The sequence below is a fragment of the Lathamus discolor genome, chromosome 6 (genome assembly GCF_037157495.1).
Source record: "Lathamus discolor isolate bLatDis1 chromosome 6, bLatDis1.hap1, whole genome shotgun sequence".
Taxonomy (NCBI): domain Eukaryota; kingdom Metazoa; phylum Chordata; class Aves; order Psittaciformes; family Psittacidae; genus Lathamus; species Lathamus discolor.
The window spans coordinates 55,785,267-55,857,355 of NC_088889.1; the positions used below are offsets into that span (position 1 = coordinate 55,785,267).

General features: G+C 38.5%; 2 protein-coding genes and 1 long non-coding RNA gene across 8 annotated transcripts in view; 2 read left to right on the forward strand and 1 right to left on the reverse strand.

Moving 5' to 3' along the window:
* Positions 1–916: 916 nt before the first annotated feature.
* Positions 917–33,135, reverse strand: NUCB2 (nucleobindin 2). Of its 2 annotated transcripts, XM_065682879.1 has the most exons (13): positions 32,905–33,134; positions 20,715–20,858; positions 19,943–20,050; positions 18,639–18,765; positions 15,267–15,370; positions 13,194–13,379; positions 12,506–12,596; positions 10,938–10,996; positions 9,338–9,430; positions 8,263–8,352; positions 7,549–7,719; positions 7,151–7,232; positions 917–4,854 (listed from the first exon to the last, which is right to left on the reverse strand). In XM_065682879.1, exons 2-13 carry the CDS (start codon positions 20,856–20,858, stop codon positions 4,742–4,744), a joined length of 1,368 nt encoding a protein of 455 aa, XP_065538951.1. In that variant the 5' UTR covers positions 32,905–33,134; the 3' UTR covers positions 917–4,741. The 2 variants fall into 2 exon arrangements, with proteins under 2 accessions (XP_065538951.1, XP_065538952.1); XM_065682880.1 differs by lacking the exon at positions 917–4,854 and having other exon boundaries at positions 7,143–7,232; positions 32,905–33,135.
* Positions 32,515–41,570, forward strand: LOC136016152 (uncharacterized). 3 transcript variants are annotated; one of them, XR_010613513.1, is made up of 3 exons: positions 32,515–33,247; positions 37,242–37,342; positions 37,417–41,570. It is a non-coding gene; the product is annotated as an uncharacterized LOC136016152 (long non-coding RNA). The 3 variants fall into 3 exon arrangements; XR_010613514.1 differs by lacking the exon at positions 32,515–33,247 and adding an exon at positions 33,276–33,372; XR_010613515.1 differs by lacking the exon at positions 32,515–33,247 and adding an exon at positions 33,276–33,362.
* Positions 41,571–51,925: 10,355 nt separating this feature from the next.
* PIK3C2A (phosphatidylinositol-4-phosphate 3-kinase catalytic subunit type 2 alpha) overlaps positions 51,926–72,089 on the forward strand; it is a 58,003-nt gene continuing 37,839 nt past the window's right edge. Inside the window, exons 1-4 of one of the 3 annotated variants that reach the window (XM_065682883.1) lie at positions 51,938–52,019; positions 63,499–63,531; positions 63,765–64,932; positions 71,190–71,296. In XM_065682883.1, coding sequence (XP_065538955.1) covers positions 63,829–64,932; positions 71,190–71,296 — 1,211 coding nt within the window. In that variant the 5' untranslated portion in view covers positions 51,938–52,019; positions 63,499–63,531; positions 63,765–63,828. Of the gene's footprint in view, positions 52,020–63,498; positions 63,532–63,764; positions 64,933–71,189; positions 71,297–72,089 lie in introns of all 3 variants that reach the window. The other 2 variants (XM_065682882.1, XM_065682884.1) reach the window with 2 other exon arrangements.

The following is a 72,089-nucleotide window of genomic DNA, read 5'->3' on the forward strand; positions in this document are numbered from 1 at the left end:
TGGTTTTGATATTGGGTATCTGTGGATGCATAAATAAATAACAAGACTCAAGATAGTTCTCTACTTCCCATTATGTAAAAGAAAATAAATTACATTTTTAGAAATGTAACTAAACTACAGGGAGTGTTTCTGTGTTTTCAGATGAGATGCTCATTTCACTGTCACGGTATAACTACCTCTTCATTTTAGTAACTAACAGCTATTTGAGGATGTAAATAAGAGAGTACGTCTGGAGCCAACCTTAGCGACATCTCCTGGTTATCTGCTACCGACTTTGGATAACTTACAAACAGACAATCTATAGCTCACAGCCTTGCTTCTTCGCAAAATGCCACCATACCTCAAGGCTGGTTTTTTTTCAATCAAGTTACATTTACAAAATGGAAGAGTCTAATGTGGCTGGACATGGTACCATGTCCTGTGGATCTCCCCAAGAGTCACATTGCCACAGCCATTCTGACATCCTGAAATGGCTGGCACCTGGCTTTGCAGGGAAAATCTGCAAGCAAAGAGAAAGCAAGCTATAGATATACCTGTTATTAAACCTGTGGGTGCTTACCTTCTCTAGGATTTCTGTTTTGAATTTCAACAAGGCAGGGAAGCGTGTGGTATTGTCAAGGACTTGTAGTGCTGTTGCAGTAGCATTTTAACTAGTTGGTTTTGTATTTTTATGAATATAGAAAATTGAACATTCAAGTACCTCATTCGTGAATAGCTATTTCAGTGAGGCAGCTGGGCCAGGGAAGAACACAAGATACTTGGATCTTCTTACAAATTCCTTTTCACATCTTTCCAGAAAGCAAAAAGTGGAGGGCAAACAGCAAGGGCCTCTGAGTGGAAATACAAACTTGTGCATACAGACAAGGTCTAAACCAGCTCCTTTCCCAATAGGTTAAAATAAAACTATAGACGTCTGTCACTGTGCTGAGTTTCAGTTTAATCCAGTTAAAAACTAATCTATACAAAGTACAGAGTGGGCTTTTTTTTTTTTCTTCTTCTTACATATATTGCACGGGAGGATACGAATTTGTACAACACTGACCAAATCTTACCCCTTCATCCTCCTACCAAAATCCCAGCCAAATGTAAAACCAAATCTCTGCATCTTTGTCTTGAAACTGGTCTCTCTGTGAAGTTAGTTACATTCAGTTTTCTCATAATCACCTCCTAAATGAAAAGCAGAGTACAGGTGAAAGCAATGGTGCCCATGATATTCCAGTCCTTTATCTACCTATGATTATAGCTTTCTACTTTCTCACTTAGCTGTAAGCTTATTTTCTCCCATCTTTAAAAAGCTCCTGAGAAATCAGTACCAGGGCAGAAACATGCTATTAGTGGCTAATACTTCTAGTCTCTTTTATGGAAGAGAGAACCAAATTAAAGTAAGACATCGGGACTGAAAACAACAAACACTTTAAAAAACAACAAATCTGCAAAACATTTAATGAGTAAGCATGACTTGAGCACATTGCATAACCTCTAAGGCAGATGTTCCTCACAGTGAGATAACTCTTATTTAAACCACGCTTCAGAATTGATCCACAAAAATAGTTTGGTGACTTTATTGCACTCAGATGGAGACCTTGTTTAGCCTGGGCCTGAAGAATACCCTTCCTCTACAGAGGAAGACAGTATTGGGTGAACACTGTCTGTCAACAGACCAGAACTGACAAACCAGCTTTTGTAAGAGCATCCATTCAGTCCCTGCCATCTTAGTAGCCATGTGATACAGGTACCCATACATAGGTGAATTTTTGTAATCAGGTGGACAAGTACAAAGTTCTAGTTTGGGCTCTAATCTGAAAAATATTTAGGCAACAAACTTAAGATGTGTCCAGTAAGAGTTCCATAACTTAAGTGTTATTGAGGACTGAGGCTCTGCCTTCCACATGATTTAGGGCAAGCAACTGTCAGTTTGACTAAACCTTGATTATTAAGAGATAAAACCATCACCAATTCTAAGCTTTAAAAACCTGCCTGTTCCCACTTCTAAAAAATGAACATAAAGTCTGTAGTATATTGCTAAACTGCAAGCCTACTAATTAATTTAACAGACAGGAACAACATTTAGGTATCAGATAGCAACTGAAGGAAAGATGCAACACTGTTTTACACTGAGCACACCTCAGTGGCTAGCTGAAATGCAAAACAAGCAACTTTTGCTAATGCTAACTCATGATGAAACAAGTGAAAATTCTGGCTCCTCACAAGTGGCTTCCGCAGCATCACCATTGACACTAAACTGTGGCAAGAAGAAGCCGAGTTCAGCACCCAAGTTACAGCAACTCTTTACAAAGCTGTGGATGTTTCAAACTAAATGGGATAAGGGGGATATAATGCCCATCTCCAACAGCAAAATATAAGAGGTTGCACTGGAACCGAAGCTTGAGCATTACATTACAAAGCACATCATTACATATAATGACATTTGTCATTGGGAGGCAGATGTAGCCTAAAGGAATGATTTGTATGACAGAAATGCCTTCACACCAAAGGTTTCAGTCCTTGGTTCTCTGCAAGCATCTGTGGCTGTATTATGTCCTCTCTAAACTTTCATGTGGGATGGGATGGGGAGAACTCAAGAAAATTTTACCCTTGTCTTTTCCATGACATTTAGGTAAGTTTCTCTCTTTATTTTCCTCCTTGCTCTGTTACCCATTATCAGGCTACAACCCCAAAGCCAGAGCTGTTCACTGAGAAACTCTGTTAGTCTGGATGTAGCTGTAGCTATGTCTGGGCCTCTTAGCAAACAGATGAAGTTGTTGAAAGGTATTTCAGACTCCTGACAAAGACATTATCCAACTGGTGTTACATGGAAATGACGAACAGTGGAGACATTGGGTTTGGAAACTATAAATTGTTAGCCTCTTGTGTAGAGAACAAAAAATAAAAAGTAAAATAATTCCAATTATTTGAGTAGTATAGATGAAGGAAATATGACAACTAATAAGATGAAACAGATGAGGAAATCCAGTGTGTTCCAGGAGTGAGTTCTGTTATATTGCCTGGAGAACAACTATATGCCTAGGCCTGATGAAAAGAGCCTTAAACATGGAAGGAATATGCCTAGCTTCTATCAATGAAAGCTCTTCAGAGTGAGAAACCTCCCAAATGTCAATAGAAGATGTAATTGCTGCCTGTCTTGTTTGAGTTTGCTTAAAAGATTCATGTCTTATTCAGAAAGGAGTATCTTTCTATAACAGAGGCTTGCCCCTGTTTCTTTGCTCAAAACCCAAATGATCTCCTTTAATAACACCGTCAGCAGTTAGCCAAAAAGGGGAAGGAAATGCAAAGAATGCTTGCCAAGGTGTGTTTGTATCAGTTCAAAGCCAGCATTCTACAGTCAGAACAAACTGTGTTTGAAAATAAAAAATCCCCAAAAACGCAAACAAAAAACAGACCAAACCAACCAAAGAAAACATAACCAACCAACCAACAAAAAAAACCCCAAACCAAAACCCAAACAACAAACCAACACACAAAACCCTAAGCAAATAAAAAAACCCAAACAGGGTTTACACTTTAGGATACTTTCAGTCTGAAACAGATGACAAGCAAGGACAATCACACAACTTTTCAACATTCTAGTAAAACTCACAGGAAAATCAACTTATTCTTGTAAAATCTTGGCTTACAATATTAGGGACCTAGCCTGGTTTAATATCAAAATAATACAATCAAGTAGCACCCCTGTTTTAGGACACTTCATAAACTTACACCAACTGCTGAAGAACAAATGAGAGTTAATAGTGAGCCTCTTAAAAGATTCATGTGTGAGAAAAGCTTTCTGAAGCACATGGTGCATTTTGAAAAACCTGCCATTATCATAGGAGGTAGGATAATCTGTACAGAAAAAGACATTGAGTCTTGTTCTGTTTTGTACAACATTTCCATCTACCTAAAAAGCTTACTTAATAACATGCAAAATTTTGAGATCAGCTGGCACCTGATGAAAGAAACAGGGAGAAAAGTACTGTCCCAAGAGCCAGCTGAGTATTCAGTGGCTACATAGAATTAATCTCGGCAAGGAGGACGGTTCAGATCAATACACTAGAAGTATAGTATTCCTTTTGAAGGCTTACAGTGAAATTCTTAGGCTTCTGTAAACATGAAAAATATTCACTGTTCCACAGAATTCTTTGCTGTGTTTAGATTTTTCGAAAGTGCAAATCTATTCTGATTAAAGATTAGAAGTTTGATTTTTTTATTTGGTCTCAAAGAAGAAAGAGTTTGGTAGTGCTGGAATTGGTAGGACTTTATCTATGGTATGTTTTGCTTATTAAGATCATTAAACCCATATTTTGCTTCTCAGCATTTCTGGAAAGTTTCTACATAAAACTAGACCTGATTTGACATTCAGGTCGGCTCCCCGTCTCCTCTCTGAGAAGATTGCAATTCACGCCTAAACACAGAATGGCAAACATCACCTCTGTTTTTCCAAGAGGAGAGTTCAACAGCTCTGGCCATAAAAATCTTTAGTATTAACAGTTTCCTTGATTCCCTCCTCTACTATAGCCTCTAATGATTCCCTTCTTATTTTTCTCACTGATGCACTGGAGAAAAAAATAGTTTAATTTATGATTCAAGTCTGACTGATAGTTCATTTCTAATGTTCCAAATGATTTTACAATGATTCTTCTGGGGAAGAAAGTGGAGACTTCACATTTCACTCTGATTTCCTGCCCACCCCCCGCCAAGACCCCCAAATAATAAAGATGCTATAAAGTTGAGGCACAAGTGGTTAAGGGTGAACTTGATCAGTTCTAGCAGCTGGCTCCTGGACATGTCCTGGTGGTAAAGGCTGATCACCTTCCGCAGGATGTTTTGGTGCATCTTCAACTTTGTGTTCCCCAGCTGTAAAACAAGAATAAAACAATCTGTAACTTCTCAATTATTAAATTGGCCCAATCATGGAAAGTCTATAAAGGAAAGTTTCTAGTGCAGGGACAAGAAAATTTCTTGTTTTGTAAGTGGAAACAAAATTTTTGTATGTGCCTAACAATGAAATCAGATCGAGATTACCCAATAGACTGCATTATTATAATATTCAGTGTTTCTTAGATTGCTAGTTGTTTCTGTTTTCTGTGTAATATTTTTCCCTACATAACACATTGGTTCTTTGGAGATTGTTCTTTCTGAAATATATTACATGCTTACAAAATTTTTAATCTCAATATGGGAAGCTTAGAAAAACAAATTAAAAACTTGCTCCTGTATTTTACTCCTCACTGCATCAACAATATTTATAACATTCCCCCTTTGCCTAAGTTTGAATAATACTAATTTTCATAGTTTGCTGAAGATTTTACAACTTGCAGCTGCATTTTTGTGTTTTTCTTTTTTCCTTAAATTACCGTTAGTATCTCCAGTAGCCTATATTGTCTACTTGGATCTCCTTAACTCAATGAATAAGTAGTGGGTAGTTCTTATGACACCTGAATATATGGCTTTGCAGAAAGTTTTTACATAAAATATGTGTTAAGAACAATGTCAGCTACATATTGCTGCTATCAAAAGGTGTATCATTAGTCCAACTCCCAGGGCATCTGCTGTAACACTGTTTTTACTGAAGGTGAAAAATTAAATTACCCACAGGCAGTCTTGAAGCAAATGAAAGGCAAAATTAAATTGGTACTGAAATGTCAGTATTTCTCTTCACAGAACTGAATGGCTTTGGGATAGAATTTCAAAGTACTCCACAAAGCAACATGTAATCACTTAATATAGCATTTAAGGTTTGAAATCCCACTGTTAGCCATGCAGGAACAGTTAAAAGCTTCAAAAGGCTGCCTGGATACAGTCTGAAGTTAGGGTGCATTAGAAAGGGAGTGGTTAGTAGGTCAAGAGAGGTTCTCCTCCCCCTCTACTCAGCCTTGGTGAGGCCGCATCTGGAATATTGCGTCCAGTTCTGGGCCCCTCTGTTCAAGAAGGACAGGGAATTGCTTGAAGGAGTCCAGCGCAGAGCCACAAAGATGATTAAGGGAGTGGAACATCTCCCTTATGAGGAGAGGTTGAGGGAGCTGGGTCTCTTTAGCTTGCAAAAGAGGAGACTGAGGGGTGACCTCATCAATGTTTACAAATATGTAAAGGGTAGGTGTCAGGATGATGGAGCTAGGCTTTTTTCAGTGATATCCAGTGATAGGACAAGGGGCAATGGGTGTAAACTGGAACATAGGAAGTTCCACGTTAACATCAGGAAGAACTTCTTTACTGTAAGAGTGACAGAGCACTGGAACAGGTTGCCCAGGGGGGTTGTGGAGTCTCCTACACTGGAGATATTCAAGGCCCGCCTGGACAAGTTCCTGTGTGATGTACTGTAGGTTACCCTGCTCTTGCAGGGGGGTTGGACTAGATGATCTTTTTAGGTCCCTTCCAACCCTTGGGATTCTGTGATTCTGTGATTCTGTAATGTGAAGTTCTTGAGCTCTATTGATAATGTTAGCACATGAACGTGGAAGCCAATAAAACAATATTAGTTTCAATGCTTTTAGAGGTGGAGAAAAATCTAAGGATATATGGATGAACAGACCTCCTTTAAAACACAAAAAAAAACCCATGGACCATGTGTTATAGTTAAATGCTAATATATAACTCATCATTTTGTTGCCACCAGCGAGCAAATGCAATGATTTATTACGACACTGTTTTCTGAGGGTGTGGAAGCAATTGGTCATTCAAACGACCTAAAACTAAATTGTCATGTCATGTTGTGCACAACTGCTGGTAAATTTGTCATTGAGGACAGACCTGAAAGCATTTAAAGGCTTTGATTTGTTCTGCAGTTTGAGACTGTCTGATGTTCTATGGCTGCATTACTGGACCTGGTCATTTTATACCTGTATTCTTCTCTGGATGCTCAGAAATCCTAGATATGCCAGACAGCAGTATTTTTAGACTGATAGGTACAACACAATCCTTCTGTGCCCATCTGATGACTTGAGTTAGAACTATGATTTGTTTTATTATGGACTTCAAAGCACTAAGATTTCAGAAACATTTTAGAAGAGTTCCATAACTGCCTTAAAGACAGTTTAGTGAACCTATCTACAGAGATCATTAAAACCACATTAACAGTTTCAATGGAAGATAGAATTTTAATGACTTTTACACTGGAGGTCTTATTTTAGAGTTTGCACAGAAAGCTACATACGGGGTTGGAATTTCAGTTCTCCAGCTGGTCCTGCGGGAGGATTTCCCTGCTGTAGTTTCTTTTGCTCCATCTGTTTTACAACCTGATGAAACATAAAATACAACATTTGAAAAACTTAAATTTGTAAACTTTCTCTGATGCAACATAAATGAATACAAATAAACTTTGCAGTCATTATATAAAGTCTTCATTAATAGGTATACTACTGAGTTGAGACGCTCACATTGTTTGCTATAATCCTGAATACAAGATTATGTTTTGCTACCATTAGTTTAGAATTCAGCTGGGACTCATATGAGAAATCAAGGTAAAGTATACTCCAGAGCTGGGGACTGTAATGAGCCATTACACATATGAGGATACAGAATAGGAAAAAAATTTTCTGTTCTCATAAGTACCTGCTGAAGCTCTTGTTTCTGAGCCTGAAGCTGGTCATGCTGCCTCTGTAGCTCTTCCTTCTGCTTCTGAAGATCTTCAGCCTTCTTTCTAAGTTCATCTTCCTGCTGAGAAATATGACTTTCAAATTCCTTCAGCTCGTCCTCAGTGAAGAGCTGCTGCTGATCTAGTGTCTGCAAGAAAATACATACAAATGTATTTAGCCAGAATGTGTATATATTTTTATTATCTTCCCCCTAAAGTTATTATTAGAGGAATTGCACAGTTCACTAAACAACCCTCAGAATTTTCATCTAAATACTGAGGCATGCCACTGTAAACGGTTAGTACATTCACTGTAAGAAACAGCAAAATAGCCGTTTGTCAGCTATTTTCTCATCAAAATTCTACCACAGATTTAGAGGTAGGAGAAAAAATTCCTCTTGCTTCCAGCTGAGCTCTCATCTTCCCTCGTGATTCATAAATGTTCATTTTCTGTTTGAAATGTGAGAAATGCTCTTCTAGAATCCACAGGGTGGCGCAAGACCTTTTCTGTTTGTGTGTGCACCATAAAGAGTACATCTGCATTGCATTACTCTGCTACATTTGTACACTACATTTAGCTAAGACACTTAACCACACACATACCAAAACAGAACTGAAAAAAGCATGCCATTTGGTTTCCTGGTTAGAATGATGTAGTACCGTATGCTGCATTAGGAACACATTCTCATTACCTCCCAGCTATCTGGCTCCAGAAATTCTTTTTTCTCTGTAGCTCGCAGGAACTCCTCTAAAGTCACTAGCCGGTCCTTGTTAATATCAACCTATTTAAAGCAAAAAATTAAACTCAACATAAAGGATGGGTTTTGGTGGAGCTAATGTTTTAACTTCATCATGCTGATATCTTAAAATATGACCATTATACTTTCAATCTGTCTCATTTTTAAGGGAGTGCCTGCCACTTCCGACAACTTCTCTCAAAAGGTTATATAGCTTAACAATAACATAGATAAAAAGTAAATCCTCATATTTTACTTCCAAATCCACTGGCCTTATTGGAAACATTATTTGTGGTCACAGCCCCGGTGCTAATAGTGGAATGCTTGATTTTTTTGATTAAAATGTTTTGTAGCTTTATGGTAATAATTTTGTAACTGTGAGTCAGAGTAACCTCCACATTTGGATGGGTGGTTTTGAAATATGAAAAAAAACCCAACTGAATTGTGCTAAAATCCTTTAAGGGGAAGGGAGGAAATGCTTCCTTTTATGACTAACAGAAGACCAGGCTTGCTATGTTGCTCAAGGTTATGGAATACAGAAAAGACGTGAATGAAAAACACAGTGGTTCAAAATACTCTGAGATGAAAACCGGTCAGAACTATTCACTGTCATAGGCGATACCTTGAGCTCTGAAACTTCTTAGGAAGGGACAAAGGTGAGACAAGAAGACTCTGCCGTCTCACCTCAGACATAAATCTTACACATTTCCTAAGCGAAAAGCGTATTTCCCATCTTCCCTGGAATTCATAGGGAATTTCCACTGAACCTCACTCTCTGCAAAAGATGGAGGCTATAGCATAATTTCTTCTCTGGAACTTCTTAAATAGAAACTAGTCAGCAGGCATTTACATCATCAGAATATGGGGACAGCACTTGAGTATTGTAACTTTATGTGAATCACAGCAGAAACACTATTCAGTGTGACAGGTTATCCCTTTCTGCTATACCTGGACAACCCTTCATGTTAGGAGGTCTGTATTTCTTGAACATAGAAGGAAATAAGCAGCTCTACTGAGTATCAGTCCCCACCTCATTCATTACATGTTCTCTCATTCTCAGCCTTTCTTCTTCCATTTCAACCATGTCATCCTCTTCATTTTTGGGATCATAAACTTTTTCTAGCTGAAATTCAGAATTAGCAAATGTTAATTTGGGGAATGGGTTGCTCATTCAAATGAAAGAGTGTATTTGGAACAGTAGCATGAAATGCTGCTAAAAACATGAGTTCACCATTTTTCCAATATAGTGAGAGTGTAATTTAGCATAGCATTCAAGCATAGTATTCAAGCAACAAGTAAGCCTTTCATTGCTAAGTATGAAGTTTTCAGTTAATTCATATGGTCTGTTGAAAGTTCGGTTGTAATCCAGTGCTGTGGAAGTTACAGTAAAATTGACCAGTCTGATCCAACATTTAACTCAAAGTAGGCAGAATTTTCACATGGTTTCTGAAAGAGGGATGAGTAGCTTTTTTACCAGAGCATGCAGCTGACCCTCAGAAGACAAACTGAGTGCTTAGCTCAATGGTCCACTTCTTTTCTTGCACAATGTCTTTCTAGTGAGTTCACGCTTATTTGCTTCTACTTGGCTTTCTTAGTCATTTAGCTTTGCTTTCTTAGCCACAGGTTATTTAAAGGTCCCAGAATATTTGTTTTTAAACTACAAAGCTGCAAAATGGTGAGACATCTATCAGAAACAACTGTCATAAATCTTCATTGAATTAGAAGGGATTATGGCAAAGTATTGTTAAAAATCTGTATTTGCAAATTTAATTTCTTAAACTATTTACAGTCACTTGAATTTATAATTTAAAAGCTTCTGTATTATGTATAGCACATTTCCTCCCTGGCTCATGAAATCTAGAAAAAAATTGTAAGAGTAGGTATTGACAGCCATAGTACCAAATCTCTCAATGGGAAGTTCAGGGTTTTTTTCCTGCTATACTGAAACAGAACTTCCTGGAAAAATTAAGACCAAGGCCCTTTGTTTAGTCATTGATTCTGCAATTCCCATCACTAGAAATTTCAGTACTTCACTCTCATTTTCCTCTGGCAAGCAAAGTAATATTTGCATTTTCACACACCAAAAAGACAATGCTAAAAGAAACTAAGAGCCTGTCTACTTCATCAGATGTACATGTGCTTCAAACTACCTAGATACAGAATATGTGAAATTTCTGCAGCCAGTTCCACATCGTGCTGACTTTGAGCCAATTCACATGAGCATGACCCTTTTTCTCTCAACAAGTCTTATGACTTGTTGATAAGCACTGAATGAGCACAGCTACCCAGCCTCAGAACCTCTACCAGGCTGCATCTAGCCAGAGCCTGAGTGCAGCTCTCTGCACTGCAATTTATACAGAAATAGCTAGCCTGCAGATTAATTATAAAATCTCAGACAATCCTGTGGCAGAGAAATATATGAGCACTAGGTATCTGATATCTGAGTCCTATGCTTCAACTACTTTATTTTCCCTGCTGATACATTTTTACACTTTTGCAGAAACATTAAGGATGCACAAAACTTGGCATGAATACTGGAATTTGTAGTCCTAAGCCCCCAGATATACTTGGAAAAAATACAGACATCCCTGCTACCATTTATTGAAACAAGTTGTTTCTGAACTTCTTACCTCTTTAGTAAACAGAGCTTCTAATTCTTGCTCATCCAGGAAACCATCGTTATTGACATCTAGAAAACAAAGTGTTGAAAATACAAGTTGAGTATGTACAGAAAGTAATAGGTGTAGTAGATCTCCATGAGTTAAATATCAGCATACACATCTCATGTGGATTAAAATCTCATTTAAGAAGATGCTGAGTATATAGGTTGTTTTTTGTTTAGGTTTCATCAGGCATTGGCTGAACTCTATTGCCATTTTTGGCTGGCTGGACAAGTCTAGAGCAATCTCCCTACTTCCTAGATTAGCAAGCTGAAATAGGTCACAACAGAACTGCACAGACTGCAATTGCCAAAAAATATTGCTGAGGGCAAGTTGTGGCAATTTAATAACTAAGTTGGTAAACACATTCAGAAGTAAAAAAAAATCTGCAGGAAAAACTTGTTAACCAACAGCATGACTCTCCAAATAAACTAAAGAATTATGTGAAAATCTATGTGTTTGAGAAGAAATCACTATAGAATGACTTTTCACAACAAATACAGAGAGGAAAATACTTGATAATTAACGCACCTACATTCTACTCTGAATATTGTTATTCTACCTTTAGAGGTAGAATGGAAAGAGAATGACTACTTCAAATGAGTGTTATTATGCAATATTTTTAATTGCCTCAAAGTTTTACATATACTAAGATCCAAGCCAAAAGGCTATTTCAGCTATCTCTGTTTTGGTGAAATTTGCACCAAAAAGCTACCAAAAAGTTTCAGAACAGTATCTTTCAAGATCTCTTTCCAGAAAAAAGAGATAAGGTTTAATAAGTATAATACATATTTCTATATTATATAAACCAAGATAAAAGTTCAGACTCAAGCTAAAACACTTGAGTTAAATTATCATTTTTGGGATTAGTCAAATTCTATGTACTATTCAGCTCTTCACAGCCCAGTGCCAGGCAGGATACTTTATTATGAAGCATTTAACAAGGTCAGAATATAAGGTTACACATGAATATAATCATATTAAAAGCAAAATGCCCATTGAGATGCATCCTCATCTCTGCTACTATTTTATTGTTTATAGCTGCTGAGAAATATAGAAGCAGGACTGGAGTGCATTTTGGATTTTGTTTTATTAAGGGAATCTTGCCTCTGAAGAGGTATGGCACTTCTATGACTATTCCAAAGATAAGTGGAGTCTGGGACTTATATCCAGACATGATGAGAAAGTGGGGTTGCCACCTTTCCACGCCTCTATTTACTCCTATTGCATAGTCTGCAAGCAGTTATAGATATGCAGAGCCCTCTAACTTCTCATACTTCCATGAGGAATCATTACTGCATTGTCTGTATGATTTTATGAGTAGTTAAACAAAACTCTGTTTTCAACTTTTAAACCCCATTTAAGATGTTGCATTAAACTTAGAAACAATAACATAATTATTTTCTCTTCTGTACTCTTCTGATTCATTCAAATTGCTCAAGGTGTAAGCTTTCACCCTAGCATAAAACAAGTTTGCCCTGAGCAAAAGTAACAGAAAGTCACTTCACTCTTTCATTAAATTAAGCTAAACTTCTTACCGTGTAATTTGAAAAATGTTTTTGGGTCAAATTCATTAGGATCCAGCCCATCTGCTTCTTCCCACACCTCTTTCAGCTGATCTTTGCTTCCCTAGATATTGGTTACAAAGAAAAACTATTCAAAAGGTGATTAAGTGTAATTTTTCTGCATTACCTCTGCATTACAGTTTCTCTGAAAGTCTTTATTTTCTGGTTAGTTGCAAATGGAATCACTAGAATTTTCCTTAATTCCCTTCTGGTCAGGTCTAATACTTTCAGTAGACAGAAAAACCAGGGAAACAGGGAGTGTCGAGGAAATGCATATTCTGTAGAAAGGAACACCTATAATAATCAGTTATAGCCACACAGCCTCATGTAGAGTAAGAGCTGAAGGAAATGTGTTTGTCCTCCCTAGAGGAAATGGTACTGTGATACAGTTCCTAGCAGGCCAGTAATAAATGAAGGGAGCCCTACAGTTTTAGATACCAATCTGGCTTCTTCCTCATAAGATTTTGCTTCTTTGTAAATAATAATTCTGCCAGCAAATAGAATAACTGTCAGAAAAATGGGGAGATTTGTAATGCTCTCAGCATTGTTCCCACACTTTGCTCCCATGTCAGTGAGAAGAGGCAAATGCTCTTTATTACCTTTTTCCCTCTGGAAAGAAAAGTTTCCACCCAATCATGTAAGAATAACACTGTGGCCTTACAGGATGGTGAACTTTAGGGTGATCTCCATGTTTTTTCTTCATCTCCTCAAACTTGGATTCTTCTCGCTGCCTCTTTTCTTCATCGAGTGTTTTTAGATACTCCCTCCTCTCATGTTCTTTCATCATTTCATATTTCTTAAACTCCTCATGGCGGGTCTTATCATAGTTTTCCAGGTCGCTTGTAGCCTAAAAATATAGATATGTGTAGACATTTGATTATGCTACATGACTGTGTTAACACATAACATTAAAATCATTGACCCGTGGACAAGGCTGGCCATATTGCCATTCTCCTTTTAAAGATGAGGTAGACTAGTTGGGGGTTTCCTTTCATCTGACAGTGATGCAGAAACAGCTCTTCTCATTTTATTATTTTCACAGAAATTTATCTGCAAGGGTTCAACTACTAGGTAATTTCTGCAACTACACAGTACTGCAAGACGGCGTCAAAGTGTCCTTGCTCATCAGTTAAGATTAACTCAAGTAACTCCTATACTAATGAAGTGCAGCTTCAAACAGTTCCATAACTCCTTGATTATTTCAGAGTAGGAACATTTGTAGCTTATCCTCCAGTTTAATGAAAAATGTGCCTTCATTAACAGTGGGAGTTAGTTTGCAGTAGCTTAATCATAGAATCATAGAATAGTTAGGGTTGGAAAGGACCCCAAGATCATCTAGTTCCAACCCCCTGCCATGGGCAGGGACACCTCCCACTAAACCATGTCACCCAAGGCTCTACCCAGCCTGGCCTTGAACACCATCAGGGATGGTGCATTCACAAATTCCTTGGGCAATCCATTCCAGTGCCTCACAGATTAAATTAAAAAAAAAAAAAAAAAGAAACAAGATTATATAGAGAGAAAGAGTGTGAGGTGAGAATTTCTGACAAGTACTTGCATACAGTTTAGAGATGCATCATTCTCAGACAGCTCAAGGTATTAAAAGGATGTATCTAGTAGTGCTTTTCAAAGTAACATGTTTATACCCGATATAGTCTCTCCATTATTTACATTTTAGTTTTCAGATTCACTCTATCTTTTCAAAACCAATTCCAAAGCAAAGACACCTCCCCTCCAAAATTCCCATTACACTCTGTCAAATCTCAGCTGAGAAATGAAAAGACAATACAAAAATTATAATAAAAGAACTGCCCTGCTGAGGATATGCTCCTCCTAGCCATCCACAAGTTTCCCAGAAGTGATGCTCAGAAATGGCAAGAAACATTAGATCTATATAAAAAACAAGTTTACAGAAAATTGAGATAAAATTTTCCAAGGGTAAAAAAAAAACCCACAAAAATTACAGAAAACTTGAAATACACCCTAAATTACAATTTATTTTGGAAACATAAAAACTGTCAAATTCTCATGTCAGACATGTATTGCTCTTTAAAGCATATCTGAGATAAAAGTCTTTTTTTCCCCTTGGGAGTGTGTTTTTTCCAGCAGCTGAAAAAAGCCATGCCATGCTTAGCTTAACTGCATCCCCTTCATTTAACATACACTAAACCTCCCCCACACACACACACCTGTGAATGATACTGAATCTGCTAAATAGACATTGAAAGCTATGCTCAGCATGTGCAACTTCTAATATTGGTATCTTAAATTCTTGTCTGCTGTGGTTTTGCAGCTTGACATATATGTAATGGATACCAAAATTCAAATTGCCAGTTTAGGGATGATTATTTATATAATTCTGAGAGACAACTAAATAATTCAGAAACAGAAAGCAGCAAATACACTTGGGAAAAATGTACCCCTATCGAAGCCGTATTTAATTTAAAGGCACCCAGAAAGATGTAATTTATTCCTGAAGTGGTTTGTGCTGGCACATGAATGCAAGTCCTGTTAAGATGCCACCCCAAAATTTATGGGCATAATACAGCATAAAGAACATTGGCAACAGTTTTCAAGTGTGCAATGGAGACAACTGACTTTTCTCTGGAAATGAAAACTGCATGTCATTTATAAAGAAGTGGTATTTGTAAAAGGATTTGCTTTTATCACAGAAAAAAAAACCCATAATAACTAATACCAGAAAGCCCCACAGTAGTTTATATCTAGCACTCACAGCTTTGATCAACATATCTAAGTCTTTAGGTTCGAACGTGTCAGGATTCTGATGGTTCAGGTGCTCAAACTGTTTAAGAAGTGCCTGATGGTCTATGCCAGTGTCTGAAAGAACAAGATACAAATGTAAAACATTAAAATAAGTTTGAAATCCAGTGAGATCACAAAGTTAAAAACTTTCATATGGGTACTTGTGTCTTGTAAGTACCTGAGGCTCCCTGAGGACTGGATAATTTTTTCCCTGTTGGAGGAAACAACAGCAACACTTCTAAAGTTGCTTTTCCTGAAAGGTATCAGCAAACTTCATAGAAATTTGCACTATATTCCTTCTGATTAAGGCTTGTATTTCAGCAAGGAAAAGTACAATCAATCTGAGCATCACAAACCAAGAAAAACATTTTATTCTCTTTTATAGAAATGAGACAGTTGAATTTATGTGCCATTTCAAAGCTAACAACTTGCATCTTTTTTCTGAACTGGGAGAAGTCTGACTCTTCTATCGCTTGTATGTTTTGCAAATGACACATACCTGGCAAAAGATGCATGCACAATATGTTGTAAAATTAAATCAGATAAGCAGACATTCAAATTTCATTTTTGCAAATTGAGAAATACAAAACAGTAGAGAATCAGGCTGTGTCTGGAAGCTGCAAATATTTCTGTCTTCCTTACAACAGGAACAATATCCACCAATATCCATTCACTATGTACTAACAACAAAACACATTTCTACAACAGGCTTTCTAGCTGTTACCATGGTTTCTGACTACTAATGCTAGATAATCATGCTATCTTAAGCAGCATACAGTTGATGTGTTATGTATAACAATTTTGACAAGCTTTTACTAGATGGCTTAGCAAAGAATATTTTTTAAAAAACCTGGTAAACACAATTTTGAACATGTTATTCTTTGGCTAGCTGTCTTACACTTAGTACTGTGTCTGTATTATCAAAACAGCAAACACTGGCTTGGGCAGATTTCAACCATCATTCCTTCCTGGTGAGATCATAACTTCTGTTGAAATGTATGAGCCTCAGCCTGTCATTGAAGCATTTTATAAGTGTAATAATAAGCTTTAAAAATACAAAAATGAAACAAAAAAAACAGACCCCAAACTCATTTTCCTCTGTTTCTTATTCCTATGGGAAAAAAGACTCATTCCATTTGGTAGTATTTACTTGCCACATTACTGTATTATTTGAGACTCAACCCCTAACATTGTTCTGTCCTGTACAGATCTATCTAGTAGGATCTTGGTGAAAATGTTTAAAACCACATCTGGATCAGGACAGAATATATGCAGAATATAATCTCAAATCTTGTGTTTGTTTTTTTTTTTTTTCAAGACCTTATCCATCTGACAGGGAAGAGAACAGGGGTGTGTGTTGCTTTTTTCTCTCTTTGTTTTAGATGATCAAGATGTGAAGTGGTTAAGTGGTGTTACAGAGAAAAGATTAACAGAACAAATAAAAGGAAATCAAACAACTTTGCCTGCTATTACTACAAAATGCTTTTTTATACATGTTCCAAGATGTTGCCCAGGTATACAGATGCAGCTGTATTTTATTGATAATCTGGCCATACTTGCCGTATGCGATGTGAAATACTCACTGGCAGGGCTGATTATCAGCTTCACAAAACGTTGTCCTACTCCCAGTGTTTTTGCATCTTAGCAGTCATCTGAATATTTTGAACTGCAATAATCTGTTCTTGCTCTTTCTCTAACGTAAGATCTTACACTTACGTGTAACAGAAGTGATCTGTTGGAGGCAATTATTTTTCAAAAGCACACTCTGTTACTTTCTCTTAATTTATGGAAGTAGAAAAGGCTAGAAGTAATCAGTCCATTAAACTATTAAAAAAATTCAAAATACACAAGTTACTATGAACACAATCAGGTATCCTTAGCTGTTGTCAACTGTCTCACTGTGAGTGTCACCGTGATGTCAATGAACTGCTTGCCTGCAAGATGAGCATGAGACCAGGCTCTTGGCAGCTCAAGAGCTGCCTGGGGAAGATGAACATGGGGTCTGGCAGGTATGTGAAGCAATGTACTGACTCCTGTGGAGAGGCTACCACAGGTGTGCACTGCCTAGCTACCAGTCGACTGTACTCTCTGGACTAGAACTTTCATTAAAATAAAGCAAAGGACAGTAAGATGATCTGATGCCCTCATCCAACTCTATATTATTATTCATTAATTATACTGTGGTAGCACCTGAACACTTCATTGGAAAGATACTACACTGCAAATGGCTTTTTTCCCCAAATTAATTTGATGCTTTCTTGACCCTAGTAACATCCACATAAACATGTATTTGTACATGCATACTTTGTCAGTCTACTTGCCACCTCTGAATTTGGCTTAGCCTAGAAGACAGATCTTTAATCTTGGAGTATTTTAAATTGATAAATATTCTATTCAATTCAGTGGGACCCCCCCAACCTGCAAATGTTTCTAACGATAAAATAATCTGCATAGACAAGTGAAGCCCTTTTTATTAGAGCTTCTTTGTGGATAAAAAGAACACTGTGGAAGCAAGATCATGCAGTCCATCATTAGGAATTTTCTTTATGAGCAGCTAATTCTCTTCAAAAAGAAATCACTAATTAGAAATTTACAGAATTAGTTCTAAATGCAACCTTTAGGAATTCTTCAGTAATAAAAAATAAAAAGGGATACCACCACTTACCACAAAACACACAGCAATCATAATAATTAGAAACCTGTACACATTATTTTAAAAATTCCCTGAGTTTGTATGATTCCATTAGCAACTAGGAAAATGCTATGAAAAAAAATTTTTCACTCCAAATGTTTTTGTTTATTTCAAAGCTTAAAACTGTCCCCAAAATAAGAAAAAATATTCTTCTACCTTGAAAGGTTTAATGCTTGTTATAAATCTGTACAGTAACTACGTGGTGGAAAAGGGGCTTAAAAAGAGAAAAAGGAAAACTTTTGTGTTAACTGACTGTAAAAAAAACCCACAAACACAAATAATTCATTTTCTACCCCGTAAAGACATGAAATGCTATGTCATGTTGTATTCTTAAATATAGTCCTACTATGTTACTAGTTCTCAGTGAGTAATTTATAAACTGATGCACTACAAAAACAGAGGTTGAAAAAGGATTATAAGTATCTGAAAAATCCACTGCCGGAATCAAGTTTAGCTATTTATAGAACACAGATGGCTCTTCTTCCCAGTTTCCTATAAAGATGGCTTTTTACTGGCACTAGACCAGCTCAGAAAGGACATTCACTATCAGCTTGCAATGCTTTGTTGTCATAATGACAACTGACGGGCTTTGGGCACCTTTCCAACACAATCCCATCTGTTAACTTACCTAGTTATATTTTGTGTTCTTACCTTGAACGGAATCCATTTTAGCTTTAATTAACATTCTTAGTCTTGCCACCTCTTGTCTTTTTAGTTCATCCAGCCGTGTTCTCACATGGTGGCTTACTAAATCAAGCTCTCTGCTTAGTTTTCCACTCTGTCAAAAAACAAAAGTTACATATAAAAAATAGAAGAAAGTAGCCTTTATGATTCCCGTTAGAGATGAGCTTCAAGACAGCAGACTAGCGGCAGTCTCTGGCAATACTGCAAACCATGCTGTAAGAATCTCAAAATTTTTTCAAAGTGCATACTCAAATTTTTTTAAGCCTATGGTTACAGAAACGGAGAGAAATCCTAAAAGAGAATTTCTAATTTTGCTCCTTCAAAGAGTAAAAGCATGATCTTGAAGCAGCAATATCTAATAATGTCTAAGTGACAAATTTCTAGATCAAATGTTCTTAAATTAGTTCAAAAGAACTGTGAGATGCGCACACAGTACTGTGTTCTTCATCCACTTGATGATGGCTGTAAAACTTGAGAGAAGGTACAAGCACAGCAACAGCTACCAATGTGTATTGCAAGAATATTTATCAGGATCTGGAAATTGATAGTAACTTTCAAGGGTTACACTAGATGTAGGAAAGAAGGAGCCAAAAGCTGCCAATGGCAACATGAGGGATTAGGAGAAATGCAGCAGGCGGGATCTCCTTTTTAAAGTCTACCACTTCATACTGTTTCCTATCCATCCCTTGCTGAATTTCTAGTTCATAAAGGGGAATGCAGAACAGCCACCACCTAGAGCCAGGAACTAAAGCAGAAAAGACAAGAATGTGGTGACATTTTGGAGAGAGTACTTATGTGGATTTGCACAAAAGAAAGAACAGCAGCGGAGAAAGACAGAGGTGTATTTTCTTCCTATATACATACTGTCTCAGTCTGAGAAGGCAGATGTACCTCTGTGTTCAAAACAGTGTTCCAAGTTACTCAGGAGGAAACAGCAAGAGCCATGCTTGCAGCTGTTTTGATGTACACGAAGACTTACCTACCTGCATGAATTCTGAAACAGGCTTTTTAGTAGACAGGCAGAAGGCAGAAACTATGCATTCAAGCATACATTGTTAAGAGGTTTTTTATGCTATGGGATACCCCTGACTAAAAACAAAGTTCTAGTAAAGGTTAAATACCTAAATAAATTAAAGTGAGAGGAAATTTAAGCTCAAAAAAATTGAGTATGAAAAAAGAAAAGTAAGAAAGAATACAACATACGTGGCTCTCGGTTCTGTATTTAACTAACCTTAAGTCTTTTTTTTTTTTTTTTTTTTAATTGTACCTACCTTTATTTCCTCTATGTCAGCAGTCTGGAGTTTCTCCCTGAAATGCTTATCTGTTTCCAAGACATCTATTACTTGCCTGAGATATTCATCATAATAAAGTCCTGTATCCTTAAAAAAAAAAAAAAAAAAAAAAAAAAGTAAAAATCGAGAAAAGAAAATATACCACCAAACATTTCATTTTGTTTAAATACAACAACTAAACTGAAACTTAAATCTCAGTAACTCAGGCATTATACTTTCTCACATACCTTTTTTTCTGATTTGCATCACTGTCCTGTAACAACTTATATTTACAATTCATTTGTTTCAGTAACTGACAAGGAAGAGGAGAAAAGTATTTAGGAACCCATGTAATACACAAGCATCTGTCATGCTAATATAGTACTTTGTTTGATTTTTAAACAGTGCAATTCATTCATTACTGTTCTATTTAAAACAATGAAACTGGAATCAGTAAGTGGAATTTCTTAAGCCACCACTCAATCGCTTGAAAGAAGTCTCTGTGGAACAATAAGCAATTCTTCCTATTGTTAGCTGGGGAATGCCATCTCACCTTTAGCAGCTCACGGGGAAAAGAAAAAAATAAAAAAGAATAAATTTAAATGGAAACTCATCATAGTAGATGGCAGACTGTATGACAGTACTGGCTAGTATTAGTTTCCTTCCTGCAAGTAACTCCAGTGAAGAACAGTTCAATTTCAGGGAGTTTGCTATAGCCAGATTACTAATAATTAAAAAAAATACTTAACTAGATAAATTTCATTACACTTACTGGATTTTCTACCTTCTCTCCTTCTACGTGGCCTTCTCCTTTGACCTTTGTCTTATCTATGTCTATAGGTACAGCATCCAGTGCCATTAGAAGACATGTCATCAGCAAAATACACTGTTGGGGTAGAACAGATAGCCACTTCATCTGAAATGAGACCAAGTTACAAAAAATAACAAATGATGTTATCATACTGTAGCGATTAGAATTTTTTTATGTTCCTACACAGATACCTGTAATACCCCACTTCTCACATGTTCTACTGCTCTCCAGGAACACTAAAAATCAAAGAATTAAATACAGCATTAATTTTTACGGCTATTTTTACACAAGCACATTATCTTGCAGCTGTATAGCAAACCTAAGTTGTATTGTAACCAGTGAGAGGGTTTTAACATGTTGAGGTGCTATCAATGGCTCCACAGAACAGGTAGGAACACCCAATGTCCATATACTTTTTCAGGATGGCCAAGTCTTGTATAACTAATAATGACATTCCTACTCTGATGGTGTCTTCGCTGAAGTTATTGTCAAACTCCTAAAGATAATCATGGATACTGAATCAGATCTTCATGTAGTAATGCCAGTAGTTTTTGTTTCAACAATGGAGTAGTTTGTCTAATTTGGAGCAAGGACCCCTCCAAAATTTATTAGCAGGAAAAGTATTTTACAATCCCTGTTATATCCATAGTCCAAGTTGAGAGATTCTTAAAAAAAGAGAGATCCTTAAAAAAATAGCTCACTCTACCTGAAATTGTGTCTGGGGCTTTATTAAGCCAGTCTCCCCTAGACTTTCTTTGGTGATTATGGGGCTAACTGACACATAATTTGATGAGCACAGAGTGCTTTGAAACTTCGTGATCTCTGTCTTCTCTCCCATTATCAAATTTGGTTGAAAATAGCTCAATCATGTAGAAAATGGTAAGACTGAATATTTAAACAGTGTGAGAGCAGGAAATCCAGCTAAAAAAGTAATGATGGTAATCCAGCATCTGACAGCAGTCAGGCTCTTGGGACAATTCAGCCTATGCCAGTCTACAGTATCTCAATATTCTATAAAAAGCGTAAGCAAACTCCAATGTTACATTATCAATATAAATCACCTCCTGGAAAGTAAAAGTTGCCAGTCAAATACTGTCTAAAATTGGCTTAGATATGTCAGAGAAAAAGGTACAGTATTTAGGAAATGTGCCGTGAAATCTAAAGTATGCCTGCTACAAGAAGAATTTCTGTGTAAGTGCTTTAACTAGTCTTGCAAGATTAAGCATTGTTGACACCTGTTATTCATACAACTTACGTAAAATAAAACACTTATTAAGAAAAGAATAGGATATGCATACAAGATGTACAGAAATAGTCTTTCTTTTGTTGCAGATGATGGAATAGCCGGAGATAAAAATATATCCACCTATCCATCTTTTATCTTGTATGTCAAAGCCTCAGGAATTCTCTGAAATTGTTTTCCTTAATTACATCTTCAGCAAAAAGAGCCTAAATGGATTCTGCTCATTTACAACATATAAATACCTGTTACTTTCATTTAAAAAATTACTAACATCAGATCATTACCAGATGGGACAGCAGGAGCTATTGTTATTGCCATTATAGCACATTAGATTCGATGTCAGCATTACTGTCAATCCCACAACAGCAAGCCTGATTAGCTTTGCCTAGGTCATTCCTTTAGAACAAGTAAACACACACACACACACACAGAGAAAAAAGGGCAAACACAGATTGATTTGCTGGAACTAGTGAATTAAACTGCTGTTGGATTGCAGTGACTTCATAGAGCTGACGAATGAAGGAGTTACTTATCACTTTTTTAAATGCTCAAGTTCCAATACTTCAGGTGTTTTTAATTATGGAATATTGTTGTATAAAATGTGCCTAGGTATGCAATTTCAACAGATTTTAATTAAAGGAAATTATAATAACTAACAAATACTAGGTTTTCAAGTCTCCTAATCTTGATGTAGAGGACAGGAGTATTTTTTTCCTGACATCCAGCCTGAATCTCCCCTCTTTTGGTTTAAAACCATTACCCCTTGTCCCATCACAAAAGGCCCAGTCTCTTCTATCTTTCTTAGAGGCTCCTTTTAAGAACTGAAAGGCTGCAAAAGGGTCTCCCCAGAGCCTTCTCCAGGCTGAACAACCCCAACTCTCTCAATCTTTCCTCATAGGAGAGGTGCTCCATCCTGCTGATCATTTTTGTGGCCCTCCTCTGCACCCGCTCAAGCAGGTCATGTCTTCATTGTACCAAGGACTCCAGAGCTGAATGCAGTACTGGAGGTGGAGTCTCAGGAGAGCAGAGCAGAGGGGGAGAATCACCTCCCTAGACCTGCTGGCCACGCTCCTTTTGGCGCAGCACAGGATAAGGTTGGCTTTCTGGGCTGTAAGTATCAAAAGCACCACAACAAATCCAGGACAGTATCCACCCCTTATTCCATACCATTCATGTCATGGCTCAGTATATATTCTGGAAGGAGTTCCCCAGAAGGGCCAGATCACTGCTTGGGTCAGGCTGGGTATCAGTTGGCAGGTGGTAACTGGTTGTATTCTCTTCCCTTGTTATTTCCCTTATCATTATTATTATTATGTGGCAGCAGTAGTAGTTTTTTATTACATCTTTGTTACTGCACTGTTCTTCTCTCAATCTGTGGGAGTTACATTCTTTCGATTCTCCTCCCCATCCCTCCTGAAGTAGGATGGGGGAGAGAAAGAGGGAGGAGTGAGTGAGCAGCTGTGTGGTTCTGAGTTACCAGCTCGGCTTAAACCATGACAGCTCTTTTTGGCATGCAACATGGGGCACGAAGAGTTATCTCAACAGTTATCCACATGCAAGACTTTGCATTTGGCCTTCCTTGTTGATCTTCATGAGATTCATGGGGGCCACTCCTCAAGTGTATCAAGGTCCCTCTGGATGGCATCCCTTCCCTCCAGTGTGTCAACTGCACCACACAGTTTTGTGTCATCAGCAAACATGCTGAGGGTTCACTCAATACCACTTCTACAAACCAAATCACCACTGGATCTTTGGGCCAGGCTAGGTTACTAGGGCAGATCAACAATGCTGCTGGGAAGTCCTGAACTAGAGCTATCAGTTGAATATGTATCTGTTAGTGGGAAAGCTCATTTTATGTATCAGTGGCATAGATACTGTTAGTAAGTTAATACATGTTATGAAGGCCACCAGTTCTTTTAGCTGGCAGACACCATCACCCTACTGGTTGCCCAGAGAGGTGGTAAATGCACCATCCCTGGAGACATTCAAGGCTAGGCTGGATGTCGTTCTGGGCAACCTAGTCTAGTTGAAGATGTTCCTGCTCATTACAGCGGGCATTGGACTAGATGACCTTTGAAGGTCCCTTCCAATCCAAACCATTCTATGATTCTGTGCTGGTCACTCGATTTTTTCTGTCTTGTATGAACGACATCACCTAATTTTGTCCTCCTTTTTTTCCCCAAAAGTAGATTGCCATGTCTGGTGTTAGAGTCATTTTCTAAACACAACTACCTGGCATTTTGATACGCCCATCAGCACACACACACAGATCACCATGTAAGCATGAATAAAATAAATGGAAAGCAGAAATAGCTTAACCTATACAGCAGGCTGGATAGAAATAGAAAATAGTGTTTCTGTAACAGACTGCATATGACACTATGAGTTTGGCTAGTAGTTCCACAGGTAACACGTTTTGTGAATGACCTCTGCTCATTTACTTCATTCCGTGACCCCGTAAATTCTTGTACTGGGAGAGATGTAAACAATTTATGCTCTAGCATTTCCATATTAAAGCTCTCCAACAGCGATCATACACCACTCCTCCCTCTTCTAGCCTAAAGAGTGCTAGCTTACCTACTGATTCCTGTCATTGAAGCCTTTTTCAAAACTTTGATAATGCTTGTTAGTCTTCTATGAATCTTTTCTACTCCTTCAATATCCAATTTGAAATAAAAGAACCTTGGGGGCCTAAGCTATGTTACAGATTTTATCAAAACATGTTTTTTTTTAACAAGAAAGGTTTATAAATTCTAGGTAGGACTGATAATATTTGCAAGGTGATGGTTCATGTCCAAAGCAGACTGAGATACAGTTGTGAGGAAGCCACTGTTCCTTCCTTTTCAGATGAAAGAAACAGGGAAGAAAGCAAAAGTAAGGCAAGCACTTAATTCCGTACCTGTCAACTAAGTGTATTTAACAAATAAATAGGAAATAACTGAACCTCAAAATCTACTTTGAAAGACTCTGAACGAACAGCCTGGACAATAAGTTCTGTAAACACAGAGCATCACAGTAAAAAAAATTTACAGGTAAAACAAAAATCCACCCTGCTGAAATTCTTGCAGAGTCTGAATGGATAGTCTAGTAAATTGGTACGTGAAAAGTCGTAACTATGCAGGAAGTCTAGGCAATGACTATGAAACAAAACTAATAAAACCAAAAGACTTATGAAACATATAATAACTGTTCTTTATTTTTAGAAATATTTTTTAAAATGTTATGTATGTTTGAAATTTTCATTTAAAGAATCGGTCGCTTCTGACAATGCTAAAATCTTGGCCCCCGATAAACGGATAAATATTTTTCTGACCAAGATATTTTCAAATATATAAAATTATTGCAATAAAAGTAACCTAATATTATCATAAGCCACTATAGTTACATAAGGTATGCAAACACTGCTTTTAAAAATCGTATGTGGCTACTATTTGAACATGCTCATTTCATGTAAGACCAACAGGTCATGTGGTGAGGTGAACCACGGCAGAGAAGCCAGAAACTCAAGTGCTAGCCATAGTTATGGCACTGATTCATTCTTTGCCTATGGCAAGTACTAAAGCCAACACTTTCAACAATGACACCTGGTCTTCGATCCATTTTAAAGACATAATATTTTTAAAGCTGCTGACCTACATGTTCTAGTAATGTTAATAATTGTGAAGATAGGGATTGTCAGTTTTTTGACAAAAAAGGAGACACAGCATTTTTCAGGCTTTTTCTCTTGCTGTTCATGAAAACTGATACATAAAATGTCCATGCTGAACTGAAACAACTGAGATATAAGCAACCAAGTTGGTGTGCCAAATCTCAGATGAGGAAGTACTAATCTCCAGCAGATTTGGGGTGGGCAACAGGAGCTACATCATCTTAAACTACCTCTGCAGTGGTGAGCAGAGCTTGTCCATCAAAAGCCCGAATCAAACTAAGTGCTATTGGATCTGCTAACTTTCGGTGTGATTTGTGCTCATGGGCAATTTGGCTTCCCTTGGAAATACCATCCTTTGTAATTATGCACTGTCATACATAATAGGAAAGACTGGATGATATCACAGTATGTTCTTCACATCTATAAGCCTCTCTGAAAAGAAGGCGATCTACTGCCCATCAGGCAGTTTTGTTTCAGGTTGTGCATAGGGCATATTTATTGTAGCCTTTTAGATAAAACAGACAAAAAAAAAAATCACAAGTATCATGAAGAGTTAAAAGCAGAGAAGACCAAAATGGATAAGAAAAAAATATCTCTATCATTGCAGCTGACTTTGCAGACTACTATGCTTAACACAGGCTTTCCCGTAGTATTTTGATGAACCCAAGTGTTTACACAACCTGTGCTATAACAAGTAAATTGGAAATATATTTATTAAGATGAAAAATAATTACCTAGTGAAGACTGAATTACTGTATTTAGGTACCTATTAGTCCAAGACTATTAATCAGAATGCCCTCAAAAAAAGCAGGTAACCAAGAACATACATCAGCCTTTAGAAGGTGACAGTCACAACCGAGTCACTAAGCACATTCTACTTTGACATGTACTAGAAAAGAAACAAGGCCCATTGCAAATTCTAGCATTAATCAGCTGCAAGAAAAAACAGCACAATTCTCAAATTCACCAACTAGAGGAAAAAGTGACAAGAGGCAGGATGAAAGGAAAACTGCGTTTCCAGGTTTTGTTCCACTAAACACTTTACCATTAAGAGTTCATTCCACCTTCAGCCTGTTAGCAGCTACCTTCAAGGGTTCCTGACTTCTGAGAAACCCATTCCTGGATGCCCATCCCTTCCCAGGCATTTTAGGGTGAGTCTAGGGTCTGATCCCAGGATGTTGTATTGAAAATGAGAAGCAATGTCAATTTGATCACTGTCATCAGTAGTACATAATGCACAGTGTGCATCCTTGTACCCTGCCATGGGTGCATCACTTGAGCGTATTATTACTACTGTTACTCCTACACAGTTTAATAGAAATGTAAATTGTCATGGAACTTTCCAGCTGACTAACTACTTTCTTAAAGAGAGATAGAGCTAATGTACAACTGTTATGTGGAAATTAAGTAATTTTAGTGAACGATATGTAATCCAGCTAGATGAAAAGGTAGCACAACTCTAATCTGCTTGTTACAGGAAACAATCTTGTCTTTCCTAGAGGGATATACAAACATTTCTACTTGTAATACATAAAGAGAACTAATCAAAAATGTAGTGCACTAGAACTGACAAATACTGTAGTTTATAAACAAAGCCAGTATCCTAAGCTTTCAGGGAAAACAAAAAATAAAACCTGATTATAAAGTATTTTTAAAAACAGAGTGAAAACCCAAAGAATGAAACAGTCAGCAGAAAACAGAGCCACCAATGTACTTGCATGAACAGAAAAATACAATTGGAAAATAAAATAAGCAGGCTGTCTGCCAGCAACCTTGATCTTAATCCCACTAAAATTAATCACAAATTCCTATCAACTTCAGTGTAACAGGATTGGACATCTGAATTAGAAAGAGCTACAGGCTTTGCAAGATAAGTACAAAATACAGCTTCTAAAGTTTGTTCTAGCAACATTAACACAAGCAGTTAAACACAGCATTGGCACACTTGTTTTACACACCTGCCAGGTGTTTATAATATTAACCTGAAAAGTTACTTTTCATAAACATAACATCTATTGCTCGGACACCAGAATTCTGGTACTCATGTCTCCATCACCCCTAGCAAAGCACAGGTGTCTTGAAAGAAGTAACACCCAATGTCAAATTTTCTAAAACAGATAAGCAAAAACATACAGCGATATTAGCGCACAGTGCGGAGTGTCTGCACATGTAGAATCTCAGTGGATGACTATGAAGCAAAATAGCACAACATTGTAAATGTCTGCCTGTTTGCACTTGCAAGCCCATGTGTACCATGAAGGGCACTGTAAACATAAATCCAGACTTACAGAATACACAAATAAGTCTACCTGTTCATAAAATTGAACACGTAATTAAATCTGCATAAGATACAGTGCAGACATATAGGATGATAGCAATACTCTCTATTGTCATGATTGTACTGTGACTTTCTATTTTAATGCTGTACACTGGAGAAGTTAACAATCTTCATATCCAGTGCTGAATTAAAACAAACAGAAAAGAGACAGACTGTATCTACTAATATTCACCTTTCTGAAAGTATTCTATCCTCAGCACTAGAATGAGAACATCACAAATACTATACCTTAACAATGTAAAGTACTCCTTCAGTATTTTGAGCTAGCCATCTAGCATCTTGATTCTGTTTTTCACCTCGGAAACTGTGATATACCTATCCATATATCAGTTTAAGTAGAGAATGTTTAATACATTTTATTTCTCTGAAAATTATTTGCAAAGATATAAATTTATTAGCTTACAAAATATATAAAAAAATACATAAAATGTTTGAAATCGGGCAGAAACAGATTATTTTGCCATATTTTCTGTTTGGAAACACCTGAAATACTTGTGTTCATTCCTCTCCATTCTTTCAAGAGGACCTGCGGCACAGATGCTGTTAGCTATCATACCTTAACCAATGATGAAAGTCAATGAATCTATAATTTATGCATCTTCTTCATAATATTATTCTAATGAGTTAATCTGGTATTAGCATGGTTAAAATGTGGCAACAATTTTAAGAAGCAAGCACAAAACCTTGTTTCAGCTCAAGCTTCTAAAGTAAACCTCTGTCTTGTAGCCAAGATTTTTTTCAGTAGGTCACTATTCTTGTAGATACAGATTTCTCATTGAAGACAAGAGCAGAAAATAACACAAAAAGGGAAATGGCTACAATGTGCAAGTTTTCCCTTTACAATTTATCTTTCAAAATACAGAAACGCCTGCATACTTTTCTTCCCAAATAAGAATTCATCCTTTTAAAAGTTAATATGCAAGCATACTAATTTCTCCCTCTCTCCTCTTTTAGTAAATGTCCCACCCACACAAGCAGCAACAGTTTTCCTTTTATTATCCTTGAAACATTTTTTTCCTCTCGTGTCAAAATTGCCCATTTTTTCTAGCCAATGTCCAACAGTTTTCAATCTGGACATACTGTCCTGATCTTTCTTAGGGCACATTCCACTCAGTTCTCTGTATGCAAAGACATTCCTTATTTTTTCAAGAAGCATAATACTGTACATAAATACAGGTTTATATAAAACACTAGTATTCAAGTACATAAAGCCAGCAGAAGCCTTTTTTCTCATCCTCTTCACTAGGCTTAAATTATTTTCTTTGACTTGGATTGTTACATTTTTCTCGCTGCACTTTATCTGTTTCTTTCTTTATACAGTTAGAAGTTGGCTGGTAGAACAGATTTTTGTTTCAGTTTCTCAGGAAAGCCAGTATGCCTCAACTGCATGTAGTACAACATTTGTTGACGGACCCTTTAAAAAGAATACACTTCAGCTGTTTTATTAAATGAGTCATCCAAATGCTGGGGGATACTATACAGTAACACAAACTGTGAATGCTCAACTGGGAAAGAAGAAAATACTACCTACAATGCAATTCTACGTCCTGAAATAAAGATGGCATAGAAGCGAAATGTACAGCTGCATGTGCTTAGCTCTATTCATACGTGAAGTTTGAAAAGAAAATGGTCTTTTCTTCTTGTTGCAATGTTAATGGTTCATGATTTTAAAATGTGTGCACACACACAAATACATATATGCATTTGTAATACTACCTGCCTCCAAGGAACTTCCCTATCGTAATTTCAGAAAAATAAGTATCAGTGTCTACAAAGCTATCTTACTAACTGAAGAATGTTGAAATGTTAGTTTTGGTTTTAAAAGGGATTTACATGATTTTATCAATTCTTTCTAATAAAGTTGTCTAAAAAATAATTTAGGATGGCAATACTCAAACAAAAACTTGTATTCAATTCAATACATACTTGATAAAATTCTTATCAACTTTGAATTCGAAAGAAAAAAAATATACCACTACAAACATATCTTCCTGTACTATAAGTCTGGTTTCCATATGGAACAAAATACAACAACAGCACACCTCACAGATTCATTCTGTATAAATACAAACAACAATTTTGTCAGTGTTGGCATAAAAAGCAACCTTGTTTCAAGTATGCTACTACATGCAACCAAAGTATTTGCTCAAACCCTAATCTCAAAAAGTAGTTCAATTATTCTACTATATATGTATTTTTCTTTAGTCAACAACAAACCATGATGCTAAAGTAAACCCTGAATGCCCACAGGACTTGAGGGACTTTTCTTCCCCTCTGGAAAGAAAATACAAAATAGCTAACAAAAATAAAACTAGACTGAATGATATGGAGACTGATTTAAAAATATTTAGGCATTTAATTATAGCTGCCTAATGAGATTTATTTCTATAATTTACTACTTCCCATTGATTTCTACTTGCTTAGGAATCCAAATACATGTAAGCATCCCACAACTGTTTTATAAAGAATATAAAGCATGAGAAATATAATCATGAAAACGGTTTATATATTTCCTGAATTACCTATGATGAAGTATAATATTTACAACTGAATACGCTTAAAACAGCTCTAATAAAATGGAATTCCTTCATTCTTCCAACTGCCAAATGATGCATACTACATAAGAGCAAAACCTATTAAAATTAACATGAATTTTGCCTCTGATTTTATTAGATATGTTTTAAATATCTGGCCATGCTTTTAGCTATATATAAGCATATCCATATCTAGAAGTCTTGTGTCTACTGTGTATCTAACAGGAACTTCAGAGAGATCTTTTCTGCTTACTGAGCAATCAAAAAGACAAGAGCACTATACCTCACTAGAGAAACACCTTTGTTGCACAAGTTCAAATCGAAGCAACACAGATATTGGCTTTTAACAGTAAAGGATTTTATCTTTCTGTTGTAAAGCATATTAGTTTAGTCAGTATATCGCTATGAGTCAATATTTCCAACCTCTGACATTTGAGTCAATATAATAGTATTTTACATTTTTATTGTCTCAGAACACTATTGTTCTTCCCTTTCACAATTACAACTTGTTTTATATGTACCACTTGAGGACTGCTTTTGACAGAAAACCTTTAACTTGGCTTATATGAACTGAAAGCTTATGTTCAGCAGTACTATCATTACTACGCAGCCGACTACAGTTTCCACAGTGGAAACATCTCCTGACTCTTACTGAAACATGATTCTTTTTGTTGTTGCTGCTTAGTTTTTAGTTTCTTGATGGGGTTTTCTGAATATAATTTCAAATAATGCCAAATAATGGTATCTTAAGCTGTAAAGCATCAAGTCACAAATTTACATCAGGTGCATATATTAGATGCCTTTGCATCTAACAGATAATAGAAGTTTTAAGCATATCCAATGGGCAATATTAATTTGTAATTTTGGTTTGCCCTTTTTTTTTTGCTTAAGTTAATAATCTCTGTAGAAGTAAATGAGATTCACATTGTTCTACTACCACACAATTTGTTTAATGATAGACTTATTACTTATTTAAATAGAATTATCTTTCTTATTCTAAAATAAAATGCTGACACCATCCAAAAGATTACAGTAGTGAGTAAAGGGGAAAATTCATAATCATAGTTAGGATGTACTGCACGTAATTAGGTTAATAATTTGCAGCCCATAGTGAATATTGCCTTGTGACAGCACAAGATCACTGTGTAGCAAATGACAGTGGCAGATATAAGTGGATCTTAAGTGCTCGCAGGAATGGGAGCTTCTCCCCTAAAACTTTCGTGAGTCTTAAGCAGAGGCCCACAAAGGCTACAATAAAACCTGGTTTCACATAATTTTTGAGTGACACTATCCACTATCCTATCCAGTCTTTAGAATGCTGCTCTGTTCAACTAAGAGGGACAGTCACCTCAGAATTCAGGGCAGAACTGCATCAATACTGAGTCAACTCCAGGACTTTTTGTTTAGAGTGGGAGAAAACAAGATGACAAAGCAAGCCTCCAGGTTGAACCAGATACCATAGCGTACTGGTGCTTTATTGTTACTGCAATGGTCTGATTTTAAAAATGCTGCACATTAATTCCTCATACCAAGAATTTACAAGTCCAACAACAGAGGCTTTTCCCCCTATATTCACTAAAAAGTGTTGCCAAACAAGAACACTTTTGAAAACCATAGCCATATTACATTTCAGCAAAAAGTTACCTCTCTACAACCACATCTTAACCTTTTCCTCTTTCGGAATATTTTCTGAGTACAGTGGCTATCCTGACATTATTTTACCTAGCTCCTCCAGCGGTACTATAGCAAGCATAATGCAGAAAAGCTATATACCCTTTCTAGCGAAACCAGTCTACTCCCCTGAACAAAGCAGCCGAACTTTTTCTGGCGGTTGTAAAATTACCAGCCAATCAAGATCCTGCTGCAGCTGCCAGGTACGCATTAATTTCTGCCTTAGGTGCTCCAAAGCTAACTGCTTGCGCGCCCATCAGCGGGGCTGCTGAAGTGTTACTTCCTGGAAAGCCATTGATCTGGCTGGCGGTACCCGAGCGTAAAGGCCGGAGGGAGGGAAAGCGGGAGGGAAACCTGGAGAGCTTCCTGGCGGGGGCAGGACGCTCCCGGCCCAATTCCAGATGCCCCTCTCTCTCCACCTCCACCCCACACACCCGAGGGAGCCCCTCGGCCCGCTGGGCTGCTCTCGCCTACTCTCCCGCCCCGCCGCGTTACCGTTATTCCGCGTTTTCAAACCTGACAGGAGGGAGGACGGTTAAACCCCGCGAGGCACAGCGCGTCCCACCCCCCCAGCACGTCGCGGCGGCCCACTGCTCCCCCTGACAGGACCTGCCCCGCCGCGAGGCCTCCGCCACGCTCCGCGCCGGCGGGGCGCCCCTCACCGGCCCCTCCGGCAACGACTGGGGGCACCGCCGCCCCGGGACGGGTGAATCTACCTTAAGCTCTCCTGCGGTGGGAGAGGGGCCGCTGTTTCTTAAGGGCGAGGCGTCTCCGCTGAACGGGGATGAAAAGAGGCGTTCCCGGGGAGTGCCCCTGCGGATCTGAGGGGCTCGGCGGCGCGGTACGACACGGCACGATACGGTACGGTTCAGCGCGATAGCCCAGCGGCGCTCCGACAGCCCCTGCTCCCGTTGCCATAGAGACAGGTCCCGCCCTTCTGTACGTGTGGATTGGTCGGGCCAGACCCCCGTCCGGGCGTCGCGGAGAGCTCTGATTGGATAGCACCGGACGCCGAAGCGAGATTGCGCGACAAGCCGCAACGCCGCCAGCGCCGAGAAGGTACGTGGCGGTCGCCGGGGGGCGGGTCCCGGCCGCGCGCCTCTGGCGTCACGGGGGAGGTGGGGACGGGGACGCGGCGCGCACCTGGTCCGCCCGGGGCTGCGGGCGCGCTCCGGTGAGCCTCGGCAAGTGCTGTTTAGTCTGCCTGAGCCTTGCTTCCGTGTTGCGCTAGGCCGCTCTATAACGCGTGTTCCGGTTACCGGCCGGGGGTCCTGAGGGGAGCCGCGGCCTGTGGTTGCCGCGGAGGGCCCAGGCTGGGGCCCAGTGCTGTCTACAGACATCTCCTCCTTTAAGGCATCCTTTTCCAGGGCTGGTCCTTCTTTTCTACTTATTTGAGCTTTACTGAGTTCAGATTTGGTTTCCCTTTCCCCTTAGAGGAGAAGAAAATAAAGGGGGGGGGGGGGGGGGGGGAGAGAAATATCTTGACCTGTATGCAGATTAAATAATTTAGGAAACTTTTCAACGTGTGCATTTGTTTATGCTTGGTGTCAGCTTTGGGTTTGATTTGTGGGTTTCCAGTGTTCCACTTGTTTCAAAGTGCGGTACTGGTGTTTCTGGACTAAGATCTGTGTGTTCTGGACTTCTCTTCAGCATTGAAAGTGCTCACTGATTATTCAGAAGTTTATTGGGTAGCTAAACACTAGCTGTAATAGCAAATACACTACAGTTCCTATAAAGATAACTGTTTATGGAATAATCATAGATTTCAGTTGTAAAACCTGTTAACATGTTTCAATACTGTGAGCCTGTTGTATTTAAACAAAAATGCATTGACACATAAATTCATGAAAAACTTATCATGTGCATTGTATTTGTGTTACTCTGATTTACAAGATAAGTAGCTACAAGTAGTTTACAAGCTACAAGTAGCTACCTTAAGAAACTGTTGCAGTCATTTATACAAATGAGAGGAAAAAATAATTTATTGAGGGATTTGTATAGCCTAGGCAAGATACTCAAAACTGTTGTGAAGTTTTGAATGCTTAATTATAATGAAAATTGGAGTCCACAGTGGTAATTGAAATTGTAGCTTCTGGGTTATGTATGTGAAAGAAAAATGGGAATGTAAACTTGCCTAATGACATCTGTGGTAATAGAAAGCTATTAAAGTAATAGGGCTGATGCTGCTTGGAGCTTTCCCTTTCTTGAGATACTTTTCAATGTTGTAAAATAATTTTCGTACACTATCTTTCACTTGAAAAACAGAGTTTTGTGGTCAGTATTCTTTACTAGTTTGTAGACTGTCATTTTGGGGAGCTGGAAGCACCAGAATTTCTTAAATGTAAATTCATATGTGCATGTCAGTAATCACAAACAACTTACGGAAAAACTTAGGCAACAGTTGAAACCAACATAGAATGATACATAAAATTCAGTTTAAAACATGCCACAAATATGTTCAAAAAGAACCTGTAAGCTTGCAGCTCTGCATAATATCAGAGTAGGCCACTATTACACTAGGAGAGCCAGCTGGGACCAGACCTTTTGATACATCAGAGGCTGCACAAGTGTGACTCACTGTAGGCAGGGAGATGGAGCTCTGCCTGTGTGGCAGTGACCCAGCATCCTCACCTACGCGTTGTCAGGAGGTGGTTATCTGACAAGGCAGGAAAGAAAACCTCTAGTGCTCTGGGCGGTTTGGCCATAACTGACTTAGTTGGCCTTCTGGGGTCATGACCATCCTCACCTTTTGCAGCTTACTTCAAGATTATAGCCTACCTCCTGCTGCTCTGCAGCTGTTCTGTGTTCTATATTTGACCAGGTGCTTGAAAGGCTGCAGGATAGATGAATTTGCTGCTGGGTATTTGAAAGATAGGCAGTTTGGTTTTTTTTTCCCCTGCCTTTACCAGCAACAGTGAAGAAGGGGAGTACAGGGGAGAGATGGGTTTTAAATAAGCATTGGCCTCAAGAGAAAAAGAGCTGTGTGGAGTGGTGCCCTTGATACTGATGGTAATGTGGGATATCCAATGTTGTTTTCCCCCATCTGGCACAATGTCAAGTTATTCAACAGCTGATCTTGAAAATACAGTGGTAAAAACGTTACTCCAGCTTCAGCATGCAGGAAGTTGCAAGGTTTGAAAACTGCTAAGGGTTTCAGTATTGCAATAGAAGCAGTTACCTTAACCTGAAATTGAGAAATCAGTCTGTTTCTTAATGCTGGACTGTTCTTAATGCTGGACATAGCATGGCAGAACAGAAGAAAAGCCTGTCTTTGGCTACTGTTTTGTCATATTGTTCCAGTATGGTAGTAAAAATGGGTGGGATTTCAAGAGGACTCATATATCAGACTGCCCTTGATACTTTTTGCTGTTATTTTTATTTTGTGGAAGGTTACTGCTGTTAAAATTCCCATCAGTAGAACAAAGAGTTAGGTAGTCAAATGTCTCTGAAGAAGTAGTCCTAAAATCTGGCTCCTGAGTTCTCTCTCTCTTTTCTGTCTCTCTGCTCTAGGAAACGCAGTGACAGATGCTACTTTTGCCATTGTCAGCAGCAAACATTTTCTTAGAGTAGAAGTGGGTAGAAAGGCCAACTTATTAGCATTAGTTTGTGTTTTAACCACAGAGTAAGCTGATAACTTCAAGGCTGGTGCTGAAGTACTTCCCCTCACCATCCCAGTTCTGTCCATCAGAAGTGGCAGTAGTGACAGAAGCCATATTATAACTTGTGTTGTTTGACTTAGGAAGAAGTCACCTAGAAATGACAACAGAATTTATTTGCAATGTTTCTACGGTCATGGCAATGCTGCTATTGAAAAACTCATGCTTAACTAGTGCAGTGCTTGGTTTCCTATGATGTGTACAAGTACCTGCTGGCCACAGAGCTGAGGCTGCTATAGTCATTTGCTGTGTTTCCCAACAGCAGTGAGTTAACAGACAATAACCACAGACCTGAAATGAAAATACAGTAGTGATTGTAAAGTTGAGTGTCATTAGGGTAAGTGCTTAATTTAGCTGGTATGGGAGTGCTGTTGACTTCGTATGAAAGTGGCAGGCAAGAATGCCATTAATGCACTGGTGAGACTCCGCTGTGGCTTATGTCTCCTTGAGGAGGCTGTGGCTTATGTCTGCTTGAGGAGGAGGTTTCAGAGGAGTTATGCGAGTTTATACTTAGCTTAGTGTGTGGCCCATAAGTTTTCTTTCTCTGGCAGACATCTGCCTTGAATCTTTCCCCAGTTTGAACAAGTACAGCTCATGTCCTCACAGATTAATACTAACTTTTTTTTTTTTTAACATCTGAGCAGTCGGAAACCCTGTCTCCAAATGTAATTATTGATTCCATGATCTTATCTGCTATGGCCATATCCTGGCTTTCAGAAGACTATTCTGTACCAGTATTACATATTTCATGGGTGTTGTCGCCTGTTGTAACAGGGTTAGGTTTTCTCTCAACCAAATTACAGTGAAATGACTTCCTTACATTTAAGCCCTGGTACAAGTATCCAGACTAAAAAGGGAGTAGAGGGATTATGCTGCAATTTTAGCAGTTTTTTAAATTGTGTAGTCTGTCTTTTATGCAGTGAAAAACATTTGCCTCCAAGTTTACCATATCTTATTGTTGACTCATACTTAGTCTGATTTTTTCCTTGTAAGATGAATTTACTGAGGCAAGATACATATTTCATGTAGAATTGCAGTAACATTGTATATTACTTCAGGCTATTACAAGCCTTTCTAGGAAATTAGAACAAAAAATTCAGAACAAAAGACTTTGTATAGAACTAATCCAAATGTTGCGGTTCAGAGCTGAAAATTGCAGTCACTTCAAGGCTGAGAGGATGGAATATTTCTAACCCATTGTTTCATAAGCCAAAAGTATGAATTCATTAATAAGTTGCTGTGAATCAAACCATGAATGCTCTTACAGCGTGGCAGCTATTCTATGCTAAACTTGAAACCCCTTACCGTTTAGTAGAAAAAACAAGCAGCAAGATTTTGTAGTTTTAGGAACAAATAACCACCAGCTGAAAGGTGATAGCTTTTTCTTCTTCTTGCAGGTCTCATGCTGTTGTAAGGCCTGCTGCTTGTAGTGGAGAAGATTTTGATCATTTCTCTGATTATTTCAAGGTTGTTTCCACCCTCTCTCAATCACAAGGTGGTAAGTACCATCGCCTAGTTAGTTATGCTACTTAGTTTTCTCTCTCCAAATACTATGATTCTATTTCATTTCAGACTGGAACCTGCTTTAACTGAAGGGCAGAGAACCTCTGGGTAGGGTGGATCCCCAGCTTTCAGCGTCTGTTCCAGTGCCCCTCCCACGATCTGGGGCACACCTGGCAGCATGACCACAGCCACAGGGTGGGATGTGTGCCTGTTTGTGACTGGGAGTGTCTGCAGTTTGGTCCCTTGGTGGATCCACTTCTTGTCAGGTCATGTGATTAATTGGAAGACATAAAAAAATACAGATGATTGTTCAGGTTAGTTATCAGAGACTTCTTATTCCTGTTTTGGTGTTTGTCATCTATTCAATGATATATCACAAGAACCCATTTGTTGCAGTTCTTAAGGAGAATTCCATTACACTAGGTAATTTGGAGAGGTAGGGAAAAAAAAAATCTATTGTCTTCTAGTGCTGACCAAAACACAAATTCTGTAATAAAGGTGAGTTACCAGTGTAACTGCAACTATTTATATTGCAGTAGTAGAAACTCGAGGTCCCTTTTCTGTGAGGTGCTGAACAGCTCAAACACAGAACACCAGAGCTCTTTGTCTATGAAAGTTTGTAAGTCTAAAGCTGTCCTATGTTATCTCTCATCTTGTGGCTATCCTTTCTTGGACATGTACCTAGCTGGCTTTCTGCTGCAGATTTCAGACTGATGTATTAATTTTCAGGCTGATTTTCTAATTTTCAAGTTATAAGAAATGTTTTTTCTCTTTCTGTATATTGTAAGTGAAAGGAAAAATAAAATAAACTGGTAACTTAGAAAAGGCTGGAAATAAATGTTTCCATAATATATAATTTTATTTACTGAATTTTAATAAGGTGGCCACGCTAGAACAAAAATAATAAATCTTAGTCTGATGAAAGAGGGTTCTGTTTCATCTGGACATGTTTTATAAAGGTAAACATGCTTAATTAGCTCAGCTTTTAAATCCAGTGACTCTTAAACAGAAATTTATCAGCCAAATACTTTATTCAGAAACAAATATTTATGCCTTGGTGTAACAAAATATTTAATCATATGTTTAGGTCTGTGCCTACTTCCTTTTGAGTATTTGTTTACATTTCTGTAAGATTTTGTAATACATATTTTTATAAATGAGCCAGCCATTGACTTTGTACTCTAGGTTAGAGATCAGAGACTGGAGGCTTCCTTGAAAATTCAGTTCTACACTGATTAAAAAAAGTAGACAGTTTTTGTTCTGTAGAGGACATTTACATGCATTTATCAAAGCCTGGTAAAAGTGGAGGGTGCTTTAGAATCAAAGAGATAATAAAGAGATGTGTTAGAACTGAGGCAAGGACTCATAATACATTCGGAAGGAAAGAACAGAGTAAATTGAAGAAGAAAGCCAAAACAAAACAAAGACAGACAGGTTTCACTGTTTTGAAGGTGTAGAAAAATATGAGTACTGGTACAGGTCATGAGGATAATTTCAGACTTGAAGCAACATGGAAAAGTTGCGAAGAGAGAAGACAGAAGAGGAACGCTATCTTGCTTAAGAAGGAGGTAAGACATGTAAGTTGTTGCAAGCTATTTTGGTGCTCTCAACTGAAGAGGGGGTGCCTTGGAAATGTGATAATAACGAACAGCAAGAAAAACAAGAAGTAAAAGGTAGGGTACTGTGGTTGCAGCGAAAAGTGTATCACTTGCAGCACTTTTTTAGCTTCTCACTTCCACTAATGGAAATATTTAAAGAAAAAAAGCTTGTGGTAAGGGCTGTACAGTGCATGTATATTACACAAATCTCATGTGGAACAAGAAATACCATAAGTGACTCGTTAAAGAAGATGTAGCACTTTATTCCTGATGCAGTTTTTATTTGATTTCTCAGGTAAATCAATATTTTATTAAATTTTTTTCAGTCATCTGCAGTTTATATAATGCCACTGTCATCAAAAAGCAGATGAGTAGCGTCTGAACATTAGGCAAAGGCTAAGTAACTACCAGATATTTAAATGACTGTGGTAGTAGTTCTAAAACAATCCTTTCTTTTAAATTTATATTTACTTCTATCATAATTGTATGTGTGATTATCACTGAATTACTGTGGTGGAAAAAAGGAGGAGTCAACATGGGGGTTAGGTTTTTTGGTTGGTTTATTATTATTTTTGTATACATCTTGGACTAATGGGGTAAGTCAGCAATGATGTTTTCCAAGAATGTGTATCAGTCCTCTGTGCTTTGGTGTTAACATAAATGATCCCAAAGGGGGTACAGAATTATATTTGCTGATGACAGGGAATTACTTTGAGTAATAAAATCAAAAGCTGACCTTTTACTTTAGGTCTTCAGAGTATCTCATGATATTCAGTAGCTGGGTGATAAAGCAGCAAATGATGTGTTAGTCATGTAACCTGATTTGCCTTTAAGAAAAGGTGGTCTTGGTTGGTTTTTTGTTTGGTTGGTTTTGCAGTGTTGTTTTGTTTGTTTGGGTTTTTTTTTTTCCATCCAAAATGGCAAGCTCTGGACTAGCTCTCTTACTGCTCAGATTGTGGATGTCTAATAAGAAAGTTCTTTAAAAACATACAACGCTCAGTGGTGGTCAAAATAGCAAGTATTAGGAATAATGGTATTCCTATGAAAACAATAGCATAAAATAGCATATTACTTCCTAAATCCTTTGTACACCTGTATTGTAAATATGACATGCAGATCTACACCTGTAATATAATAACTGGCATGCTGAAGGTAAATAGAAGTGGTCATTTTTTTTCTCATAGCAAGGAAAAAGCAATCAAAACAGGTGGTTTTGACTGCTGAACATTGTTACCTGTCTTTCCTTGGTATTACATGCTGCAGTTTCTAAACTGTCTTCTGCTCTGTGAATTTATCTCCCTCTTTTTGGACTGTATTGCAAATCGGAGTTAAATTATAAGCTTTTTAACTACCTTGTGTTGTCATGAATTGTATAAACCAAAGGTCTTCTTTTAAGTTTTTAAATTATGGTGCTTGGTTCCTGGTGAGCATTTATTTGCAGGCAAAATAATAATCAGTGCCATTAGCAGAAGTGGTGTTGAAAATACAAAATATATGGCCAAATAATTAATGATTAGTTGTTCTAGCAAGAAAAATATCAAAGGATGGGGCGGAAGCACATGTGAGTGCAAGCTGTATGACCAGGTGAATGTGAGTACATGTGAGCATGGGCATGAGACACAGCAGGAGTCAGTGCATATGAGTAAATGGGTATGTGGGAGGCATGTGAGTGAATATAGAGATGCATCAGTGTACATACATACTGGTGAGTGTACAAGGGAGCATGAGCACACACAAGCATGAGTACCCATGCAGGTGAACTTGTGTCTAGAATATTTTTGAGGAGATACAAAAGTGGAGGATTTAAACCAGAATTTATGGCCTTTCATTTTTGTGCTCCATAGAGATATTTGAGGAGAGGTGGCTCACTCCCCAGTACCCCACCTGTCTGAAGTTTATTTATTTTTTCCTACCACTCTTCCAGGGGAATGTGTTGACAACCGAATTTTCCAGTGAAAGGGTAGCAAGAGCATTTCTGTTCTGGAAGCCATTTCCCCAACCTTTCTAGACTCTGTACAGCATGAAGCACCCTTTTGTCCACTGTTTCATCTAGTTAAGCTGAAATGAAATATGTGTGTTTGTGGACAAGTGTAGAATAATTCTGACAACATTTACAGTTTTGGAAGTTGAAAATAAAACACAAAAAAAATGTATCTGTGTGCTCATTGGAACATTGGACTGGATGTGTGCTTGTTTCCTCGCACAGAAAAATGAACAGTATTTAGCAAAAGTGGTGTTGGTGTCCTTGTTGGACCCCAGTATTATCTTGTTCCTGAAAAACTTGATGAGGCAATTTGAATGTTAGAAGAATGGGAGGATATGGTTGCAAGTTCTGCTCCATCCAACATTTTTTTGGACCCTGGCCATCAGGAAGCATTTTGTCTGTCTCAGAGATGAAACACTTTCTCTTCAGTAGGAATAGTATAAGCAGGATGTGTAAATAATGTGTGGCAAGGGGCGACTTTATTACAGAAAGGAAAGTCTTCCCAACTTTTCCTTTCTTTTATGAAATTTTAAAAAGAGATTTCTACGAAAGATGTGCCAGGGGGTAATTTGCGTGTTTTGTATTGACCTACATAAACCTGAGTTGAACCTAAAAGTAATAAACAAGTAATAAATAAATAAGTTGTTTCACTCTGTTTCTGTACTCTTTGTGCATTATCAACCATTGATTTTTATTTTGTCATCTGTTTAATACTGCAAATATTATTTTTTTCTCACCTCCAAAAGTATTCATAAAAATAAGGCTGATAATATTTGAAAGAGTACTGTGTGTCATTTTCTCGCCTCTGCTGAGCTGCGTGTCTAGAAAATGGAAATACAAGCTTCTGCCTACTCCAGAGGAATAGAAATAAATCGTAATGCAAGCTCTTTCAAAAGAAATTACATATCCTGGAGTAGGCAAACTCACAGCTCAGTATGACATTTGGTTACATAGCTTGAGCTTTATTTCAAAAGATGGACTCTATACAGACCTTTGCTTTGGTATCTAACTGGTAATTTTACCTAATGTGTCCAATTTGGATGAAAAGTTATGTGATCGACCTGAATGACTTATGTCACAGGGAGGGAAGCAGTGGAAGGGCAGTTTGAAGCAAAGCAGAAAAAAAGCAGAAAACCTTGTGGAGAAAGAAAATAAAGATTGCTACATACACCTGCAACTAACACTCGCTTTTAAGAATATGTTTTTGCAGAATCAGGAATGAAATAGTGATATGAACATAAAAGTAATACTTTTAAAATTATTTTGGAAGAGCAACATCAAGTCAATTGTACGAATAAATGGCTATCACACTATAATTACTTAGACACTGTTTCTGCTTACAGGCAGTTTTAACATTAAATATGTTATGGTGGTTAGTGTTCATACTTATTCTGTGAAATCGGTAAATATTAAGTCAAGGGTTTCATAGATTGTGAAGCAAAGAAGTTATTCCATGTTGTGGAGCAACTGCCACACTGAAAATAAGAAACAACTTTGATTGCAAATCTGTTGATGCAATTTTGAAGTGGAGAAACTGCTCCTTAAACCAACACCTAAGAGCTTCCTAGAGCTGGTTAGCTACATTCTGCTTACTTTTCTAGTGTTGACATTGGATTGAAGGGAGCTTATACTTGCCTTTTTTTACGGTACTTGCTGTAATCGTTGTGTTTACACTGGAGATGGAAATGTCTGAGAGACTGGCCTATAAAATAGATCAAGACAACAACAGTTCTTCTGGATTTTATTTTATTTATGTTGTCACATATTCTGGCCTCGCTCCAATAAAATGTAATGCATGATGTAAAAGCTTTAATCAGCCTATCAGAAAGCACTCTGCAATTGTTCCTTGTTTCACAAAACCACGGTTAGATAACGTCCATTTTTCAGGCTGATGAACTGAAGCTAAACCAAACTGGTTTGCCTAAACAAGCAGTGTCTGTTATAGAAGTGTTACCAAACTCTTTCTGTGAGCCTCAGGCTGCAGATACATAATTTCATCTGAGAAGTGGTGCAGGTTCATTTGCCTCCTTGCCATGGGAATGGAAGGCCTTTCCATCCTTTTCATTTGTCCTTTTCTAGTATTTCTGAGCCTTTCCCAAAAGTTTGTACAGAGGGACATGTGCAGCCCTGGCAAATCCTCCTGAAGAGTTTTCATTCCCCAGCCTACCCAACAAATCACAGTCTCTATGTTGAGTGGAATTGCTGTACTTGCAGAGATAGAAACAAATACTACTTTCCATGTTATTTTTAAATTATTACTACTTTTTGAGGTTTTAAGCAACTTTGTCAACTAAAGTGACTGCACAAAACTGTTTTTTAGATATTCAGACATCGACTTAAGGCTTTAGCACCTGGCGAAAGCAGAACTTCACAGTAATGACTGCATAGAGTACCTCATAGGACTCAAATTTTAGGCAAGAATTGACGTCTTGCATGAAAATACTCTGACTTTTATAACAGTAAGGGACAGTAATAGACTACAATCAAGTTATTTTATAATTTACTGCATGGTAGGGTAGTTTTATAAGACTAGCATGTTAATCTGTATTCAGGTTTAAATCTCATAAAGACCACTTGTTTTTAGAATAATTCTGGCTTTTTGTGACTTAAACCATGTGGATTTTCAAAGATTTTTAATATTTGATAGCAGAGGAGCATTTTAGTTCATAATCTAAAAGCTAGGTTAGAGTTCAACTTTTTTTTAGTAATACGAGATGAAGAAGGACAGAATGACCTTACTAACAGAGTATGAACAAATAGCTGGAGGACCTAGCTTTTCATTAATTTGGTATTTTAGTACATAGTCTCTCACAGGTCAAGGATTCAGCCTGGTACCTTCAGGGGATGCCAAAACATTGCAGATGGATTCATCCATTGGTTTTAGTGGGATGAATCAAAGACAGTTTTGTTCTTTTTAGGCTATCCTTTCAGTGAAACCAGAGCAAAATTTCCATTGATTTAAATACAAAACCAAGGTCATGCTTAATGCTACTGTGAATTCTTGACTTGGATGATGAATTTCTGCTCTTCCAAAAGACTGTGCATTACTCTAATGGAAGTAATATTTGCAGTTTAATTTTTTTCCTTTTTTTTTTTTTTTTTGAAAGGCTTGGAATTTACTAAAAATGAGATCGCTAATTTTTTTGCCATTAGGAAGTTTCAAAGAGTCACTAGATCACTCTATACTTTCACTACATACATGCATAAACTTAAATACTTGCTGCAATGTGGCAAATCAAGTACGGTGTCGTGGACATTAGCCAATGACACTACTGAAGTGCCATTCTTTTATCAGTATCCTCTTCCATATCCTTCAGCTACTCTTGAATATATTTTACAAGCAAAGGACCATTACTATATAAACATTTATATTTGGAAAATAAGTAATTTTCTTAACATTAATACTGTGTCTGCAAAGGCTTCAATACTGCCTGAGCTCTGCCCTTCAGTAAGATGAGTGTTGTATTTCCGTGTGGTCTGATGTGTCACTGTTTCATGGATACCAAGAAGGTATGCTGACAGGCGATTTCTCTGACACCTTAGAAGATAAGAAGTTACATTCCCAGCATGCTCTGCACCCCCACACTTGGGTGCATAAGCTTGGTCCTGACAGAATTCCTGATACATTTGGTAGAATTATTCTGATGGATGAGGAGAACCTACAAAAACAGGGTTCATAATGGGGCCAGAACTGTGCAGTGTGCGGATTAGCTGTCCTCCTCCTTGGATTTTCTCCCTGAGCAGTACATACGTGAACACATGCTACTTTTTTATCCTCCCACTCACACAAGCTCTGCATCAAGTTAAGTGGTTTTGTGACTGTATTAATGGTGTTGGATTCTTTCTCCTTAGAGCTGACTGTTCCAGTTCCATGTGAAAAGTTTTCCACCAAACTTGGAGATGACAGACTTCCAGAATCATTAGAGTTGGAAGGGATCTCTGAAGATGATCTAGTCCAAACCCCTGCCCAGAGCTGGGCCACCTAGAGCAGGTTACACAGGAGTCCGTCCAGACAGGTTTTGAATGTCTCCAGAGAGGGAGACTCCACAGCCTCTCTGGGCAGGCAGTTCCAGTGCTCTGCCACCCTTAACACAAAGAAGTTCTTCCTCATGTTGAGATGAAACTTGTTGTGTTTTAGTTTATGGCCATTGCTCCTTGTCCTGTCGCTGGGCACCACTGAAAAGAGTTTGGCACCATCCTCCTGGCACTCAACTTTGAGATATTTATATGCATTAATGAGATCCCCTCTCAGTCTTTTCTTCTCTAGACTGAACAGGCCCATCTCCTGCAGTCTTTCCTGATAAGAGAGATGCTCCAGACCCCTGATCATCCTTGTGGCACTTTGCTGGACATTTTCATTAAAACAATATGTGGTTTCATCCCTCAAGCACGGGTGTCTTTCTACTCGTGAATCTAAACAGCAAAGGCAAGCAATAAATCCCTTAGAATAATGTGCTAGTACTCTATTATCATTCCTACGTAGAAGATGCTTATTTACTGTTTTTATTACATGAAGGTGTCTTGGCAAGGATTTCAGCATTTTAAATTAATTCTGCTGCTTCCCAGTACACTCATTAGATAAAATCTGTTGAATTTGAATCATTGACCCTTAACCTGAAAACCAGTTTAACAAATGTCCTCCAGGAAACACTTCCCTATGAAAACTACAAAAAATTGTATACCAAAATACAAGGATTAAGGGCCAGAGCCATGACAGATTTAGACTTCGATACCGGATCTTTTTGGTGAGTGCTTGGATCTTACATGGAGCTTCAGAAAATCTGGGCAGCTGGAAGAAAACCCTGTAGCCTCTTTCTTAGCAGCCTGCCAAAGAGATCACTTGGAAATCTCTTGCTTTAAGATTCCTACTGGTAGTGCTAGGTTTGTTTTGTTTATTTTAATTCTTTGATAGGTGATAACCCAAATGAAATGGTCAGTATGAAGTTTTATCATCCTCTGCCTTTGGATGTCTGATTAAGCATTACTTGCTATGATTGGGATTTTAAATACCAGAAGTCTTCCCAATTACCTCATTACCTTTACCCGAGGAATGATTGCTATTTCCAGGTATGCATCCTGTTGCCCACAGTTTCTCCCTCAGGATTTTTTGGCATCATTCTTCCATTAATAGCCCTTACCAAAGCAAACCATGAACTGACAACTATACCACGGTACCTCCTGAGTATATTGCAGCATTGATGCAGTTTCTGCATGTGTTTTCTAAGAAACTCTTCCACTTCATTTTAGGAATGTTCAGAAGCTTCATTTTATTTAAGGCGTTCAAATGATAGAAATTGTGCATATCACAGGGAACATATCCTATCAAAAAATCACTTCTTATAATTTCTTCTCTGATCATATAAACCATCTGTGAAAGGAAGTTACATGAAAAAATAATTTAAAAGTTGTCACAAAGTATTTACAGCAAAACAAGTAGTGATGTTAAATTTTTCTGGGTTTGAGTTCCCTGTTCTAATAGCTCTTCTGAGCATAACTGATTTGGAAAAAATGGGGCTAAATATGAAAAATCAGTTATGAATTTCCAATGTATGCCCTGTCATGCAGTTTTGTAGAGAATGTTGCCTAAATTGTGTGGGACATACCCAAGTTTCTGTGCCAAGACCTGTAGTAGTATTTTGGCTTTTAGTGCCTGAATTCCCATGTACTGAAACACATTCTGGGTTCTAAGAAATTGACTCAAGAAAATATTTTGCTTGTACTTGAAACTATCGGCAGCATTTTCTGATTGTAGAGCAGAATTTTCTTATGTTTGAGCCTTGAATAGGTAACTCATAGTCAGCTGAAATGACTATCAATTTTGAGAGCCCTATGCAGACCTTACAAATGCTGAAAACACATGCAAGCTGTTTCATAACAGTGAAACAAAAAAACATAGCCATGGCCTATATTTCCCTTTCATACATTACTACACTGATATCCTCTGTTCATCCTGAAAGAAATCCACAAGGAAACATTAACAGCAACCTACTAATAAACATCTGCAGATGTAAGCAAGAGCCATTTAAGCTTGAATAAACACTCAGAACAAGAAAAGCGAGGAGTAATAATAAAGTTCAAACTTACCAAGAAGAAGCATTGAGGGACTAATCTAGGATATTATACTGGATTTTCAGAAGGTATATTTTTGAGGAAGTAAAACAATTTTTTTGCTTTCTTTAGGAGTAAAAAAGAACCTGTCTCCCTCTGCTGGTTCTCAGAGAAAAAAAAAAAAAGTTTATAGAGACTAAAAAACTATAGCTGAAATTTTGATACAAATTACCAAATTTCCAGAATTCAATCTTAAAACTTGATGCCTTTAAATAACAGGAGTAACCGTAAAGACATTAGAACTACCTGTCTTGATAAGCCAAGGATTGGTTGATTTTCATAGTATTTACTCTGCTTAAGCTAATGGTTTCTCAGTATATTTAACATGATTTCTTTATATCTACATAAGATAAACTGTTTAGCTTTTAATTCAAGCATCACTGGATCTTGTAGCTATCCTGAAGAGAAGCCTAATATTGAAGTTGTAGATGCGTAATTTTCCTTTCCTGCATAGTCTGATTTAGTGTACTTTATCATTAAAATTAAGGCTTTTTCTTTCAAATATGAGTTTCTAAGCTGCTCCATAAATGTAAGTCACATGCCATAAGGCTTTTGAAGACCACACACACAAGAATAGCTACAGTGGTTACAACCGCGTGGGGTTTCTTTGGATTGCGCTGGGGCTGTGGTGCTGAGGTGGGCTGCTCCGAAATGTTCACACCTGGCCAAAATGCAGCATTGCCCACTCCGCCGAGCTGTGAGTCCCTACCATGCTGTTCCCCCAGACAACGCCACAAGGCAGCCAGGCACCCGCATGTGGTCTGTGCCAGGGACAGCGTATCAGCAGGATGGGGGTGAACCTTGTGTTGTGATCCCCACCCTGATGAACAAATGTTCGGGAATTTCCATGCAACAGATGTGCTGCAGAGTAAGTACCATGTTCTGGTACACGTCATGGTAGCTGCAAAGAGGGTTTTGTCCTTGGTACGATGTGCTCCATCTTCCTATTGTCAGAAGAAACAGTTGTCATTTAATAATCTCTGTGCTTCTACTAACAATTTCCCATTCACAAAAAGGATACTCTAACAATAGGCATCAAGTTTATTCCTTCCAATTAGTTAAAGGCAAATAGCAATTCCAGTAGTTAAATTAAATTAAGGCATGCATCTGTTAAATTTGGATGGCTTACATAATGTATTTTAGGCTGAGAAGAAAATGAGGTAATTTTGGGTTTAAAGTGATCCTTTTTTTTTTTTTTTTGTAGGCTTGTTTGGGTTGTTTTACTTCCCACATTATCTTCACCAAAACACATTTGTTATGCTTTGTTACATGTAGCCATGCTTCCTTGTATCCTAAGTATTGTTTTAAAAGGCATCTGCCAGCTGCAGTTTGTCATATTCCCAGTTAATACCAGTGTTAGTGTAGCTAGTTACACGAGTTGATTTGATTTTTGCACATGTTGTGTGGGAAGTCTTTTGTGAAGTTTGAGTATCGGGATAGGGAGCACAGCACTTGATTTCTTCAAATATTTGACCAGGTTCTCTCATGTTTATTTTGCCTGTAGTATGCTATTTGAATTTTAACAAAAATGTTCCTTAATAAGATTGCATGGATTTTTACTGCTTGTCTATCTGCAACACACATTTATTTTTTTTTTAACAAGATACAGTTTACACAAGTTTACACTTTACCAAGTGTCTCCTGAAAGCATTTGGTTAATGTATCACAGACAACCTATGTAGTAGCAAGGCAGCGAGACTGCTGAGACACACACCCTGTGCTTTGTATTTACATGGGCATATTAGTAACTTCCTGTGTAAGAAATACTTTAAAACTGATGTCATGTTTTCATGTGGGAATGTGTAACTCATAATTATCCATTCACAAGCAAGTCTGCAGGCTATATCATTGTTCCCTTCATTGAGTCAGCTATCCAGGGGATAGTTTCATTTTACCTAGAAGCTGGACTTCTGATGTCAAGCAGTTCTCTGGAAGCAGAAATATTAGGCCTGCCCAGCTATGGAGAATGCTACATGGCATCTGATCTATAAGTGCTGTTTCTAAAACTGGCTGGTACTGCTTCTGGAGTGTGATAATTGGTATACATGTCATGTGAATGTAGCTGAAAAACAATGAAAGCAGAGGTAAAAGCACTGATGTTGGAGCTGCTTTTCAGCCCCAGGGGTGAAAGCAAAGGAAGGAATATGATATTCAGTGTGATAAAAGCAAAGTGGTAGGTAGCTGTGTAACATAAAGTACCTTTAAAATATTTTGCAAAACTGACATACTGCTTAAAAAGATAGGCTTAAATTATTAAAATGAATGCAGAATAGCAGGAATATTTTCTGACAATAAGGAAATAATTCTTAAGGGAAGGCACAGAAGGTTCTTACCATTAACGTGGTACTGGTAGGCAGGCTTGAAAATAGTCTAAAGTTCTGCAGCAGTACATTGAATGAACCAAATCATCTTTCCTATCTCAACTTTTATGATTCATATTTGACCTGGTCATGCTGTCATATATTACGTATCATGATGGAGGTTGATCAGTCAGAGTCAGAGAGTCATGATCTTGTTGTAATTGTTGGCTGTTGTAGCTGCCTTTTATTTAGGCTAAGCAGATTAATGCTCCTTTGGTTAGTGATGGATGAAACATAGACAAATGGTTGTCCCAGGACTAAACCCTGTGGCCAGGGAGTTAGAGGCATATCCAGAGCACTTTAATGTGAATTGTGTACAAGAGGGGAAGTGGCACAAACACCTAGGAATTATTTTGCACCAGGAGGTGCTGGTCCATTAGGAACCCAGTAAGAAAGGCACTCCACCTCTGCAAGGTATCATTTAAACTGCTAGCACTATGAAGATATGAGAGGATAGCATAGATAAACTCTCCCTGTGCATGCTAGGAAACCTCAGTTGTATGTCACTGAGCAGACACAGCACACGCTGGAGACCCCATCTGTATAACAGGGTTTCCTTTGTCAGTCATTATAGGATTTTCTTACAAGAAGACAATTCTATCCATCATTTCTACTGCCAAACAGAAAAAGTGCTCTTGCTACACTTCTAGATGAAGGCCAGGATGTGAAGGTGGTGTAATCAGTGGAACCAGATAGGAGCAGCCTGCACGCTCCTGTTACAATGACATGCAATGTTTATCCTTCTGCCAAGAGATATGCAGGGCACAAGAAGAGTCTGAAGGCCATGGGAAGCCTGTGTGGACAGCGCAGCACAGGACAGGCCTACATGTAGTTGTTATGTGGGTCACTAACTCCTCCACACACAGTGTTGTCCTGGCCAGGATCACTGCAGCACCCCAACAGAAGGGGTAGCCAGCAGATGTGGCTGCCAGGACAAAAAATCTGAAGGGCAGTCCAAAAAGAAGGTGCATTTGGACAGTCTGGAAAGAAATGTGGACCTTGAGAGCAAAGTATACGGCTTCTACTGATGCACTATCCTGTGTTCAAAACTGAAGCAGAATTGACTTATTGTCAATAGTGCAGTGGCGTTAGAAAGGATTGATTTCTCCTCTTAAAAACTGACAGTCTGAAAAAAGTTTTAATGTCTTAGATTACAAGGGTAGTAAGAACTCTGGTAACTTCTTAAATCTGTGTAGTTAAAGAATCACACCTGTGATAGTTCCACAGGAACAGGTTTTGTGTCAGCCTCCTGTCTCCATTTCCCTCTCCCTGAAGTCACCTGCAAGGGCTTTCATTGACCTGAATTGTGCTAGGTCAAGATTTGTCCAACAGAAAATTCTTAGATGCTAAAATGATGGGGGTTCTACACAATCACACAGAAAATGTCACTGCCAGCAATGTATTCATGAGTTGGTTTTATTATTTCATTTATATTGCTGCTAAACTGGCACTTTTTCATGTGTTTTCTATGCTTCATTAAGCGTTTTGTATTCTGTGAACTTTGACGTGCTACAAGTGCTGAGTAAAACACCAATAGACATAAACTGAATTCTTTGATTATTTTAAGTAGTATCCCCTGAATGGATGGAATATTAACTTATTCTCTCTGGAACTCCTTTGCATGTACATTCAAGATGGTATTGTTACTTTTAAATGCCCATTACAACTTTTAATTTGATCTTATGAAGGGCCTATTGTCTACACTTTGTATAAAATTCCACAAGCAATACTGTTGAGCATACTCAAAGCATTATGCTCTTTTGAAGCTATTGTGAAGGTCAAACCAAAATATTGTCTTTTTGAAACGCGATGGTATGTCAGGAGTTGACAACAGGAATCTGCTGGGGCTGGTGAAGTCGTTTTTGAAGTTAAATTAAGCAAAACTCTGTTCAGGGGAACACGTTGTTCCAAACCACTGGAGTCGTCAGCTGGCAAGTGCCTGAAGTACTTCCTTCTGGAACCGAACCCCATGTTCTCCGGGACGCCCCCGTTTCCCAGGCGTCGCTTCTCGGCCTCTTCCCCGATGCCTTTCCGCTCCGGCAGGCAGGGGCAGCCCCCTCCCTCCGCGGCCGGCGCTGGCGGGGAAGTTCACTGTGTCCGCAGCTCGGCCCCAGCCTCCCAGACGGACATTGTCGGTGCGTTGTGCAAGTTTCCACTCATGCCGAGCATTCTTACAGAGATGGGGCGATAAGGGGAGGAAATGACGGAGAGTCACCTCAGGGCCACCCGGGCCGCGCTGTCGTGGCCAAAGGGGCCCGGCCGACACAGCCGGGCTGCGCGGCCGTTCCTGGCCCGCTTCCTCGGACGGACGGACGGACGGGTGCCGTGGTTGCCGGCCAAGCTCTGCAACATCCTCCACTGGCCCTAGAAGAGCGGCGGCGGGTACAGGTGGAGCGGCCGCCGCCAGACGCCCGGGGCAAGGTCCGGCGCCGCGCCCCGCCCCTCTCCTCGGGGCTGCGTCCCGCCCCGCGGCCGCGCTACGGGCCGGAAGTGAGCGCACGGCGGCGGAGGTGGCTGAGGGCGGGAGGGGGCTGTCTGCAGGCGGGCGCGCTGTCGGCGGCGGGAGGCAGGCAGGAGGCACGAAGGGAAATGGCCGTTCCCGCGGGGCGGCGGCGCTGCGAGGTAGGCGCGGGGAGGCTCCGCCGCTGGTCGCCGGGACGGGGCTCTGCTCCCGTCCCCCGGTCCTGTCCTTCTCTGCCGGTGCCCGCTTGCTCCCCACCCCACCCCCCCCAACCCTGCCCCGGTTCTCTCTTCTCCCTTAGGGTTCGCCGCAACGCGACCCTCTGCCTCCGGGTGCTGCCCGCTGCTGGCCCGGCCTCGGCGCGGCTCTGGGCCCAGCCGGCGTCCGCCGCGCTGCCGGGCCGGCACCTGCGAGCGGCGGGGTCTGGGGCTCGTTTGGTGGCGGCTGGGCAGGGTCCGGGGTCAGCGCTGCCCGCACAGCCTATCCCCGCCGCTTCGCCCCTGTGCGGGCTCCGGTGAGGCGGCGGCGGCGCTGCCCGCTTCTGGCAGTTCCTCGGCTGCACGCTTTTATTGAGAGCGGTGACTCCGGGATGTCCTGGGGAGCTCCTCGGCTTCGTAGCGCTCCGGGTATCAGACATGCTTTGTGTACCCGAGGGTGAAGTCTCCGAGCTTGGCCAGTACTTGTTACCTGGTGCTGAGCAGGAGGCGCTTTGGGAAGGTTTTCGGAAGCCTGAGTGCTCGCCTTGCGGCAGGGGGACCTTGGCTGTCGTTGCAGTGACCCACCAGGTTTACATTTCCTTTTTGTTCCTTTTTTTGCTGGCTTTTTGAGTGGTTTAGCTAACTATGGGTCGGTGCGTTATAGTGGTTCCAGAGAAGCTGGCTGTTGACAAAGCTGATCCTTCAACAGCTCTGCAGCTTCCTCTTGGAGCTTTTCAGATTTTAGTAGTACAAGGAAGCTGACTTACTGTTTGTAACGTGATCGAGTTTACTATTCTGCGTCTGTGCAGTAACATAAAGATACACCTGCATCTTTGTTAGCACCAGTAACCTCCCACTAACAACTATAATGTTCTTGGGGAAAGAGAGTATGGTGGTAAGATGCACTCAAAGAACAGGAAGACTGATGCTCTTCCTTGTCATTGTGTTATTACAAATGTGGTCCTAGAGCATAGACAGTTAAACTGATTTGGGATAGGGGAGAGATACAGAGGTTTAAAATTACAGCTTTGCCTATTTAATGCAAATCTGAGAAGGGAACTGAAAGCTCAAGAAGACGTGTGATGGTTGTAAAACATGTTGTGCAATGCCTACTTAGAATATAAACTGTGTACAAGAGTGGTGATGATGGATGATTTATGAAGAATCAAAGGGGAAGCAGAAGTAAGGCAGGGGTAATGAAATCTGGCAGGCAAAAGTATTTTGTTAGTTGGTTTTGTTAGCTTTCAAAGCAGTTGTGTCCCTCGTTCCCCCAAGACTGAGAGCAGGCCTGGGAAAAGCTCTTATGCATCTGTGAGGAAGAGAAGTTGTTTAAACTTGGCTCACCACATTGGGGGGATGAGGGGAGGAGTGACTATAATGCCCACTAGCGTTCAGTTGGAAAAAAAATAAAAACCAACACACACACACCAGAAAAACCAACACCAAAAACCAAACAAAAAAAAAACCCACACAAAAAAAGCCCAACCAGAAACAAAAAGTTGAAGCAAAATTAGTAATAATAAATGGACAGTGAAAGGAAGTTCCATAAAAGATAACAGCAGTGGGAGAAAGGACAGGGAGAAATAACAAATACCTGAAGTTAAATGGCCTTTTGTTGAGGGGGGAGAGCTACAAACCAAACAAGTAATAAATTATTTAGGCCCACCTTCTTAAATGTTGTGTTGTATTTGAACAAATTTTTACATAAAGATGCTTGTTGGTAAAAAAAAGACATAGGTGTCAAGAAAGACTTAAAATTTTCATTGATTTAATAAAACAGATTTGTCCTGTTTAATTACAGTACAGTAGTAATCCTGATTTACATATTTGAGGTTCCTCTTTCGTTCGGGAGTATTATTGTCATTAAGAACTCAAAGGTTCATCGGTACAGATTATCGGTGCATATGAATTGATGACTTAGTTATTTTTATCGGTTTTGAGTAATTCTCTACATAGCAACAAAGGAAATTGAATGCCTTAAGTAGAAAATGATTCATCTCAAAATGTCAAGTAAAAAAAAATCTTTTCTGAATTTGTGTTCCTCTGTTTGCTTCTTCTCAAACTCAGTTAACTTGAAACTGCTGATGTTTCTTATCCAGTGCTGCTATTATATCTGTGATCTAGGTGAAGAAACTTGAATTCAAACATTGCTTACAAAATAAAAATGCTGAGGTGATGTTCTGGGTTTTGTTTTGTTGTTGTTTCAGGCTTTCATGTGGGGCCAAAACCAGACCAGTATGGGGTTTTCCAGAGAAATGAATGCTAGGACTGAGTTTTATTAGAACAGGATGTGCATTGTTTATATGTAAACTCATGAACAATCTTAAGGCAATCTTATGGAAGCTTTAGAAATTGCAGTAAACATTGATAAGTAGGACACTATTAGCATAAGTGTAACAACTATAATTCATAAAATATAGTATGTGTTTTAAGGTCAGCCTTAATGATGTTCAAATAATGATCTTCCATTTTTTTTTTATTTTTGAAGTACTGCCTTCTGGTGTCTGCAGCTGGTGCAGAAATTACTGTGGTGTTTACTTACTTATTTTTTGAATAGTACAACAAACTTAAAAATGAGGGAGTAATGCACAATGTAACTTGTTTGCTTTGTGGAAGTGTAACTGTAAACATATTCTTCTATTTTAAGTAGAAGATGTGGATGTGTAATTACTTAACAGAACCAGAGTTCAGTTTTTATCAGCAGTGGTCAGTAACATCCGTCATCTAATACAGCATTCATCCAGCCCCTTTGTACATGAGAAGATTGCTGTGATGTCAGTTCTTGCGGAAGAATGCAGTTGTTGTTTCCAGGCTGGACAAGTAAGCAAAGGAGGAAATGTTTCAAAGTATGCCAGTAATGATAAACTTCTCTTCATCTAGATAAGATTTAGAATATTTTTCCTCAAAGCTCACATTAAAAAAAGTTATGAGAAATGTTACTGTGATCTGTACCTTAGAAGAAGCACATAAGTTATTTACTTAGAGTAAGTGTTGTTTGTTCCAAATGGTGGTCACTTCAGAGTACTTTCATTGAAGAAACTGAAGTAGAGAAAGGTGTATTGGTGTATTTCATGTAACTTGTAGTTTTCAGGTGTGTGGCATTACAGTTATAAACAAAACATCACTTACAAAAAACCAACCATAACTGGAAGCTTTCAGCATGTAGTGTACGAGGACCTCATGGTATTTGTGTTAAGAGTATGCGCCTAGTTCAGATCTTTCTCTTCAGAGGCTGGTTACTGCGTGCTGACCTAGGAGAAACAATTTGGTCCATATAGATTTTGTGGCATGCAGGTTTCAATATTATAGTTAATGTTAGTAGTTACAGGAGAACACATGGAGAATGGGTCATTGATAGCTGATAAGGTGGTCTATTTAGATTGTAGTCACAGCAAAAAAGCAGAGGGTGGTGGGTTACAAGGTTTACATGAGTTCAGCATGCCGCTGGACAAATTCCTGGAGGGAAAAAAATCCATCATGTGTCTTTAACATTAGAGAAGTTACCTCAGGATTCAGGAAGTACTTGAGTGGCAAATTAGTGGAGACTAGAAGAGTATTTAGAGGAAGTGCCATTAAATGCTTGCCTTGGTTTAGCTTTTTTCCATCTGCCTTTCTGAAGCCACCCTCAGAGGCAAGTTAAGAATGTGATGGAACCTTTGGTCTGACTGAGTCAGCCATCCTGTTCAGTTCTCTACCAATGCAGTGTTTAAAAAAAAAAACCCAAAACAACAAAGTAGTCATTGATTCAAGATGTCCAATGAACATTTAGTATTTTCTGATGTATAAAGGAAGAAGGTACATGTAAGTAGTAAGTTGTCCTGTCAGTCAACAATTCTGCATAATACTTTAATAAATAACTAGGTTTGTGAATAAGCATCTGCTGATTATAACTGAAACGTTCAAGTTTCCTGTCTGAGGGGAAACTCATGCTGAAGCAGGTGGTAGAAATAATTTGGCTACTGCAGCAGAATTGCATTTAGTTAGACTGGTAGGTTGATACTAATACAGTGATAGAGTTAAATCTAGGATAGAGCTGTGGTGACATGGTTTTCGCTCCCTTTGCTTCTAGTGGTTTTGATCTATGTTTTGTTGAAGGTATATACTGTGCATTGCTGCACAGGGAGTAGAGTAGGATCTTTGTGGGGGAGGGTTGTTTTCATCTCCCTGTGTTAATAGCACTGTACATTGCATCATGAACTTCTGCATTCTGTTGCATTTTGAATGCTTTGTGATGTTAGAAGGATATTTGCAGGGCTTATTTCAGGCATAGAACTTGAGAAGATTTGGGGGTTTACCATGGTCTTCTGTTTATGTTGTAGAATGTTATAAAACTATGTGAAAGGTGCTTGGGCATCTCTATTTGGGTAATTAAAGCAGATAGCACAAATGTTACTTTGCTCTTTTCCCTGTTCTCTCCACACTTTAGATGCTATCTATATTTTATTTTTATTTTAATTGAACTGTATATGTAGTTTAAAATGTTGTCTACCTTCTGCTTAGTACTACTAGTATTTGGATTAGTGGAAGTAGTAGTATAGATAGATGCTCCAGGTAGTCTGTCATGCTCTGCTGTGATCAGGCCTGTGCTATGTGAATGACTGAAACATCTGCAGTGGTGCTATCTGTTTAAAGCCCTAAGCACCCATGTCACCTTCTCATAGCTGACATTGCTTTGAGCAGGTAGTGGAACTAGATCCCCCCCTGAGGTCCCTTCCAGTCTTACTTGTTCCATGAAAGTGATATTCTAGAGTAAAATTATTTTGCAAGTCATGGATTACTATGCAAATTACTCAGCTGGGGAATCAAAATATTTGGGGCAATGGCATTACTTAAAAGAAAAAAAAAACCACCACCATTAAAAAGCCCCAGCCAAACTCAAACCCTAAACCAGTACCTAATGTTGATTGTGTGTGGAATATTTTGTATTGCATGAGTGTTTTGAAGTACCCTTTGAAAAGAGGATTGGGGGCAAAAAGTGTGAATTCTGGAGAAAAGCACAACTTTAGATATGGCTCAAAAGCAAGAGAACTAGTAAAGGTTTTTAAAAGCAAACTTCTGCAACAGAAGAAGCGGTAAAAGTCTTTTCCAGGCCAGTTGATTCTATGGTTCTAGGATATGAAAGCATTATCCTGTAAGTAGAAACATTGCAACAGAACTAAAATTCTTAGCCTTTGTCAAACAATGCTGGAAATAGGTTTGGCTGTAAGGCATGGAAAAGAAAACTATCTTGGCCAAGTGCATCAGAGTGAAACAGCCTGGGATGCCATCAGTTTCATTATTGCTTTTTCTAGTATCTTCATCCAGAAAATACTGGGCAGGAACAGAATTGCGGATATGCTGTTAGAGAGCTGAGAACAAAATGGGGAAAAACAGAGATGCAAAACTTGGTGAGTAGTTTTACATCTGATGAAACTGCTGTCAAGTTTCCTGTTGATTTGTGTCTTCAGCTGATTGGCTTTAAGGACTTCTTGTCATGATTCAAGCACTTATAAATAATAAATAATCCTGATAATAAATCCATGTTGTCCGGTAACATAAACTCATTCTACTGCTTTCTTGTGGGTTCTTGGCAACGTTGGGTCACTTGTTTTTATGAAACTTACAGAATTTGGTTATCTTTAAGACTTCTGTCTCTTCAGCAAACTTAAATCATGATTGGATGCAAAATTTAGGAGGGAGGAGCACGGGAGCACAAATATGCTGAAGAAGCTTGCAAACATACTGTACCAAATAGCTTTGTATCCACAACTACTGGTGGAGTGGCTTGCAGAGGCTAATGGTGCAAGCTGCTGATTCAAGGAGGGGAAGAGTACTTGATGGCAATGGAAAACATATGATCTGTAGGTAGCTGTAGCTGCCTACACAAAGATTTGGAACATCATGACAGATGCTTCCACCCTTTGTCTCTCTGGGCATGCTGAGCAAAAAGATTAAGATTCTACACTTACAAGGTATGCCATATCTAATAACAGTCTTCTGCACGCTGTTCTGGATGAAAAAATAGTTAAGTAAAAGAGTTGATAAATGGTTCCAGAAGCACTGAAACAGCTGAGACTGGATTTTTCAAGGGATTTGTTGCCTATATTGAAAGACCTTGAAGCATTCCTGAATGCTTCCTGTTGTAGTACTGGGAGCACCCTGTTCTTACCTAGCTGTCAAGTTCAGAGGTTTTGTGATCAAAATGTATGTTTTAGATGTAAATGAGATTTCAAAATCAAAGTTGAGATGCAGTTCCTACTCTTGATACAGCTGCTTAAGTATTTACTAGGTGAATGATTTGAGCAAAACAGAAATGAGTGCTGGTTCTTAATTGTGCCCAATTAAGAATTGCACCTGTACTTAAGCTAATGAAATTGGCTTTGAAGATTCTGTAGATATGATGCAAAATGAAATAATTTGATCTGTGGGTTAACTTTGTTAATCTCACCTAAAAGTGGGCACTTTCTAATTTTGGTGAAGTGACTGGAATAGAGAACCTACTGAGTTTTTTAGTGGAAAGGTAGTATAATAGAGCTATATACCTAAAACACTAGTCTTTCAGGACTATTTACGTACATGTTTTTGAAAAACTTCCGATTTAAACCTAATAGTGTCTTAAAAAATAATGGACTTACTCATTACACGACTTCTTGAAGTATCTGTTCAGTTGTTTCTCAGATTGCTACAATCTGAATGCAGCTGGCAGAGAGGGTTTTTGAACATCAAAGTTTTTGTGTTTTTTCTTGCTAAGGAATTTTCCTGCTGTAGCAAATGTCTTGCTATGAATTCCTTTCCAGATGTTTAGTACTTTCTGTGGTATATTACTGTTTTATTTTGCCAAGTTTTCCCTGGTATCCTACAAAACTGCTACTGTCTTTGGTATGCCGGCAGGATTTTTTAATTATCATGTTACTATCATTCAGCGTTATGCAAAGTCTCAAATATCCTCAAATATTTATTTATTTATTTATTTATTAATGGCAAAATAACCACGAAGTTATTGTGAAAATTACACTTACTTTGAGGCAGTTCTGGCTACTGTATGTCAGGGCTTTACTTTGTAACGAATGCAGGAAATGGTCTGACTTGTTATCATTGCTTCTGTATTTAGTGCTTGGGCTCTAGGGAATTTATGTACGTTGATCTGTCATAACTAGAGAGTATTTCTTAAGAATGAATTACCAAATAATGTTCTGTGCTTGTTTAGCTCTAGAACAAATTATAAATAGAATGTTGAAAGTCTTGGGTTTGCTTTTTGTGGGTTTTTTTGGGGTTTTTTTTTTTTAGTAGAAGATTATTGTGCAACTCCTCTTACGTAGGGAAGAATGTTAAAGTGTATGTGAGCAGATGGTGAGATTACTTCTGCTTAAGGTAATGGGGTTTATCTCTAATGAAGTCATCCTTATTCATTAAGATAGAAAACTTATTTAGATTTTGGGAGTCATTGTCCTGGTGGAGATGTAATATCCTGTAGTGATTCTCCTGAAGTTTTTTACCAAAACCCTAAAAATTTCTCGTTAGAAATAAATTTCTTCATGGCTCAATTTGCTAAATTACCACATATGTAAATATACTTATTTTTTATGTAAGCCTCTGCAAGTGAAAATCTGGTTTGAAATTAATTGCCATTCCATATAAAGGGTTTGATCTGAAGGAAATGGTCAGGCATCTATTCTGTTTCTTTGTTCTTGATATTAATAAAGTTTTGTTGCTGCATTTTTAAGGAACATTTTATTCTTTTGAAATAATGAGTAATGCTGAAATAAAATTACTTGACAATACACAGGTACTTGACTGAGCAAATTGACTTTAGACTCTAATCACATTTATTCAAAATTGCCACCAAGGAAGTGTTGCTTTTAGGGAAACTGCTTGACTGGAGCCGGAGAAGGTCTGCAGGCTGATGTCTGATCGCATCTGGTCAAATACTTAAAGAAAATAGTGCTTACAGGCAACTAAGTCTCACAGCAAGGGACAGATTATTTTTTTGTCAAGGCAGTAGATAAATCAGGTGGTTGATATTTTTAGACCTGTTTTTAAATGAAGCGGGCAGTGTTGGTGAGTTACTGCTAGGGAAGCGTAAATATACTGGATTTATACAAAGTATGAATGTGTCAATTTAATTTCAAATTTAGGGAAGAAGTGTGTTTAATGCATTCTTTACGTGTTTGGAGAGTTCTGAGTTGTGCTCTTGAAGGTGAACAGATTGACAGCTGAAAACTGATTATTACTGTTACTTAAAATAGTATGCAGCAGTTGAGATAAGAGCAATCCTGACTCTCTGAGGATTGTTTCTAGGTCTTCTGATGAACTCCAGTTGTGAGAAACTTCTGATGAATTCCTAAGGTATAGTCAGAAATGGTTCACATATCTGGTTTTCTTGTTTCTGGGATTTGCATTGAAACATTTTCTTACAAGTGTTGGAGAGGAGTTTCCTGCTGATAGATGGTTCAAATGGAGTTTGCCTTTCTCTTTGTAAATGTTGGAGAAGTTTAAATTCTGCTCAGCCTTTGAACTTAGATGGCTACAAAGTCAGAAGTTCAAAGTGAAGCTAAACTTGTGTGAAAATGTTAACTGTGAGGCAGTGTAGTTAGCATTTAAAAGAAGATCTGTCTTTGTTTTAGTCATGATTATGCTTAGGGGGAGCTTTTCTTATGTTTTATCACATGAATTTACTGCTTAAAACTGGTGTGCAGGATAAAGTTTTGCTAAAACGATGGCAATTTTTTTCAGAATTTTTTTATTAGTTTTTAACTTCAGACTGTTTGAAAACTGCAGACTGCTTATCAAATTGAAGAAATTTATACACTGGTTTGGTTTTAGAAGTTTCCCAAGGACAGGACTTAAATACAGTGATCAAATTGAGTGTGTGAGACTGTCTTGCAAAAATAAAAATAAAATTCAACCTGTCAGATAACTGCTGATAATACTCTGCTGTCTTGAATACTAGAAGTCACTGGATTTCTAAGTGCAAGTGTGCAAGTTTGCAGTCAGACACTGACAAAAAAGCACACTAATGTGGAACTGTAAAATAAGCAATTGTTGAGTGATTGGGATTGTCTGTATGTTACAAATAGAAGTGCTGAAGTAGCTGTGCACCATGTTTGAGTGTTAAGGAATGTACACTTATCTGCAGTTGTGACTGTGAAACAGTGACTTATTGTGAGTAGGAGACTGCTTGGCGAGTATGGAGATCAAAGCTGTCAATTTCAGCAGAAAAATAAGGCTTCCTGCTTTTTTAAGAAGCCAGAGCTGCTGTTATATATGGTTACTGTGAAGGCCATGTAATCTTGAAATATTTTCTTCAAAAAGAATCACTTGCTGCTGTAATTATCAAGCAGTACCAGAATGCATTGATAATCTCCTGAGTTGTAGCCCAAACAGAAAATAGTCTCAGAAAATATGATCCTATTTAAATTTTTTTTAATAAAATGCAGGAAAAAATCCTGCTATTTAGAATTGTTAGGCAACAGCAGGACTGTGAAAACTGCACTTACTCTATGCTTCTGCTGCTGCTTGGAAAATCCAAGTAGCAATTATTGAGAGGACTTCCTAAGTCAGGGTGTTCTTGCATCTGAAAATTTGACATAGTAATTTTAACCAGCTGTAAGTAAATAAGGAGATTAAAGCCTTCTTGGATATCTAGGCAGTCTGAGCAGTTGGTGCAAAGTATATGAGGCTTCTCATTAGGATGTTATCTGTGGCTGGTAAGCTTAGATCATCTACAAAATCCTTAGTACATCTTTAGGAGAAGATTGAGAATGACTGTCCTGCTAACAGGAGGATGGCAAGTAACTGAATGCCACTAAAGGTTACAGCTGTGCTGTAAATGGCATGAGGATAATGCACTGTCTATAAAAGTACTCAGCAAAAAAGTTTTGGGTTTGGGTTTTAGTGGGGTTTTTTTCTGGTTTGTTTTTGTTTTTTAAATCAATTCTCTGATCAGGTTCAACACTCAGCTGTGCAAGTAAGCGGTAGGTAGGACAGGATTTCTTCCTAATGGCAATAGTTGCAGCTTTAGTGAATGTAAAACTCTGCAGCTTAATATGTTCTAGGGAAAAGGGTCTGGTGTCTCCTCTTTTCTGTAGGCTTCATCCATGTTGAATATGATTATCTCACAGAATGGATACATACTAGTAATGGATTCTTAAGCTCCTCCTTAAGGTTTTATTCCCCAGGACTTTAGTTGAATGGTTTTCAGGGTTTTATAACTTGGTTAGTCTGTCACTCTTTCAGTCTTTCTGAAGACACCCTCTTTCATTTAAATTTTATCAGGTACCTGTAACATCAGTTCTGGTTTAATCTTGCTTTATGAAGGGTTTCACCTGAATTTATATTTTCAGACTTAGCTGAAATATGTAGAAACTTTTATAGTCTGTCCTTCACAATATAAGCCACTGAAGTGAAGTAGATAAAACAAAAGCTTGGCCAGAGTCTTAAGGAATTTAAAGAATGTGTTAGAAATCTGTTAGAAATCTTGCTGTCTGTGATGAGTCCACAGAAGTACAGTTGGTTCATTTAAAGCATGTATCTCTGGTCTGATTCAAGTGGGTGGATGGGGAATGGAACCAGAAAATAAACCCATGTAAATGGGAGTGAATAGTAATAAAGACAGACTTTTGAGTTATCTACATTATTTGCTGCAGAGAACTCTTGTAGATTGCTGCATTACTTAAAACTATGATGATTTACATCTAAAGGGCTCATGTAGTTCAGTGAAACTGTGTTTTAATGAGGATTGCTGTTTATGTAACCCTCCTAGCAGAAACTCATTATTCATGATCTTTATCTTGCTACTTGGTATGCATACTAGCTGTTGCTGGAAGACATCTTATCTCCTGAACTCAGCTATAACCTGACTGTGTGTGAAAACTGTAGAATAAAGTAGAAATAATACTGAAAAATAACATAGCTCTTGTGGAAATCTCTTGTAAGATTATTTTAATAAAACGCATAGATACTGTGGTGAATATAGGGAGTTGTATAATAGTATACTGAACACAAGACTGGAATTAGAGAATGCAAGATGTCAGTTTCTTGGTGGTGGCCTTTAGCAAAAGTTACCTGTCAGTTTCTTCCCTTACCTAGTAGTGAATGACACTTCCTTTAAGGGGCTGTAAAAGGGATTACTTAATGCTCATCTGTACTTAAACTGCTTATTTTGCTTCTCCAAGAAATACAATTTCATAAGCATTATTTCTCTTAGGAGGGTAAAGTACAGTCAAGTGTTGAAAAGGAAGGGAGGTTGTGCAGTATCACTATGACCATCATAATCATGGTACAGCAGTTTGATAGGTCTACTGGCTTTGTGATATATTAAAGTAAACTGGAAGTCCTCTCAATAAGGTGCTTTATCAATGCTTTAGAAAGATTTCTGCTTCTGAGATTGAACCTGGCTAGGTGTGCAGAATTGCTCAAATTTGAAGACAGGTATCTGACTAGCTTTTCTGTGTCTCCTGTTTAGTGGTGCAAAAAGAAACGGAGTGTTTACCTACTGGTAAGTAGTAGTAAGAAAAATAAATTGGTCTTGCATAGTTTAAAGACTGTGAAATTAATTTTATGGCTTCTCCTTTTGACACGTTATCTCTCCCTCTGGAAAACAGTTGGTCTCTAAAATTTTCTGTCCTGAATTTCTGAAGGACATGTGCAACCTTGTCAGTTGGTGATGTATGACTTACAGTTTTCCACATCTGACTTTTTTGAATTCCTAATGTTTCATTTCCTTTCCAGATCTGCTAAATCTATGCCGAAGCCAAGGGTAGACAACCAGTACAAGGGAAGTGTTCTTCTTTAAATGGACATCTGCTCTTGCAGTATGGCCCAGATATCCAGTAGTAATGGATTTAAACAGCGCTCATCACCACCTTTGGCAGCCTCAAGGTCAAAAGATGTGGACAAAGAGGAGGCATTGCAGATGGAAGCTGAGGCTTTAGCTAAGATGCAGAAAGAAAGAGGTGTAACTGGTAAAAGTTTTCATTCCTTAAGCAGCACCAAACAAAAAGCACAGACTCATAACAAACAGGACCATGATCTCATGGTGTTTCCAGAGTCTGATGCCAAGGGCATGGAAGATAAACTAAGTACCATAGACATAGAAAAACTTACTCATGCTGAACTAGAGAAACTGCTGCTGGATGACAGCTTTGAATCTAGTAAAGTACCTGCATTACCAGTAAGTCCTATTTTGAGCCCATCTGTGTCTTCGCAATTTTATCTTGGGCCTACAGGTCAGAGAAGACAGTGGATGCCTGGGATACCAGCACCTGTGACATGCACTTTACCTCCTATTTACCCCTCAGCTTCTTACACAAAGCAGACTGGTGTATTTCATAATGGATTCCATCCAAGTATGTCCTCCTATCACTCGAGAGAACCTGTTTACCTTGGTCTTCCAAGACAGTCGCAATACATTTCATACCCATTGGCAGCTACTACGCCTTTCCATCCACAGGGAAGCCTACCTATGTATCCTCCAGTACTTACACCAGAAATGGCACAAGTATTTGACAAAATTGCGAGCACCTCAGAATTCTTGAAAAATGGCAAGTCAGGCACGGACCTAGAAATGACTGCTATAAATTCTGCAGTTTCTAACCTACCAGCCTCAGAAAACTGTGGGGATGTGAGTAAATTTGACTGGTTAGATTTGGATCCCCTGAGTAAACCAAAAGTGGATAGTGTGGAGAATTTGAATAAGGCAGAGAATGATGGAGAAAAGGCTTCAAGTATGACTGCTGAAGATCCATGGGATGCTGTGCTCTTAGAAGAAAAGCTGTTAGTTACTTGTCATCTGGAGCGAAAAGTTAATGGTAAATCTTCTGGAGCAACAGTTACAAGGAGCCAGTCCTTAAATGTGCGAACAACTCAGCTTGCGAAGTTTCAGGGCCAAACATCACAGGTATGTAAATCAGCATTTTTAAATTCCAGTGTAGTAGTAAAGAATAATCATAGTATTTAAAGACACTTCAAGGTCTAGATTTGTTTGTTAAATATTACTTGTCTTGAGCAGTGTCCAAATAACATGGCGTTACTGGCATATGCATGTAGTAGTGATATTCAGAAAATTGTATGTTGGTACTGAATGAAATCTCGGAATACCTCTTGTGTAATCTTTCCACAGATGCTGAGGAAATTGCTGTTTTTCAATACTCCACAAAAAGAAAGGGAAATAATCTTTAGAGCAATTAAGAATTTAAATAATATTAATAAACATTTAAAGCAATGAGCAGCTCATGATACTACAAAATAGGTGGCAGTTTAGACACTGAAAGCTTTATCTTGAGCAGCCTTTATCTCAGATTTCGGAAAAAAAATTTTTGCCTTACATTTGAGCCTGTCAGCTTTTATTAAGACAACAACAAAAAAAACCCCAACAGTTAGAAAGGTGGCATAGTCAAAACTTTTCTGCTCTCTCAGCATCATTTGCAGTATTTCACAGGACCACTATAATTCTCTTTTGTAGGTAGAAAACTTTCCTTCTGTGTAGAAATGTAGAGAGATTGTAGTCTAATCTTTTGGTTATACTCTGCTGGAAGGTGGAATGCCTGTTGGGTCAGAAACCCTGTACTTCTGTTCCGGAAGAAGGTAAACTGTCTTTGTGGTTGGGCACAAAGGCAAAAGGGTACCTTCTTTGGGGCAGAACAAAAGGGTGATATTTGGCTCTGGGATCAGGATCACTTCCATCAAACTTTCAATACAAAAATATCAACAGAGGCTTTAGTTATGAGACTCATCTTTTGGAAATGGAGTATATGCAGTTTGTATCAAGGCTAAACTGTACAGCAGATGATCAACAGCAATCTCACCAGGCTAATTATGTCTCCGTAAGTGCTTCCTACCCTACAGTCTAATAAGTGACTGCAGATTATTTAACTTTTCCTATGTTTTTCAATTCTTTCTATGATAATTGCATCATAAAAGAAGACATTATGTTTTTAAAATATTAGTCACCTCACTAGAAAGTGATTGTGAATACTTTTGTAATTTTATTTCTTGGTAGAAAGAGTACCAAGACTGAAGAAGAAATCTTCAGTGGAAAAGTCACCATCCTGGCAAGGGTGATAGTAGCAGAAAAAACTCTGTAGAAATTGGTTGGTGGGGGGGAGGGGTGAGTAAAAGATTTGTTTGCCTCTAAGACTTTGGACTATATATTTTGAATCTTAGCTGTTGTCTTCCTAGGTGTTTTTAACAGACTTAGAACATAACAGTTGGGTTTTTCAAATGGCATCAGTCAAGGATAGTTTCTAAACTGCTACTTAATTCTCCCCCCCCGGCACCCTCCCAGAATGGGGGAGGTTTTTTTCCTTTATTCTCAGAAAAAGGAATATTTACTAGACTTTGGCTTAAAGGGCTGTCTAAATTTCCACTGAAGTGAAATTTTTGCCCCTGATTTGAAGGATTTCCTGTTTTTTCTGGGCTAGATGACAGTATTCTGGCAAAAGTTTAATAGAAGGAGAGTGGAGAAGGTCCAAAAGCAAACCTTTGCCTCTCTTTCTAAGGGATTGCATTTTTAACATACATGTGTGAAGATCCTGAGTCTAACTTCATTTTATTTCTTTTCCACTTGCTGTTGAGCTCTGATACACGAACTCAAGTTATTTGCTAGTATTTGGAAAGGCATGTAAATTTGGGCTTTACAGCAGTTTGCTTCTTCAGTTTGTTGTGTAATGTAGTGATGTGTTTGTCAGTTTTCCAGTGCTGGTTACTTGGTCATTACAGGTAGGGGCATCCTGCTTGATACACCTTTATTGCATTTGCTTTATTCACAATGGCATCCCAACAGCACATATCAATCCTGTAGTCAGTTAAGAGATCTGAGTTTCTTAAGCCATCATCTTTTCAAACAATTTCTTAGTTTATAGCAAATTCCTGCAGTGAATGCCCAATTGAACGTTCAAGACTTAGTTTCCACTTATGTTCCTTGGTCTGTGGTTAACTAGCTTTGGCATAATCCTCCTCTTCTAACCTGTATTATAAAGTTAGCTGACAATACAAGACTCTAAGATATCAGCAAGGTTGTTTCTGCTGTTCATGCTGAGTTATTAAAGAAGATAATAAATAGATTTAAAGCAGAGTCTCTTAAATGGATATCCTTTCAACATAACCTGTGGGGTTTGCTTTATCTTTTGCCCATCCTGTGCTACTACTTTGTTTTCTAGTTTAAATAATTTTCCACCTGGTATAAGAAGGTGAGTTATGTAGCTTATATTTTTGGCAGTTCTTTTGTATTTTATCCCCATTTACCTCTAGGTATATATTTCCTTCAAAGAATAGCCTCAAGTCTTGCATCCTAACTAGTCTGGATCATCCTAACTAGTCTGGATCATTTCTCCTTCCGGCCCTCCCCCCAGCCCTTGAGTAACTCAAGTCTCACTGCCCTTTTAAACAAAAATATTAGTAAAAGTTTCTAGTGATACGGTTTAATTCTATTATATGTAATCCCTTGAATCATAGATTGCTTTGAGTTTTGCTTCAATATTTGTAGAAGTAACTATATATTCAGTATTCCCTTTTAAATACTTGAGTGTTTGTCACTCTCATTTCTGAAAGCAGAGGCAAAAATGACAATTTTGTCCTATTTTAGGTGTTGTCTTCTCTACCTTTCCTCTCCACAGAGCTGAAGTGTCTTGTGGCTTTATAAGTTCACGGGATTTAACTTAACTTGTTTTGTAATTTACTGGGTTTTGTTTGGTGGGTTGTTTTTTCTTTTGTTTTTTTGTTGGTTTTTTGGATTTTGGTTGGTTCTTGTTTTGTTTTTTAAGAGTAATGGTATTTACAGAACACTTCTGTTTTTGCAGTCTGTGCTGATATGAACTACTTGCCTAGTTTGGCCTGAAGCCCTTTCTTGCAAGTTATTTCCTGTTTGATAGCTTTTGCACCTTTAGATTGACTTATCTGGAAGTTAAAGAAATTCAGATTCTGGTTGTTGCTCAAAACTCAGATCATCTGAGTCAAGTCAATTTTTAAATATATTACTTAGCTTATACTGAAACTATCTTCTAAAAAGTGATCAAAAATTAGTATTGAAATTCAGCTAAAAAAGCAAGGCGATATTTAATGTTTGTAATTTTCCATAAGGAGATAATTTCCAGCAGTACATATCTGTAATAACCTTGGTTTTTTGTTTCTCAGACAAATGTGACCCTGAGGTCAATTGTGGGTAACAAAATAAACCTTTTTTTCCTTTCCTTTCCTTTCCTTTCCTTTCCTTTCCTTTCCTTTCCTTTCCTTTCCTTTCCTTTCCTTTCCTTTCCTTTCCTTTCCTTTCCTTTCCTTTCCTTTCCTTTCCTTTCCTTTCCTTTCCTTTCCTTTCCTTTCCTTTCCTTTCCTTTCCTTTCCTTTCCTTTCCTTTCCTTTCCTTTCCTTCCTTCCCTTCCCTTCCCTTCCCTTCCCTTCCCTTCCCTTCCCTTCCCTTCCCTTCCCTTCCCTTCCCTTCCCTTCCCTTCCCTTCCCTTCCCTTCCCTTCCCTTCCCTTCCCTTCCCTTCCCTTCCCTTCCCTTCCCTTCCCTTCCCTTCCCTTCCCTTCCCTTCCCTTCCCTTCCCTTCCCTTCCCTTCCCTTCCCTTCCCTTCCCTTCCCTTCCCTTCCCTTCCCTTCCCTTCCCTTCCCTTCCCTTCCCTTCCCTTCCCTTCCCTTCCCTTCCCTTCCCTTCCCTTCCCTTCCCTTCCCTTCCCTTCCCTTCCCTTCCCTTCCCTTCCCTTCCCTTCCCTTCCCTTCCCTTCCCTTCCCTTCCCTTCCCTTCCCTTCCCTTCCCTTCCCTTCCCTTCCCTTCCCTTCCCTTCCCTTCCCTTCCCTTCCCTTCCCTTCCCTTCCCTTCCCTTCCCTTCCCTTCCCTTCCCTTCCCTTCCCTTCCCTTCCCTTCCCTTCCCTTCCCTTCCCTTCCCTTCCCTTCCCTTCCCTTCCCTTCCCTTCCCTTCCCTTCCCTTCCCTTCCCTTCCCTTCCCTTCCCTTCCCTTCCCTTCCCTTCCCTTCCCTTCCCTTCCCTTCCCTTCCCTTCCCTTCCCTTCCCTTCCCTTCCCTTCCCTTCCCTTCCCTTCCCTTCCCTTCCCTTCCCTTCCCTTCCCTTCCCTTCCCTTCTTTTTTTCTTTTCTTTTCTCATTACATTAGAATTTATTGTTTACCCTGGCTAAGCTTGCATGTGCACAGTTGCCTTGTAGGTCCCTAAACTTCTTTGAAATTAACAGCAGAATAACCTGAAAATTTTGCTGTAAATATTTCAAAAGTGTCACATAATGGTAAAAAGTTGCAGTGCTGCATCACTGATGTGACTTGGTCATCCACTTAAGTGGTGCTTTCATACTCTGGTTAGTGTTGCAAAGTGCTTTGGGTACTTGTTTGTAGCATTACTTAGCTTAGTTAAAAAGGAGTTCCTAAGTAGAGAAAACCTTGTGTAGTCAACTTCTTGATTTCAAAAGATTGTGGTTGGTCTTGAGCACTCACCAGCAGTTAGTTGCAAAAATGCACCTTTCACTTGATACGTTAACTTTCCTTTTCCTTGTATAATTTTTTTGTTTTGTTATTGTGTAACTGCTTCAAGAATACATATGCTAGACTGCATGGGTTTGTCAACACAACTCCTGCAGTTGCCCAGAAGCATTTTTATGTGATGAAACTTGTCTGAGATATTATAATAGAAAAACCTTTTTAAATTTAAGGTATTATCCATGCTTCTGAATCTTATTCCAGGTTTGGTGGCTTGATGGCCTCCTGCTTTAATTGCTTCCCATAGCATGACTAATCCCCAATTATATAGCATTTATCCTTTTGAACTCAGTGTTCATGAAACCAATATTTTAGCTGAAATAACTAGGTTTAAATGCAATTCAAGTAGCAGTTATGGGTTGTATATATTAGCCTTGCCAAGTTCAGGCTATACTATTTAAACAAGTTAATATGAGTAAAAAAAAAAAAGTGCTAAAAGGAAAAGACCTGACAGTCCCTAGCATGTTAAAGATTTGACCTGCCTTTTCTGAGTGTAGTTGAGCTGCAATCTATGATATGCTCAGTGAAATCAGATTCTGAGTTAACTTTGTCAGCTAATGATAAGTAACCCACATACTAGTTAAGCACATAATCACTGTTTCAAATAAGAATAAATTATGATGATTTTCAGAACTATAGTCTGCTTTTTTGTTTGTTTGGTTGTTTTTTTGGTTGTTTTTTTTTCCTTTCACTCCCTGGTTTCTGTGAGCATTGTAAAAGCTGTGGATGTAAAATGTAACTGATCAGAAGGCTTTATCCTCTGTGTGCAATGACCCTGGGTTGGACATGAGCAAGCTCTTAATGATCAATTTATTCCAGGGAGTATCTGCTTGGAGTTTCATGAGTGCTTCAGTCTAGTGGTGGTTGTTAGACTACAGGCCGTTGGGTTACACTTCAGCGCCACTGGTTCTTCCAGTTGCTCTCTGTTTTTTGCTCACACTAGCATTTGTATGGCTGGATTGTGAATTGCATCAGAAACTGATATGGATTAAAGACTGCTGCAGTTTTTGTTTGTGTTTTGGTTATGTTTTTGTTGTTGGTTTGTTAGTTTATTTTAAAGTTCATTGGATTTTGTTGTTTGAAACTGCAGTTCTCTTTTAGCAATTATTTTTTAGTTTGAATACTTCAGAGATTGTGGTTTATGTATTTGTGAGCTGGTGGATGCACATGGCATAAGGGATTTTGAAACAGCACTCATTTCATACCACGAGATTAGTTCCGAGTTTAGTGTTCTGAATGCTATTTCCTTCCAGTGTACAACTTTTTCTGCTTTGTAGAAAAAGGTAATCATGGGCAGAACTTGTGTAATGGTTCTTTCTGGAACTACACTGAAGGCTGAATCGCAGATGTGGAAGAAAAAAACCATTTGTCTTCCTCCTTTGGTTCAGTCAAATCTAGCCAAATTCTAATGCAACAGGTCACTGCTGAGAGCTCAGGAACTGCTTGCAACTTCATCTTAACTGGTAATGATGCTGTCAGATAAATTACCTTCTGTAAAGGAGTCCAGTGAACCTTAATGCCTTTCAATTTAGTTGCTCTGTGCATTTTTCTCCTTATAGAACTTGACATAAAACTAATAGTAAACCTCAGACTCATTAAAATCTTTCATCAACACATGGCTTTGCTGGCTATAGGAATATGTTTGCAGCTATTAAAATACTGTATTATCTTTGAGTTGCAGAAAGACAATGGGACCACTGGCAAGCTGACAGAAAATGTGCTTCTCCAAGAAATTGAAGGGCAGAATCAAGAATTGTCAGCTTTTTCTCAAGCAGTTACAAAGTAAGAAATTTCTGAACACAAATCGGCTTTTGGAAGAAGAAAAAAGAAAAAAAATGCTGAATAATTAATTTTTAGTTAGGTTGACAGGGCCAGTCCTACCTTTTTTGCTTGATGGGGTGGATTTCAGTATGTGTGGGTTTCCCTTTTTTTTTTTTTTCCTCTTATCCCAGGTTTTTCCTGGTTTTGTTGTTTAGTTTCTTGTTGTGGTGTGGGGTTTTTGTAGGGTGGTTTTTTTGGATTTTTTGGGGGGGGAGGGGGGCGTGGTTTTTTGTTGTTGTTGTTGCTTTTGTTTGTATTTGAGCTGGTTTTGTTCCCCAGCTCCTCCCTTCCCCCTAAGAATGTAACAGAACTGTAAAGGTTTTTACTACCAAGGTTTTTGGATTATCAAATTTAGTCTTTATTCTTTTGGCCCTTTGATTTTTCCTGTTTTTTCCCCTTGTTTTTATAATACCTTTTTATTCTCAAACTATTTTTCTGTATCTGCCTCTACTATCTTTATAATACCGTTTCTTTTGAAAGAATTTGGAGTTTTGTTGGGTTTTTTGGGGTTGGTTTTTTTTCCTTAGTTGATACACCTCACTAAATCCTGTCATGCAATGGCTTTCCAGCCCATAAATGCTCTAATTTTAATTGCTTCCATGACTAGAATTCTGTGACAAATAAAAACTTGTTCCTGCTTTGATCAGGTGGTGAAGTTTCTGGTCATACCAGAGAACATGAGACTTGATAACCCAGAATGCTCCTTCTTTGTTTCTGTTTTTGTTTGCTGTTTTGTTTTGCTTGCTTCATTTAG

Bases quoted from the DNA above. Each gene is read 5' to 3' on its own strand.
- NUCB2 (XM_065682879.1), bottom strand. From the start codon at position 20,858: ATGAAGTGGCTATCTGTTCTACCCCAACAGTGTATTTTGCTGATGACA. The intron at 10,997-12,505 runs GTAAGAAGTTTA...TTTGTTTTCTAG, and splicing joins AACATTTTTCAAATTACACG to ATGTCAATAACGATGGTTTC. The intron at 7,720-8,262 runs GTAATGAGAATG...ATTTTCTTGCAG, and splicing joins TGGAGCCAGATAGCTGGGAG to ACACTAGATCAGCAGCAGCT.